The sequence below is a fragment of the Carettochelys insculpta genome, chromosome 2 (assembly GCF_033958435.1).
Source record: "Carettochelys insculpta isolate YL-2023 chromosome 2, ASM3395843v1, whole genome shotgun sequence".
Taxonomy (NCBI): domain Eukaryota; kingdom Metazoa; phylum Chordata; order Testudines; family Carettochelyidae; genus Carettochelys; species Carettochelys insculpta.
In genome coordinates, this window is record NC_134138.1 from 83113555 (window position 1) to 83180629 (window position 67075).

At 46.7% G+C, this 67075-nt stretch overlaps 1 protein-coding gene and 1 long non-coding RNA gene across 4 annotated transcripts; one reads left to right on the plus strand and one right to left on the minus strand.

The window, feature by feature from the left end:
* Positions 1–5643: 5643 nt before the first annotated feature.
* Positions 5644–18666, minus strand: RNF138 (ring finger protein 138). Of its 2 annotated transcripts, XM_074987232.1 has the most exons (9): positions 18295–18664; positions 17832–17958; positions 16616–16781; positions 14428–14543; positions 12631–12702; positions 11184–11289; positions 10244–10351; positions 9127–9198; positions 5644–7369 (listed from the first exon to the last, which is right to left on the minus strand). In XM_074987232.1, exons 2-8 carry the CDS (start codon positions 17936–17938, stop codon positions 9130–9132), a joined length of 744 nt encoding a protein of 247 aa, XP_074843333.1. In that variant the 5' UTR covers positions 17939–17958; positions 18295–18664; the 3' UTR covers positions 5644–7369; positions 9127–9129. The 2 variants fall into 2 exon arrangements, with proteins under 2 accessions (XP_074843333.1, XP_074843334.1); XM_074987233.1 differs by lacking the exon at positions 10244–10351 and having other exon boundaries at positions 18295–18666.
* Positions 18667–18784: 118 nt separating this feature from the next.
* LOC142008579 (uncharacterized) lies at positions 18785–49355 on the plus strand. Of its 2 annotated transcripts, none has more exons than XR_012644179.1 (3): positions 18785–18851; positions 35642–35765; positions 47673–49355. It is a non-coding gene; the product is annotated as an uncharacterized LOC142008579 (long non-coding RNA). The 2 variants fall into 2 exon arrangements; XR_012644180.1 differs by lacking the exon at positions 18785–18851 and adding an exon at positions 31210–31263.
* Positions 49356–67075: the final 17720 nt, after the last annotated feature.

Genomic DNA, 67075 nt, shown 5'->3' on the forward strand with positions numbered 1-67075 from the left:
GAAGTCTGTGTGTGTGAGGAATTGGGAGGTGTTGTGGGAAAGAAAACATTGAGGGGTAAAAAAAAGCAACACCTGCACAGACAAATATGAGAAACAAAGGGCATAAATAAGGATCCTAATGGGGAGTAAACTTGCCCCACATCCCCCCACTGGAAAACATCTTGCGGGGGCTTGCAGCCACCATGGTGACCATTTCAACTGGCTCTGCAGCCATAGTCCCTGCACCCCACCCCCTGCACGCAAAGATTCTCAGGGAACAATTTCTACTGGCCCATCGTACTCCAATCCACCCGACCCTGCATGGGATGAGAGGGTCCAGCCCCGTCAGTCAGTCAGTGCTGGCCCTGTCACCTGAGCACTACCACTTGCCGAAATTTGGCAAGCCCCATCCTGCATGTTGGACAACTCTGTTGTGTAGCGGGAAGCCAAAAATCTTTTTTCTAACCTTTACTACCCTCTTTCTTCATGCTTTGGGCCCTCAACACAGGGAAGAGTGAGCGGAGGGCCCATTGAGAAGATACAGACACAGACACCTTGCTGAAGTGTAAGCCCATTGCAGACACCTCCAGGTTTAAGAAGCAATTAAGTTGTAGGAGCAAGAGATTTCTGTTAATCTGGCGATCTTTGCTGATACCCTACTTTTCCTTCTTTCCTCCTGGAAGAATGGCCCTTTGCTTGTCACAGGAGGGGACTGATGGCAATGCAATGTGGGAAGATGACATCACATTCCCACAACCACTTGCGAGGCATTTTTTTCTCATCCTTTATCAGTGAAAATACCCAGAACGCTACAGGGCTAAGGGAACTGTGGGATAGGTTCCCACAATGCACTGCTGCAGCAGTTGATGTCTGGTGACTGAAATGTGACAGCAATAAGTTAACTTTGTGGAGAGTCTGTGGGGAGGTGAGGATACTCAAATTCAAATTTATAAAACCCAGTGTTACAAAAACAATTTTAATAAATTCAAATTTATCTCAGTGTAGATATACCCTTAGTAATGTTGAATTTGACTAACAAATAACCAAGCATTAATACATACATAAAGGCAATATTCCATTCTTGACCTTTCTGCAAATCTCCCATTGATATTCATGATAGAGGTACTGTGGATTGAGAGGCATAAGGTGCCCTAAATTTATATCCCTGACAGTAATGAAAAATGGAATTAGGCCCTCTTCTGAAAATGTGTTTGAAACCTCCAATCCACAAGGATAGAGAAAAAATATTTTTCCAGATTAAACATCCTTTAATGGTGAATGTGTCCACAAAAACAGAGAAGAGGCCACCCAAAAGAGAACAGGTGACAGTAAATGTTTGAAGTTCTTTTCAAAATTAAAGCTTAAGTAAAAGGTGATAGTTGACCGTTCCCACTATAAGGATGTATTTGTGGGACAGCTTGAGAAACTGGATAGCCCTGCTTTATCTGAAGAACTGTAGATGATAAATAAATATCAATGTTCATAATTTCAGTCACACACTTGTAGTAGGCAGGTGCACATTCTAGCAATATTTAAAGCCTGTCTTTGGAAGCAGATTGGGAGTTGTCTTATATATATGCTCTTCAAACAAACATACATCATCAGGGCACCCATGAATACTGACACAAATATTAAGAATATATTTGAATCAATTCTGAATGGTCAGAAAGCAAGTAAAGACCTTATACACTACTCTATATAAAGGTGCTTTGACCAGATATGTATGTAGCAGTGCATACCTGTTGTACAAACCTGGCAAATGTAGAACTTCAGAAAAATTTAGAAGGAAAACTACAGCTGGTACATAATACAGGTTGAGCCTTTCTAATTCAGCACCCTCAGGACCTGACTGTGCCTGATGAGAGAATTTGCCAGACTGTGGAAGGTCAACATTGTCTAGCAGCTTTACCAATGTAATAGAATAACAAATGTTTTTTAAACCATACCTAAGGCTTTCCTGTGCAACCAGAATAGCAGCACCCGCCATTATCTGTAGAGTCAGAAGTCACATACTCACATTCCATCTAAATTTCATTACAATAGTGTCCCACCAGGCTGTTAAGGAAACCACATCCTAATGCCACCCCATCACCCAACAAAGAAAGCAGATCTCAAGATGGCTAAAGAAAATTTAGTCAACAGTATTTTGTCTGGTAAGAAACTACTTATCAATAACTGAGGTTGTGGAATCCTCATTCTATGATGGTTGTCCTCACTTGCCTGCTGTTTTCTGTATGATCTCTGTCTGTTTTGTAATCGTTTCTGTCTGCTGCATACTTAAATTTGTTAAGTGGAAATCAATTAAGATGGTAGGGTTTGCTTGGTTAGGTAATTCTGTGACAATAGGTTACAAACGGTTAGTAATTATTTTAGTATAATTTTGGTCAAGGTATAGCTAAGTGGGACTCAAGTTAAACTACTTAAACTGGGGCCCAGAAGGACAACAGCAGGAAGGAGGGGAAATAACAGCAACAAGAAGGGAAAAGACCTGAAAAAGGACTCATCCCCCCAAGATCCTGAGGTGCAGCGTTGCTACCAGCATCCAGAAAGACTGACTTTGTCTGGCGAAGAGGGAATATCTGTCTCCCTGTCAGGATTAGTGAACATGACACCGATTGCTTAGCATGTATTCTGTTTTCTTGGCAACTGTAAATAAATCGAGAATCAGAATGTTACTGTGGAAGGCTTCTTCAGTGGCACAGATACTGCATACCTACAAGGAATTGCTCCCTGAGCCCTAGGAATTGGGTAAAGGTGGGAGTTTAAGTCAACAGGGTCATTGAGCCCTAGGGTGTGTGTCCCTGAGGCATGTTAAGGGTAAAGAAATTTGTGCAGGTAACAACCACACTTCCTTTGCTTACTTGTCTCCTAGAAGACATTTAGGAATAAATTACAGCTAAATAACAGCACAGAACACTGAGAGCCAAGATTGGTAGCTGTAAACAAACTTTGTGTGTGCTGGAAAACGTGGCCATGCTCAATAGAAGTGGTCATCAGGCTAACTAAAACCATGCCGGAGTTCTGGATTAGAGACTGAACCTGTCTTGCATTATGTTTGCAAGTCATATGCCTTCACAACCTTCTGACCATTGGTCAAGCATTCCAGGAGAGATTGTGTTAGCAATCTGATAGCAACAGTGGTAGAAAAATAGACAATTTAGCTATGTCACAGTAAAGGGATTATTTCCCATCAATGCTATTTAACTACAGAAAAGATAAAACACGTTTCTTCTGTAGGTTCTAGTATTAACAATATTAAAGAAACCAGCTGTAATGGTCTGTAAAGAAACCTTTGGCAAAACAAATTAATTACGTGGTGGTATCCTGGGGCTGTCCATAAGTTAATTAATTTTAGTTATTGGGATTTCTACTGGATAGAATAGTATAAAGTCCGGAATTAATTAGTTTCTGGCTGAACTCCACAAAATACTGATTCGTATGTTTCAGTCTCATGGTCTTCCATGAGACACAAGAATGTGTTTGCTTTCAGTGTTGTGTGGCAAAAGGGAGTGTACAGAATCTGCAGTATCACAGTTTTACAGCGAGGTTTGGACCATGCTTTCTCAATGAATTTGAAAAAGCAAAAAGAGAGCTGTAGCTTGGATGACTTGACTCTGAGAAAAAAAGAAAAGGAAAAGGTACAGAAACAAAACCCACACCAGTAAAATTAGCTATGTTAGTATTAAAATATGCAGTTATGCTTAATTCCTTAGTTTTCTGTTAAGCCGTATTTTTGCTTGAGTTAAAAATATAGCACAAAAGAAGGAAATCTAGAATAGAAAATACATAGGAACATGCATTATTTCTGCAATGAGTTTAATTGGACATGGGTACTCAGAAGTGATAAACAGGTATGAGGATGAACAACTCAAGTATTATCCAGATCAAAGATACTGGGGAGAGTGACCTTAGTGAAAAGCACATGGTCCAGCAATTCAATCAATCTTAACTTTTTTCTCATATCTACCCTTACAAAATACTGCCTTGTCTAAGCAGTTACTGGTGTTGTCCTGATCAACTCCATACGTGGACACACTTATGCTGGCATAAGTTTCTATATATAGGCCGTGTCTACACTTAGAGAAACCTTTGAAATGGCTATACTAATTGCCATTTCCAAGAATACTAATGCTTATTAGCATGCTGGCGGGCACGGCACTTCAAAATTGCTTTTTGCTCCCACACACCTCATCCAGATGGGGGTCTTTTTCAAAAGGACCCCGCCACCTTCAAAATCCCCTTAGGACTCCTAAGGGGATTTCGAAGTTGGCGGGGCCCTTTTGAAAAGGGCCCATCTGGACAGCCTGTTCAGCAGTGAAAAGCAGCAATTTCGAAGTGCCGCGGCCGTTGGCGTGCTAATGAGGAGCTGAATATATATTTCAGCAACTCATTAGTATTCTTCGAAATGGCCATTAGCATGACCGTTTCAAAGTTTTCTCTAAGTGTGGACACAGCCATAGAGTTAAATCAGGAAAAATTAATCTGTACACAAGCCCTTATGACAGCAGTGGGCAACCTAAGCTAAGTGAGTGGACTGCATGAATGGCCCTCCTTCATCTCAACGTGCTACAAGACTGTCATAACCCAAATGGTCTCCTGGGATAGGATAGTTTTGCTAACTGCACTTGCACACTTAGAATCTGTGGGGTGTGCCAACTGAAACGTAGCAACGCTTAGACTGGATGCAGAGGGAGTGCATGTCTTTTGTAGTTTATGCTGTATGCATGCACTTCATGTGCTCTTGCTTTCATGCATGTCACATTAGTTATACTGGTAAGAAAAAAAAATATGCATGTGGAATTCATCAGAATCTAACAACCCTGTGCATAAGCAATGGTAAACAAAATCTTACAGGCCATCCATAAAACCCTAGTGGGTCACACGTGACCCTCAGGCTGCAGGTTCCCCTTCACTGCCTTAAGATGGTGATGCCCTGTCGGTTCTGAAGCAGAAGCCAGTGTAATGGCTACTGCTATAGTGAACTAGCCACATTAGTCTAAAAATGTAGATAATCTGATGGGTCTAATAAATACAAAGTGGCTTTAGAATTCAGAAAAATCTTATGACCTTTTCTTTTAATTTCTCTGAAATTTTTGCTTTTTGATTTAAAAAATGTAACTGCAATGATTTTTTAGTTTTTATTTTTCAAGCCAACTAGCCACACACAACCAGCCACATGTGCTATCATGCTGGACACCATGGACTTAAGATCTCTCTTCTGCAACCAGATTTGCCATCCTCATTAATGGCTGCAAGGCCACTCCTGCCACTCCCTTTAACATCATCTGCTTTTCCTGGTGACAACCCATGAGATACCTGTAGCTGAATCTGCAATGGTCTTGGCAGCCTGCTCCTTTCTGCACTGCCCAAACCAGTCTTGTGCTTCTAGCTTCCAAGAAGAATGAATAACATATAGCCTCTGTCACTATATTGGAAGTTACCAGCTCAAAAAGGGTCAGGAGGCCAAACTAATATTAAGTAGCTCACAGGACAGAGTCTAAGAGTAATATACGTTTAAAGATTTATCATCTAAATGGTTAATGCCACCAGAAGTATGTACAGAGTTTCAGAATTAGAATCTCAACGGACGAAGTAGGGTCAAGGGAACTGGTTCTAATCAACAGCCTTATGACAAGATCCTCCATGTTAGAGAGAGAAGACACATAGAAAATAAAGTATTTTAATAGAAAACCAAAAAGGTACAATTCAAACATCAGACAGTGTGTTCAACATCAGTACATTAAAATGTGTTGTTAAAAGGGTTTTTCAACAGCATGCTTCCAATAAAATCTGCACACTTTAGTGCAATCACCACTCACCATGAAAACAGTCTCCTGAAAAGAACGACAATGGCAAGCATAATATCTGACCAAACTGCTTATTTCCTTGGCATCCATCAGTTATCTAAAACATGTAATTGGGTTTGTCTCACCATAGTAAAAGTATAAACCTTAAACTAGACAAAGATTTGCCAATATACAGTTTAACATATGAAAAAATGGTAAAACATCGCAGGCATTACGGATTTTTATATTGCATTTAAAATACACAAAATAGAATGCAATCAACAAACATTACTGTTCAAAGATTAAACTCCTGGTAACATACTGCAAAAAGATTAATTTTTTTAAAATATGTATTCAACTCTCAAAACATTAAACTACTAAAATTTTATTTCAATAATTCCATCAAATGTGAAGTATTAATTATTGCTGTAAGAGTAGTAGGATTTTAGTTTCTGAGTTAGTGTTTTAAAACATAAGTAATTTAAACTACAGTTCTCAAGACACCTTCAGGTAGTTGAAAAGACTTGTTAAGAGTCAAGTAGGCATTGAACTCAGAATCATTCAGAACGACCTGTACTTGTTACAGGCATTTATTGCCATCCCCACTGTATCAGTATTTTGGTGACCCTGACTAACAACTACATTTTGAAAAAATGAATTTTAAGAGTTCACAGTAGAAAAATTAGCATAGTATGAGGTTTTATTTTAAAAACAAAAATTACCACTTTTAGCAGTAGAATACCCTGAAACATATTCCCTCATCCTCACATTTTGTTTAGGATTACTGTAAAACAGGCTAGACCATTAGGGGGATCTATCAAATAGCCCATTCCTCCACATTTTTGCAATTTTTAAGCCTCCAGTAGAGAGAGAGTAATAGCTGTTCATAATTTCAAGAAGAACAAACATTTCTAATCATTAGTATACACTCAGCATCACAGCTCTCTATACCGTCCTCTTTCACCCAACCCACTTGTGAACAGGCCACAAAATTTGTTTTCAATTTTGAAAATCCTTACACTGTAGATTCTGGTCTTTACATACAATCTAGTCTGGATAGATTCAGAACATTACTCATTTAAGGAAAACGCATTCTCCAGATTACTTTGTTTGGAAATAGAATCAAATGCCTTTTGAAGATTTTCCAAAGGCACAAATGAGTTGGGTACCACAAATTTTTTTTTTAGCGCTTAGACAATACCATTACTCAGATCGCTAAATTCTTGGGTATACTCTTTTTTATGAATACAACCACCATGTACAGTAATGACAGAGATAATGGTTTAGGGGAAAACACACTATGTCTCAATTGACTACAGTAAGCGCTTTGATATCCGGCAGCCCCAGGACTGGGAGGCTGCAAGATATTCCAATATGCCGGATATGTGAGAAGTTCCAAATGCTCTGGGTGGAGCTCTGCACCACGTGGGGAGCCACTGTGGGAGCTGCTCTGGGCTGCTTGAGCATGGCTGTGCCACATGGGAAGCCACTGTGGGTAACTTGTCCATGGCTGCGCCATGCAGGGAGCTGCTGTGGGTGGGAGAACATAGGAGCCTCTGGTCGCAACAAACATCAGTTAATAGAGAAGTCCGGTTGTTTGAATGCTGGTTAAAAGACAGATTACTCTAGTTAGAAAACCTCCTATTTGTCTCAGTACTGGCAATTCTACAAATAGCCAGTAAAGCCACTTCTTAAGGGATGTACAAGGCAACAGAATAGGGTTTTGTTTTTATATACAGAGACCCATACATTAATAAAAGCTGCTTGTGTTTTTAAAATTGTGAGAATATGAAGTTTTGCCTTCCCTGTTCTGCTGGAAACTTAGTTTGAAGGAGAACTAGAAAACCAACAGTTGCAACCTTAATATAAGGTATGGAGGTAGTGAATCTTTTAAGCATGATTTTTTTCCCTTTCAATTGTTTATTCAGATTTACAACACATGCTAATATTTTAAATAATGACTGATATTGATGCCTTGATACCAATTATGTCCTAATCCTATATTTTTCAAGTTTAAGATCTTCCATGAAAAACAGGGTAGACATAACCTAGATTTCTAATGAAACTAACAAGAAAAATAAAAACATAACACTCTGGCCTTTACATATATGAAAAAGAGACTTTTTTTTTTTTGCCAGTTACCTTTGAACCATTCACAGGGCATACCATCAAGGCTGGGTCTACACTAGTAGCCCCCTTGCAAAAGGGGGATGCTAATGAGGCGCTGAAATGAATATGCACCACCTCATTAGCATAATGGCAGCTGCGACACTTCAAAAGAGCCACTTTCAATCGCGTGTGGCTCATCTACACAGTGTCCTTTTCGGAAGGACCCTGCACACTTCAAAATCCCCTTATTCCTATTTGGTTATAGGAATAAGGGGATTTTGAAGTGTGCAGGGTCCTTTCAAAAAGGACCCCGTGTAGATGAGCCGCACGAAATCGAAGTAGCACTTTTGAAGTGCTGCGACCGCCACTATGCTAATGACGCACTGCATATTCATTGCAGTGCCTCATTAGCATATCCTGAAGTGTTTCATTAGCATCCCCCTTTCAAAAGGGGGTGCTAGTGTAGACCCAGCCCAAGTGACACAAAGCACTTCCTCTCCCTACCAGTTTGCTGTGGGTGTGGGAGGCGCTCTTGGAACCTCAGCCCAGGAAGTGAGATGTCCTGTTTCAGTTGTAGAGCAGAGAAATAACAAAATAAAAGTAATTTCCCACAGTATTTTGTGGAATCCAGCATTCCTTCTTAAGAGAAGATGCTATAAGATGTGCTCTAAAATACTGTACTATTGAAAACAACTATCTCAACTTTCCAAATTGGCCAGTCTCACTTTTATTGTTAAAACAGTATTAGTAAAAACGTCACTTCAGCTTTAAACAAAAGTTACTTACAAATATTCTATCAAGGATATAATTTTACAAATGAAACCCTGACTATCAAAAGCAAAGTGCAACACAGCAACTTTGCATCTGATTCTGCCCCATTTCCAATTTGGCATTAACAAAAATATAACTGCAAGATCAACAAAACCATGAACATTTATGCAGAAATCAAAAGACAACAGTGAAAGCTCCAGCACAGTCCCTACTTACAGTAAAATAACTGTTTTCAGTAAAATGACTTTACATCTTTCCAACAGTTGTAGCATCAATTATGTAGCATTACAAAATCTAGTAATAAAAGGTACTGCATTTTTGTCTAATCGAAAACCATTTTAAAAACCTCTTGTTCTTGGAAAAGATACTTAACCTGAAAAAGTTATATACTGAATTCCCTTTTTATTAATATACATTCCAGATTACTGATTGAATTCATGTAGCTTTTCCCTCTGAATGCAGTGAGATGCAGAGGACCTACACTTTAAATATTCACGTGACAAGATTCTTCAACAGCATTTTGGTACTGGGTTTCTTCATCAAGATGAAGATTCTAAATACAATAAAGACATTTGATCAAAAACTGACAAATGCTGTAGGCTTATCAAACTCAGTTCCACTCTTGTTACCTGCATGTGGTATTTTAAATGGCATTTGAATGGAGAATTCCTTGTGTTACACATAAGCATCAAGAAGGTTGGCTAAGAATTCAGTACTACGTCTTACACAGATATCAAACAGATATGCAAGCAGATGAAAAGAACTCTTTAGCCTAATGAACCCAGTCCATCTCTCCCTGGCTAGATTCTATTGTGAACTCTTGCGTAGCTACGGAGAGGGATTTTCTCCCATGTAATTATGAGGGGGTTTTCAGTCAGCCCATATACCATTAGGACATCAAAAGTGCACCCTAAAACCATATGTCCAAGGCCTCTGATTGTTCTCTCTCTTGGCTGGCAAAGCAACAGACACCATAAAGGTGGCAGTCTGGAGTATGTCACACTTCCCTTGGGAATAGCATAGTCTTAAGCAGCTGTGCAAGGTTGAAATTAATTTTGTGCAAAAAGCTCACAAATGCAAGTTGGGTTTCAGCATGATTTAGCTGCATGTGTGACCAATGGCAGTTACTGCTTACGGTGCAGACTAGGGTTCTCAAAAGTTCATTGCACAGTGATACTCTTCTAACAAAAATTTACTAAATGAACCTGGGAAGGGGCTGCAGCTGGAGCCCCAGCACCTGGGGTTGGGGAGAGAGGAAGAGGGAGCCACAGCCCAAGCTCCATGGGGCTAGGGATGGAGCACAGACTTCAGCTTCACATGTGGGTCCCAGCAAGTCTAATATTGGCCCTGGAGACACCATTAAATGGGGCTGCAACCCACTTTGGGGTTCCGACCCAGAGTCTGAGAATCACTGGTATAGACAACAATTTAGAAGTGACAGAACTATTGCTAGGTAGCAGGTAGCACAGCAGCTAAACATGTGAAAGTTGCAAATCTTCTGTGAGCTCTGCAGCCACAGAAGCCAATTTGGCACTTTTCTTCAGAGAGAAAACATTCCCCATTTATTTGAAAAGCAAGAAAAAAGGAAAAATGCTTACCACAAATTCTCCATAGTCAAACTGGTGTCTTAGATTTAGATGACTAACAAGATTTCTAGTAACCTGACTAGGATCTGCCCAAGGGAGAGACATACAAATTGGACAAATCTAAATTTGAAAAAAATTATAAAAAAAAGTATCAGCCAATAAGTACACATCGTCTTGTGTATTCTATGTAAAACCTTAATTTGATACTTATCCGCCATTAAAAATGAATGTAATAGTAGTTTATATAAGCAACATGTTGAATATTACACAATTTACAATTTTCAGGAAAAATTACTAACTTTTAAGACTGTCAACTTGAAGTTTAGTTCATCTGTCTGTAAACCCTCCTGTGAATTTGTTTTTAAATAAAAATGTCCTCTATTTTAAAAACACTGTTCTCCCTTCAATCCCGCTGAGGTTGGTCTGTGTCTTGCATACAACTTGTACAACTAGGTAACCACACAGAGGAAATAGTGAAACTGACTACACAGAATACACGTGAAAAATCTTTCACTTCTTATCATTTGGTTTTTGGCAATTTAGGTTTCATATATAATATCTGTCTACAAGACAAATTAACTTCATAATTAACAATGCTTATATAAAACACAGCAATTCTAGTAACCAGAACAGAAGATAAAAGCATCAAGCTCTAAAACTGGAACCCTTTACATTTCAACTCAACATAACAATTGAAACTGACATGACAAAGAAAAAGCAAATACGTTATGACTGAAGTAAACTAAGAGAAGTTACGATTACTAGGGAAATAGTTTTGAATGAAACCTCCTGCAACTTAACCACAGAGTCGTAAATGTAAATCTCTTCTCAGAGCATAATGCTTGTTTGAAAATATAAGCCTCCACAGAATTAACCCCGCCCCCGTTAATCTAAATAATTAACATAAGGGAACTTTAAGATGCTTACACTGAAAATACATAAGTATACTTACTACAGGAACTATCTGATAAAGGTGTCTGCTGTTACAATGATCCAGTAGGCGCTGCCGGGTGAAGTTGGCTTCCTGACAGAGAGGGCATTTGAATGTGGGATGTGCGCTGGAAATGGAAATTATACAATATTAAATGGATCCATTAAAACAAAATTTAAGAGATATGAGACAGAGAGAGAAAGAGAATATCTGCTGACATTTTGTCATTTCCTTTATTTTGACTACTTATGAAAAAGACTGATGTAGGGATATAAAATCCCGCTTAACGAGTTAACCCATTAAGCTGCAGTCAGTAACCTTTCTGAGGCCAAGTGCTGAAATTTGACCTTTTGACCTCTATGGTTGGAGCGCCAGTGATACTTTTAAAAGTTACTAACTCTCCTACTTACAACACCTGCATTAGTAAATACACTGAGATACAGAGCTTTAGCATTTAGGTGGTAGTTGGTAACATTAGCTGGTCTTTTGTTAGTGCACAGGTTTTGAGCAAGCTCCCAGCTGCATGGGGGAGGCAGAAGAGCAGGGCTGAGCTCCCATCTCACATGCCAATGAAAATTGGCTTTTGTGCCACTCTTGGCACCCCTGCCGGAGATTGCTGACCCCTGCATTAAAAGTTAGTTTTAACCAGTTAACCATTAAACAGGCAGGCCCTGGGGCAGCTGCTCCTCGTCTGGAACACCCCAGCCCACAGCAAGCTGGAGACCAGATCTGCAGCATCTCTTACCTGCAGCACTGCTATGGGTGGGGCATGCACTGGCATAGCCAGAGCTGCTCCGTCCACAGTGCCCAGCCTGGGAACTCCACAGATAGGGGCGCTCCAGCCAGGCCAGAGCAGCTGCCATACCTGGCACTCTGGGGACGCTCAAGCCAGGTAACGCTTGAGCAGCCACCCCAGTGCCTGTCCCCACTGCGTCTAGGCCAGAGCAGATGAGGGCTGCTCCGGCCATGCTGGAGCACCCCCAAACTGCGGGAGCCTCTTGGGGCTGGGGCAATCCCCTGCACATGCCACTCCCAGGGCTGCTCCAGACCCTACAAGTTAATCATAACCAGTAGGCCTCATCCATTTAGGATGAGGCTTACTGGTTAATCGTTAACCTCCCTGTTCTGATGCCACTTTGCTAAACTGCAAACTTCAAGCAAAGTGACATGTGTGTGTCAAAATGTATTGTATTAAGCTAGAAAGTTGAGACAATTCTTCTGTCCTTTTTTTTTTTTTTTTTTTAAATTGAGGCCATACAACGCAATCTGGAGATTCTTCCAGTAAGAAACAACAAAAGCACCAGATCCTAACTGGTAAATTTCCATGTACATTAATCCAATCTTTTTTAAAGACTTTTTGTCAGACTCCTGTGAGAAATCTGAATTGTCTTCTTGCTACTGGAAATATATCCAGAACTAAACATGGACAACTTAATCATTTTTACAATACTGAATAGAAGACTCTTACCTTACTTCTCCCTGAAGTGTCAGAAGATTAGCCATCTCTCCATTATCAGATGTAGATGTATCACTCCTATTACTTTAGGTAAAATGTTTGACAAAGTATACAATATTAATTTGTATTTAAATACCAGGCACCAAAACACATAGATTTTCTTATTTTAAAAGAAATCACCTAAGCCCACTTAACTGCAAATACATTTTATATATATTTCATACACAGTAAAAGTTGTATTATCCATCAACCTCTGGGAATGGGGGTTGCTGGATAATCAATGTGTTGGTTATTGGAGTGAGGCTGCCGGCCCTACTCTGCCACCCTACCAATGGCCCCAGCCAGGCAACTAGCAGCCAGCCCCACTCAACTGGTCCTGTGGCCTCCGGCTCTTGTAGGGGAGCCAGTGCCAGTCTGCCATCACCTCCAGATGCCACTTAACAGAGCATGCTGGCTACCTGAGTGCTGGATAACACAGCTTTTACTGTATATAACATTACAAAATAATTTCTTTTGTGCCAAGACATTATTCTTCACTTGGTTACCATGATTAGCTTTATTAGAATGCAAACTAATTTAGTAAGAAAAAGGTGTTTAGTATATACTTATCCATTCAATAGCAAGAGTGAATTTGGGGCAAGGAGAAAGGGGCGTGAAGAGGACAAATGGCTCAAAATACAGTATGGACTGTGTAAATAAAGATGGGGTATTTTCTAAAAGGCATTAGGCAGCTGTTTGCTCAGGATGATATTTTAGAACAGTAGTTAAAGGCATAAATCCTCCATAATTTGAAACTATGGAAATGAGTTTTTGCAGTTTGTACACACAACTAGATACTTCATACTGTATGTTAAAAGTGAGAATACTTTCTTTAAATGCAAATTCTGACCACTTACCTTCAACTAAACCAGACCAAATTCTTCAGCTATGTGAATGACCCCTAAGAATATGTTTATAAATATATCCTCCTACAATTTGTATGTTTGGTGTGCAGTCACAACATCCAAAATATTTTTTCCAACTCAAACAATTCAGGGCACCATGACAGTTATGGAAAATGCCAGTGTTTGAGTCCACTTCCATATATTGCGCTTTCTTTACCATAGACTGATTTGAAACTCAAATAGATTTTTCTCTCGAACTGGTTGAACTACTAAAAATACATGGTGACAAACAAAGCTACCCAGTATGCATAACTAGCTATTAAACTGCATGTGAATTATGAATGCCTGCTATGGGTTTATACTCTGGTACTGGTAAAATGGGTTACTTAGGATAAATGGCATCTGGTTATAATTTATAAACCAAACTGTAAAGATGCCACAGGGCTATTATTCATTTTCAGTACTATCAAATAGAATTAAATCTGAAGATAAAATCCTAAACAGAAGAAAGCACCATTTTGAAACAAGAGAAGGCTAAGTGACCTCTTATTCATATTAACAAGAATCAGGAAAAAAAAACACACAAACAAACCTTCTTTAAACTGAATAGCAATCAGTCCTGTGACACAGCAATTACCTCAACTGCTGTTAAGGCCAAAAAAAAAAAAAATTCCAGCTGAAGGTACTATCACACTATACAAACTTTAGGGAAGGTTCTAGAAGTCATTTAAAAACATTCTGTAGAGTGCTTTTCTAAATGCCATACTGAAGAATAAAGAACAGGATCTAAGGGATATTTCTAGAGAAAATTAATGTTTGCAACAAAAAAAACTTAGACAACATTGTTCACCAAAAGAAAATGTGCCTTAGAAAAACTATTTTCACAAAATAATTATCTGAGTCATACACGAAATACTCTAATTACCTGTTTCCTGTTGAATCTTGGGAAATCTGAAAGTTTGGAATAATAGAAGAAACACCATATTCATCCTGATACTTCTTGCATGTTTTATAGTGGTGTCTCATGCGAGAAAACCTAACCTGTAAATTAAATTTCAAGCCATTTAGATTTTATAGCATAACTAGAACATCTGGAAAGAGAATTACTCCTGCCAACAAAGCATGCAAGAAAGGAAAATAGAATAATCCTGTATAACAATTCTAATTCCTCTTCTAATGCAGCTTTAATAGTACATTCTGTATCTACTCCATCTAACCATATAACACTTAATAAAGCATTAGCCATTATATCCAGCTCTTGATATAAAAGGTATTACGGGGTATTCATTTGTTGTAAATACACCCTTCCCCAACATAGTAATTTCTTATTTTGTGATGCAAGCTCTCTTGCCGCTTATGCCATCAGTTACGCCTTGAACTAACATTTTCAGGGGCTCTAATCCTCAAACAAGATACTGTCTCCATAAAGAGCGTCATAGAAGGAAGTGAGAGCAGGATAGCTACGGAAGGATTAGAAAAAACATCCAAAGGTTTTAACATCACATTAATTTTCACAGCTAGTATGTTCAGTTATATATGGAAGCCACTTTGTTATACAGCCTACCAGTTTGCAACTCAGTGTAAATAGCATTTGGTTTTATACAGTAGAGCCCCGATTTACACAGAGGTTGTGTTCTTGGAAAGCTCTATGTAAGCTGAATTGTCACGTGACTCAGGAGCCAGGAAACTGCTGTGCTGGTCAGTTTCCAGTGTGCTGTGAGTGTGGGGAGCTGGGATCCAACCTCCAGCTCCTCCCACTCACAGGAGACAGTTACTTAGGTGCTGGTCAGTTTCCTGGCTCCCACAGTGAGGTGTTTGTATGAATACTGCCGGTCAGCACATTGCCCGTCAGTTTACTGACTCCCACTAGCGGTGTGGAGCTACCCATCACTCTGGGAGCCAGATACAGCTTCTTCCTGGTTCCCCCCAGCTGGGGGAGCTGGGTGGGCAGACAGACACAGAGAGGCTATGAGTTGCGCTTAACTCGTGTTAACGCAAGTTAAACACAACTCTAAATAGCGTATTTTGGGGGTTTACTGTATTTATTAACTGCAGTGTTTACACAATTCCCTCATCTTATTTCATTTTAATGGAGATCATGAGTAACAAAGCAGCAAACTCAGCATTACCAATGAAGGATCTCACACAATCCCCAGAGACCCAAGAGTGAGTGAGGGTAACATCAATACTTTTTGGACTCATAGGCTTCATGAACAAAACTTACTGGATGAAATCTTGCCTTCATTTAAGCCAGGACTCCTGGGTCATGTCTAAATGGCGAGTTATTTTTTAAATAATTTACACAATTTGCGCCACGCAAATTGCTTAATTCAGAATTCCTTTATTCCAAACTTTGTGCCATCCAAACAGCACCAATGTTCGGAATAAGTGGCTATTACAAAAGCTCTTTTACCTCCCACTGGAACTAGAATACCATGCTGAAAATGGCAGTGTTATTTCAAGGGTGGGGAAAAGCTGCAGCATTGCTATTTTGGGATACATTTTCATCCTGAAGTAGCAATCACCATATAGATATAGCCCTATTGACCTCAACCGGGCCAGGATTCCACCCACAGTGTTCTGAACATTAATAATCTTTACCACAGTAAAAACAGAGAGATTAAATAATACGATATAGTGTTTACTGGATGCGTTTTTGGCTTTTTGCTTTTTTTTGTGCTCTTCTACTGCGTTTTTAAAAAATAGAGCACGTTACGAGCTCTTCAATATATTTTCTAGTTGCTTCCCCTTTCTGATTGTCATAGTTATCCACATTCTCTTACCCTGTTTTAGAATTCTTTTTATTTATTCCTCTCAATTATTTTAACTTATGGAGAGCACTATCAATTTGTCACTTAGTAAAAGAATTGAAACTTTCTTACAAGGCAACTTAATGTCAGCAGCCACTTTACTCTGATCTCTCAATTTGTTTGATAGCTGCAGACCATATTCTACTGAGATGCATGTGTATGCACAACTGCATCACTTGGGGCTCAATGTTGCAAGGTACTACAGTCTTTAAGCACTTGGCATGAATGACACATACAGCATGAAGGATGAGGCTCTAAGTAAGGAAGCTTGTCACAAATATATAACTTTTATGTTTACTCCACCTGTTTTTCACAGCATCTACAGCCCCCACAAAGCTTCTTCATGTTGTTCTCAACATCTAGGGCCCTTCTGGGACACGATCTTTCTTTTTTAGTCACAGTGCCCCGGCAAAGAGGACAATGTGTTCCACTTTCTCTGAGTGCTGTAAGGAAACATTTCCTGCAAAACCTAATTCAAAATTAATACAAACATAAATTAGTAAAATAAAAGTAGGATAGCTCAACATTTACTACTTCAGCATCATGGATAGTTGAGTAGCTTTGTTACTATTTATAATAAAAACATCAGAATCAGGTCTTGAACCAGCAAAAAGTTCTGCAGGTTAAGGGTCACTGGCCAAATCTGCAGCGATTATACAAAAATATTCATAAAAATACTATAGATCAAGAGGTAAATTTACTGTAGAAACATACTACTGAATTGAAGTTATGAAACGTTCCGCAATTCATTTTATATAGAGACTGTACTTCCAGTACACCTGAGTCGTATTATTTCAATGGTCATTTATGAGATACTCAACAGGTGACACTGTGGAAATTATCAGATGTTCCAATTCATTGCCTGACCAGTAGTAAAACAGCCCAATACTACGGACTTTCACTCATGTAACTGCTCTCATAAATTTCAAGTTGTTTTTTTGATCCCCCGTAACGCCCACATACCAACAGCATTCTTTTTAATTATTCTGTGTTGGTTTTCAGAGGAAAAGTTCTGAGGTGGTTTCCACAAATTTGTAACAAAACAGTTCTCAGTAGTAACATACCATTTTTGCAGCATTCTGAATATCAGCTAGAAAATGAAACTCTTCCATTTTCCAACCTGAGAGAACAGCCAAAATTAAAGTATTAAAGAAGATTTGTAAAATTCAGTCACTTCTAATTATGTACGATATCAGTAATGCAGGCAGGGGACTCTTTTTTTTTTTTTTTAAAAGACCATTTTTCACCTGTTGGTTCTCATTCACTACACATGAAGATATGGAAAGCCCTGAAACTCCTCCTACACAATATAAGTTCAGCATTGGACAGAGGCTTGTGATGAACACAGTGCACTAAAAGATCGCTTAAAAGTTTTGTAAAGTTTTCCTGTACGTGTTCCACTGCTCCCAGGCCAAGAGCTGGATAGCTGGGAGAAGAAACAAAAGGAGCAGGGGATGCTTCGCAGGAGGCTGGAGGTCAGGGCCTGCTAGAGAGGAAGGCCGGGGCCGCAGATACCTACACGTGCTGGCACGTTACTGTCCTCACGGGCGTTTTGAACACTTCCTGGCACACCGGGCAGTAAAAATCCTCTTCATTGAAACAAACAGCGGCAGGTTCCTCCGCCATGGCTGTGAGTCGGGACCGCTCTGTGGGAGTAACGGGGGTGGGGGAGGAGGTCACGCACTGGAGGAACCAGGCGGCTCGACCGGGTGCGGGAACCGGCCCGCGCCCTCTGCCCCTCGCCAGGTCCCTAGGGCACTAAGGGGAAGGGCCGGGGCGGCTGGGGCAGAGGCTCCCGTACTACGCAGGACAGGCGGCGGCAGTGGGGGCCTGACACCCGGGCAGGGAGGAGGCGGAGGCGGAGGCCGGGCCGGGCCTCGCCTCAGGAAGGGATCGGTCTCTCCCCCGCACAGGCCCTGCTGTCCGTCGCCCTCTCTCGCCCCGCCCTCCCGCTGCTGGGCCCAGAGTGCGGCCTGCGGTACCTGGCGGGAGCCCCAGGGCGGGGCCGCCGCTCCGGTGTCTCCGGGTCTCTCAGCCGCAAGCCCCGGCGGCCTCCATGCCGCAGCCGGAGCCGCCGCCGCAGCGGCCGGGCCGGGTTTCCATGGCGATTTCCTCCCGCAGGGCCCGGCGGGATTGTTAGGAAACAACAAGCGCCCCCCTCCGCCGCCTGGCCCCTGCGGCCGGCCCCGCCCCGCGCAGCGTCCGCCTGTCCAGCCCCCTGCCGCCGCTTCCAGGCCTCGAGCTTCCCTTGCGCCTCCAGTTCCGGGCCCGGGGCGGCCCCTGCCGTTTGCGCCTCTCGCCGGGGGCGGGCAGCCCTGTCCCGCGGGAGTGGGACTTGCGCTGGCGGGGGGTGGGGAGGAGCGTATCGCCCCCCCTCTGCTTCTTACGGGCGGGCGGGCGGGCGGGGGTGTGCATGCGCCGTTGTCGCCCGCCCCCCGGAGCGGAGCCCTTGCTCCCGCAGCCTGGGCAGCCGTCGTGCTGCTTCCGTGCGGAGCGAGCTGCGTTGGTCAAACCCCTAGGGCAATGTCGAGCTGGGGAGGTAATTGATTGTCGGTACTTAACTCTTCTCTGCAAGGGCTCGGCAGGGCCATCGCCGGGTATTTTGCTGCGGGGAGCAGATAATGAACCTATCAGAGGGGGAGCCGAGCTGGTTTGTATCTTCTAAAGCGACAAGAAGTCCAGGGGCACCTTATAGACGAACAGATATTTTGGAGCATAAGCTTTCGTGGGCAAAAGACCGCTTGGGTCTCTGCCCAGGAAAGCTTATGCTCCAGAATATCTGTTCGTCTATAAGGTGCCCCTGGACTTCTTGGTTTTGATAATAAATCTAAGCTGTGGGGGATGGGGCGAGGCCATGAGTGGAGAAAACGGCCCTAATCGGTACCCTTCCCAGCTGGCTCTGGGGTAGGCACACCGTGGCTGAAATTGAAGCTAATTCCTAGCATAGACAGACATTGATGCTGAGATCCCAGCTCTAATGAGAGGGAACAGGCAATGTTCCATGTGCAGCAGTAATATACATCATATTGTTGGGGCAGTTGTGAGAGTACATAATAAGGAAACTAAGACTCCTGGATTATGCAGGAAGAAGAAACAATGTGTTTGCAGGTGGGAAATGTTGGGATTTGTGGCCAGCATGGTTTGGGATAAAATGATAACAGCCATCGTGGGTCAGACAAGTGGTCCATCCAATCTAATAGCCTGCTTTCTAGCAGTGGTCGGTGTCAGGTGTTTCAGAGGGAATAAACAGAACAGAACTGAGTGACTGAGTTATGCAACAGCTGTGATTTTCAGTTACATTGGCAGCAGTGTATTCTGAGGAAATCTGGCTAGTTGACTTAGACTGTTAGTCAGCTGCAGCATTTAAACTTTCTGAGACCATGAAACAGCAAATAATAATATTTTTAATGTAGAACACCTATGACAATTTTCTTCAAAAAATTGTTGTCAGGCTGAAAAAAAAAGCAATATGTACAGCAAAACCAAAACCAAGTAATTTAAACAGGTTGAAGAGGTAACACTGTATCGGGTTTTAATAACAAAATATACACCATCTGTGAGTGATATAAAAAAAAGTGTCAGATGCTCGCAGCACCTGCAAGTTGTTCATTAAACACCAGTGTTCCGCAGAACATAGTTTCAGAAACACTGGTCAAGTGCATGCACAGCACTATGATACTCAGGAAGCAGACACGGGCAATAAATTTATTGGCAATGGCCATGATAATATAGTGACTAGCAATTGTGGGGTGTGGTTTTATCTGTCCCATGCAAATAGAGTGGCCAGAGAGCAATTGTGAGATTGGGATGGGCTGAGTGGTAATTAGCAGCTATATGTGACAAAGTCACAAATATTGGGATTGTTCCTTTAAAATTGAGACATCTGGTCTCCCTACAAGCAACAGATGAAAAGTGCCAGTTCAAATTTTCACCTACTCAAAATGGCCACCATGTTCGTTTATTGTCAATAAAGCGTGAAGCCAGGAAGATGGCTATGATTTCCTTACATGCTATCTGTATGTGGAAGTGGGAGTGCCCTTAGAATAAAAGTAGCTGCTACTTCCCATTCTTCTCAATGAGATTTAAACCAGGCAAAATGACTGCCATTCTGTGGTTCAGGTTTCTAGATGGACACTGAGCCTGGGAGGAGCAGCAGTGGAACTGTGAAGTGGGGATGGGAAGAGTGAGACATTGCAAGAGGATGTGGGGTAGTGGCATAGGTAGGAATTGATGGCAGCCCCCTCAGCATTGGGGTAGTGGTGAGCAAAAGGAGGCCCTTCCAAGCAGTCAGGGGAAGGAAGGGTTATAATATTGTTTGCTTTCACAAGCTGATTGTGAGCATCAGATGATGTTGCTGCCTGCAGGAGGAGTTGTCACAATGGCATGAGAAGCTTTGTGGGCCTATGATTTTCAGGGCAGGGCACATGGGCAGAGCTCCTTGCTGGTAGGGACACAGATCTGCCTTACCTTCAGGTGAGGGCCTAGACCAGAGAGAGGTGTTTTAGAGCAGCAGCAGCAGGAGTTGGGAGAGTGGTTCTGATGGTGAATGGTCATCAATGATGGCCCATGCTCCAAAATGTAGGAGTGGAAGAGGCTGGCTGCTGCTACTTCCCAGGTTTGTCCCTGTGCCTGTGTTTTGGACTTCCTTCCCCAGATGTAATAGTTTGTATCTGTCTACATTAAACTGAGTTTTATGCTGTCTTGTCCACCTTTCCAAACTTTTTATATGCTTTTAAATGATTTCCCAGTCCTCACTGATATTTACAGTTCCTCGCAGTGTTGCATCATTTGCATATTTCATTGACATGCCCGTTCCCCTTTCCTTTCAGCTTGGTAATGAAGATGTTAGTGGGACATTGATGAAAGTGTGAATATTAAAAATAAATATGAATAAATATTTCCTTTCAAGGTTTGGAAGCTAAGGATTGCACAGTCACATAGAAAAGTTGAATGTAAAATAATACTGAAACTGACTAAGTTGAACAAAGAGCACAATAGAAGTAAAATGTATTTTAAAACTGAAATTAATCTATAATAAATAATATGTGGTGTAAAACATATGTTGATGTAATTTATTACTTGCAAGTACACTTTTAAAGTTGATTATGTCTGTTTCAGGGAGTCCGGCTAATGTTCAGAAGGACCGTTTTCCCCTCTTCTGTATCCTGGTCTATGGAATAGAACACAGGATTGAAAGTCAGACCTGGATTCTATTCTAAGCTCTGTCTCGGGCTTGTTGTATGGCCATGGAGTAATTCTATTTCTGCATTTCTGTCCCCTCATTTCGCATCTTTGAAAAACATGATTTATAATACACACCCATTTCCCAGGTAGATTATATTGCTTCATGAGGTGATGTGTGTAAAGGCTTTTGAGTATGTCATGCCCTATAAAAGAGTGTTATTTAATTATTAGATTTCAATCACTGGTATTAATTCTTATGCCTGGTACCATTTAGTTAGTTACTGTGTGACAAGCTGAGATATGTATGTGTAACCCTTCTGTTAATGCCAGGTGCCTGCCAGAAGGGCTGTGTTCAGCTCCTAGGGGGTTTCCTGTCAAGGATACAACCAACTGGCTTGAGCCCCCACCCAGTGACCTGGGACAATCTCACCCCACTTGCTGGGTGCCTGTAAGGCAGTTCTCCCCCCACCCCCGCTTGCAAGCACGGAGTCTGAGATAGAAACAGCTTATTTAATGACAATAACCTACCCCAAGTTTACTGTGACAGATGCAGCATATCTAAGCAAAGGACAGACAAACCCCTTTAACAAGATACCATCCCCATACGCTATAGAACCAAGTCTCTTGCTGGGGCTCTTGGCCTTTACCCAACGCACAGTTACAGGGTGTACCCCTTGTGGTGCAGTCCCGGACCCAGAGCCCACAGATACATCACCAGGGCAGTACTAGCTGTCCACTTTTCTTGCAGTATCCCACTGACTGCCACCTGCTGGCTGCTGGCTACTCCTCCCACCAGCCAGTCACCATCATCCACTGCTCCTCCTACCGGCCATGCTACTTGGGGATCACCCTGAAGCAAAACCCTGTGATTTCAGCTCTGCGTGGCCTCAGCTGCCACTCTGTGATTTCAGTTCTTAATGTGGAGTTTCATGAAAACCCTAGTATCCAACTCTATCTTTCAACAGGTGGTGAGAGCTGGTCAAACCAGGCTTATAGCTGCAAGGCACTCAGCAAACAGACTCAACTAATACCTCTCCCTCTCTTGCCTTACAATGCTTTAAACCAGGGAGCCCTGTCTAATCAATGCCTTAGCAGCTATGGCGACTGCCCTGTCCCCCACAATAACCCAGAGCGTTGGTGAGATCCCACAACTCCCACACTGAGTGTCAGCTTAAATTGTGATTTTACAATGTGTTTACAATAGACAAAAATCTTATGGCTTACTTGCTATCCATTAGGCTTTGCCTGAAAGGTATCACACATGCACACCTTTGCATTCTCATGCAAATGATCTCTGGGAGACACATTCCTCCCAGCCTTCAGCAGCACTGCATTCCTGCTGCCACATTCCTTACATATGTGTAAGATTTCCTGGTTCTATGTTCACAGGAGTGTGACCACCTTAGTGGGATGAGAAGTGGAATGTTCCACAGCTTTTGGAATCTGATGGGCCCATTGGGAAGAGGCTACACTGAACCCAGACTTGTTGCTTTTCCTTACTCTGTCACTGGTTAGACGGGATGAAGTGAAATTTTTGGAAGACAGAGCAAGCAGCTTGGCCTGAACCACCCTTTGCTAACTGCAGTCTTCAGAGCCCCATCAGAGCAATGAACAATTCTCCCCGCTGCAGAGGAGGCTGCCAAAAGCATGTACCTTCCATAAGAAGAAGGATGGGTGGAGGACTAGGGTCAGGCTCTGATGGAAAAGAACTATGTCCCAGGCACAAAGCAAGATGGAAACTTTTTCCAAAGATCTGTGAAACCAGACATAGAAACCCTGGTTGTTGATCTCTAGACTGCGTGGATGTAGTGTGTGGGGAGGAGATGCATGAAGTCTTATTTACACAGTGAAATTGAGCAGGTAGCTGCTCTAGAGTAATTCCCTATGGCCGTTTCTACACAGGCCACTTTCTTCGAAAGTGGCATGGTAATACATGGCCCGAAATATGCTAATGAGGTGTGGATGCAAATTCCCCGCACCTCATTAGCATACGGTCACGTGATTTGGAGTCTGGAAGACCGTTCTCCTGGACTCCAAAATGCCGTTTAGAAGCGCAGCCCTGGGGGAACTTCTGGAAGGAAGTCCTTCTTCCGGATGCCCCTTCTTCCTGAAAATTTTTGGGAAGAAGGGGCCTCCGGAAGAAGGACTTCCTTCCGGAAGACACCCGGGGGCCGCGTTTCTAACCGGCGTTTTGGAGTCCGGAAGAATGGTCTTCCAGACTCCAAATCATGTGACCGTATGCTAATGAGGTGTGGGGAATTTGCATCTGCACCTCATTAGCATATTTCCGGCTGTGTATTACCACGCCACTTTTGGAGAAAGTGGCCTGTGTAGAAACAGCCTGTGTGAACAACTTATTTTGGAATAAAAGTACCTTTTTCTGGTTTAGTTTAGCCCAGTTTTCACTGTTAATTTTGAAATGAAAGTGTCTATATGAGGAGTTATTCTGGAATAGCAATGGTGCTTTAGATTCATCCCCTACTTTATTCCAGAATAATTTTCCTATGTAGACAAGCCAGAGTTATCAGCGTTATCTCAGGTGGTCGGTAGCTGTGGCTCAGCACTGGCTCCCAAAAGTGAGCTACGATATTACAGAGCCCTGTATGAGTTACTGCGTCCTCACTAGTCCATGTATGCTACTAGGACTTGTGGGAGTGTATCCCACAGTTCCTTATACTGCAGTAAGATGAGCAATGGTTCTCTAATGCTGAATTGTGGGTGAACTTCTCTGTCTTGGGTTGCTGAGGGAATGATGGGAAGGCATTAGAGTACTACCAGCAATCTAATTGGTCAGACTGTGCCCTCACTGCAAAACGGGAAGGCTACCAACCTGAAAGAGTGTGTCTCTCAGGCTCTAGCTGGAAGCCGAGAGGATCACCAGACTGAAAGCATCATCAGACTTGGTCAGAGATTTTGTGTGGATATAGATTGCAGTGTTCCCTCTAGATTTTTCCGTGTATATTTGAAATTAATTTTTATGTGTACCCATATGGAGGTGATGTGTGGTGAGGGTGGGGCCAGGGTTGGAGTGTAGAGGGGTGAGTGGGCTGTAGCTGGGGGGGTCTGAGTTATGGAGTAGGACTAGGCATGAGGAGTTTAGGATGCAGGCTGCTCTGGAGCTGCAGTGGGGAGAAATGTTCCCCTCCCACAGTCTTCTCCTTGCACGATTACCTGGGTGGAGGCTGTTGCAAAGGCACTTTTGCCCACCACTGCAGCAGCTCTATGGCTAGAGCACAGCAGGCCTGGGAGGCACCGCTCCCTGCCACAGCTCTGAGCACCTGCACAGCCTTTGATAGGCTACTGCATGGCTGTGCAGTTTGGAGGGAATTTAGGATAGGAGGAGGATTAGGATAATATCCATTTGGAACCTAGGCTAACTCTGCAGTGATGACATATCCCCAGAGAAAGTCTTCTTCTCTGTCCCATTGACCACAGGAAATAACATGCTCTAGTTTCCCTTACTTATAGAGAGAAAAAATGGCCTTTTGTTGTGTTCCAGAAGAGAGTTTAGCAAAGAAACGGGAAAATAAGGATCTGGAGAAAGTAGCATGGATTATTAAACAGAGGGCAATACCTTTTCTGCATCAGGGCAGGGTGTTGCTAGTGTGTTGGAGCAGCTGAGGACCTGGCCATTTGTGCAACAGTACTTGGGCTTTGTCTACACCAGAGGGTTTTGTCAATAAACCCATGGAGTGTCCAGATTCCCAAGGCGTGCTGTCAACAGTAAATCAACAGAATGCAGCACTTTTGTCAACAGTCTTATCCTGCTCCCCAAAGCCGTGTCTACACGTGCACGCTACTTCGAAGTAGCAGCACTAACTTCGAAATAGCGCCTGTCACGGCTACACGTGTTGGGCGCTATTTTGATGTTAACATCGACATTAAGCGGCGAGACGTCGAAGCCGCTAACCCCATGAGGGGATAGGAATAGCGCCCTACTTCGACGTTCAACGTCGAAGTAGGGACCGTGTAGTCGTTGCGCGTCCCGCAACATTGAAATTGCGGGGTCCTCCATGGCGGCCATCAGCTGAGGGGTTGAGAGACGCTCTCTCTCCAGCCCCTGCGGGGCTCTGTGGTCACCGTGTGTAGCAGCCCTTAGCCCAGGGCTTCTGGCTGCTGCTGCTGCAGCTGGGGATCCATGCTGCATGAACAGGGTCTGCAACCAGTTGTTGGCTCTGTGGATCTTGTGTTGTTTAGTGCAATTGTGTCTGGGAGGGGCCCTTTAAGGGAGTGGCTTGCTGTTGAGTCCGCCCTGTGACCTTGTCTGCAGCTGTGCCTGGCACCCTTATTTCGATGTGTGCTACTTTGGCGTGTAGACGTTCCCTCGCAGTGCCTATTTCGAAGTGGTGCTGCTCAACGTCGATGTTGAACGTCGACGTTGCCAGCCCTGGAGGACGTGTAGACGTTATTCATCGAAGTAGCCTATTTTGATGTCACTACATCGAAATAAGCTATTTCGATGTAGCGTTCACGTGTAGACGTAGCCCAAGAGGCATAACACCTCTGTCAACAGAGATCTGTCCACAGAAGGCTGGTCTGGATGTTCTGGGGGCCCTCTGTTGACAGGCAGGGCTTCCGGGACACCGGGCAGCCCTGTCTGCTGTGCTTCTGGTTGCTGTGCTTCTGCCTGTCAGAGTTTTTATTGGAAGATCCTCTTGGGAGTTTGGCCATAATCTGTTAACGGGAGTTTGGCTGTGATCTGTTAACAGAAGTTTCATTGGAAGATATCTTCTGACAAGAGCTTCTGTTGACAAATACCTATAATCTAGACATAGCCTTGGAGATGTTAGCCTGAAGATTGTGGCCAGATTCCAAATTGAATAGTTTCATTCTGCTTTTATGAAACTGTAAAGGGGAATTAATCAGACAGGAGATTCCCCTACCCTTTGTGTTCCCGACTTCTGTGAGTTTATGCTATTAATTGTTAAGCAGCTACCACAGTCTGCCCAAAGCGATTGCATTTCAGTGCTTGCTCAGCATTCCCTGAATGGCTTGTAAGTGCTTTGGGATTTGGTGCATCACAATAAAGGAAGTAGATTTGGTCAGTGAGAGATAAAAAGGCAGAACATTTATTGGGTTATTTAATTTACACTGTGACGCTTAAATATATTGCATCTTAGACTGCTTTCTTCACTGTAGTATCAGTGACCCCTCTTAATTTCAGCTTGGGACAGTCCATTTCCTGGTTGTGTCCGTCTGTGGGCAATGTCCCTCTGCAGATGAGAGCCTTCCTTCTGAATAGTATAGGAGGGGTAGCCGTGTTAGTCTGGATCTGTAACAGCAACAAAGGGTCCTCAAAACTTTTCTGTTAGCCTCTAAGGTGCCACAGGACCCTTCGTTGCTGTTCCTTCTGAATATGCTCTGAAGCTAGATCTTCCATCATCGATGGTGGATCCCTGGAGAGAGTGCAAAGTTCTGGCATCTGCTGAATCCCAGACACTACATCCTGGAGAGAGAAAGGGCTGCCATCTGTCCTTCCCAGTCCATATGGCTGTGTGGAGTCTCTGAAAATCCTTTGTATGAAATTGTAGTATGATGTATGAAGTGGGGGAATAGAAATACAGGGCATGGCTGTGAGTGGACCAGATAGCAATGGGTCAGAGAGGTTTTTGCTGTGCTGGAACAAAAATCACTCGCTTTTCCTTTTTTAATTGATCCATCCTCACTGTAGTTCTTCAGATTTAGTATTTTAAAATTTCTTTTCCAGTTTTTTGCCTCCCTTCTGACCCAAGAATGCACCTCTCCCTTCAATAGGAAATAGTTTTCTCAGTTACGCCACAGAGATGGTGCTGCTGCCTCTACTGAATAGATGCAGTCCAGTGGCTGGATGCTGTTCTTCACAGAACTGTATGTAACTTTCTTTGTCAGCATGTGACCCAGTGCTAATGTGCATATGAAATCTGTTATTCATAAATTACTTCTCAATGGTGTCAGCTGAAAATCTTAAAGCAATTCATTGTGGTTGCTAGACATCAGATTGTCTTTGGTTGTTCTCTTGAGCTCTGCACTCACCCATATCATATAGTCAAGTTACCAGATAAATTGCATATCCTCCTCTGGAGAGCTGAGCCTAGGATCTTCTTTATCTCCAAATCTACAGCTTTGCTCTTTGAGCTAAAGGAAATGTTTCCAAGCAAGAACCAGCAGTAGTTCCTTTATGTTCGCTACTAGGGTATGCGAGGGCCACTCATGTATTTAGTATTGTTACATTTTCCACACTACATTGGGTCTACTGAGCTGTACGTCAGGGTGCCTCCTGGACATAGACTCACTACATCTTGGCACCCTCTTGTCCCATACAGTAGCACCACACCAGATGTTAAGTAACATTCACATTTCTTGAATGACAGCACCCAGCACAATAGGATCCAAACATACAGGCTGCGTCTACATGAGCAAATTCTTTCAAAAGATCCCATGGAGCAATCTACGCAGGAAAAGCGTTCTTTTTAAAGTAAATCAAAACAATGCGGCGCTCCTTTCAAAATCACTCTTCCTTTCCTGTTTCAGGAAGAATGCCTTCTTTTGAAAGAAAACGTGTGTAGACACTCTGCAGGGCCCTTCTTTCAAAGGAGCACTCCTCATGGGGCCTGATTTTTTTAATCCCTGGCCCGTTCTTTCAAAAGAGTGGGGGCTGTGTGGATGCTCTCTTTTGAAAGAACAGATCACTCTTTTGATCCACTTTTTTGTGCGTGGATGCTGTTTTCTGAAAGAAGTTTTGTCGGAAGAGATCTTCTGGAATGGCTTCTTTTGAAAGATTTCTGTAGTGTACCTGTAGCCGTGGTAAATGACAGTGGCTCTGCCACAGAAGGTTCCACTATATCTTGAGCCCTTTGTCCCATGGGAAAGGCATTGGAGCAGGAGATTTCCTTTTCTCTCAGCTGGGGCAATGAAAATATCCTGTTTCACTGCCTTGTTTACATAAGCTAGCAGCACACGTCCATGATGTTGGGGTTGATAATGCAATCATGTGCCAGTGACAGGTTGATTTCTCCTAACACCAAACAAGGAACTTTCCTGGAATAAGGAAAACATTAGCACCCCCTAAAGCTACTTTGACTGCTTCACTCTGAATTTTCCTCAAGAACATTCCTGCCTACATTTCTGCTTCAGGTTATAGAGAAACAGTTCACGTCCTCAAAACAGTCATTTACTGTAAACAGTTTTGAGAGCAACAAGTCAACTTTGAAAACTATTCATCTTCTCTATGTTCTGAATGACTGCATAAAGGACACCTATGATTAGGGTGACTATATCTCCCTGTCACAAATACCGGACAGGGGGATATGATGGGGGAGGGGCAGCTCCTCCCAGCTCCACCAAGCCCCAGGGAGCCGGGAAGGAGGTGGCAGCCACCGGTGTTTCCTTCGTCCAGCCCTGGAGAAGCGGCAACCACTAGCACTCCCACTGCCGGAGCCCCAGGGAAGCAGCAGCCACCCACCCTCCCACCTGGAGCCCAGGGGAAGTGGCATGGATGCAGCAGTCGAGTGCTCTCCAGCCAGCAGCTGTGGGCGGAAAAAGTCAGCAGGTGAAGGAGGGGCCCAAATATGGGACAATTAGGCCCTTTTAAAAAAATAAGTAGGGACACCTTTTAGGGATGGATGGTCATCTTACCAATGATGCTTTTATAGCCAGTGTGAACTGAACCCTTGTATTCTGGCATGGAATAAAACTTCCAAGGAAACAAACTGTCATAAAACAGTATCAGTTTTAGGAGGGAATAGATTGTCAAGTATGGACCAGAAGCCAACAGTACAATGCCCGAAATAGAAGGAGAAGAAATTAATTTTAGAATATCAGAAACTAAGAGTATATCCTTTTCACTGAAGTTTTCCCAAAACTAAATATCTTTTCTGTGTTCTATAGCTCATGGAAATTTCACCATCTTGGGTCATTAGAATATATATCTGGAATAAAGACTGTCTGAAAGTCTATAAAGGAAAAAGTGTCTGATCGCAGATCAACAGTTAGCTGATGTTTAATTGAATAAGTTGATGTCTGTCAGTTTCCAATGAAACAGTTGTTTTATGAAAAAGGAAATAAAAGTGATCAGTCACTAGTTAGCAAGCTTAAAATGATTAAAGAGCCACATATTACTCCGTCTATTTCACTTATTCAGTAAAAGATAATTATATAAGCCAATGAAATGTGTCTCTTTTACTGCCTATGATAAAAATATCTATTCTCAAAGCTCTGAAGTATTGAAAAATATCTGGAAGTATCAGCTTGTGAAAGACATGAAATTAATAATGGTAAAAAGAAAGAAGAAATCTGAGAGACAGTAGCAAGAATAGGAAGGTGTTAACTCCAGAACTTGGGGGCTTTCCAGCTGAATTTTACGAAGAATTTAAGCAGATACCACTAGGTCCTCAATCAGTGAAGGAATTTCCACTGTATGGGCGCGTCTACACTAGCCGGCTACTTCGAAGTAGCCAGCATAACGTCGAAATAGCACCTGTTGTGTCTACACGCACCGTGTGCTATTTCGACATTGAAATCGACGTTAGGCGGCGAAATGTCAAAATTGCTGTTCCCATCCGAATATGGGAATAGCGCCCTACTTCGACGTTGAACGTTGAAGTAGGGTGTGTGTAGACGATCTGTGTCCCACTACTTCGAAATAGCGGGGTCCTCCATGGCGGCCATCAGCTGAGGGGTTGAGACGCTCTGTCCAGCCTCTGCGGGGCTCTATGGTCCCTGTGTGCAGCAGCCTTAAAGGCACCATGAACCCGGATTTCTTGTGGCGGGAAGCTGAGAGCGTGCAGGCAGCAGCACACGCACATGCTAGCCCTGCACGCTTTCCAGAGGCCCCGATCTGCACTGCCACCACCCATGGCTTTGAGCCAGCCCCCCGAGTGCCCCCAGGGCTCCCCTCCTGAGGGGACCCAGGCACCCCCAGCAGCCAAGCGGGGGCCAAAAAGAGGCGGAGCCCCTCCTGGTCGGAGGCCAAGCTCTGAGACCTGCTGGGGCCCTGGGGCGAGGAGGAGGTGCTCCACGTGATGGGGAGCAAGCAGCAGAACACAGAAGCATTCACCTGACTGGCTGGGGGCCTGGCCACCCGGGGTCAGCCTGCCTGCACTCTGGATCACGTCCAGAGTAAGGTGAAGGAGTTGCAGCAGGGGTATGCCCCGGCCCGGGACTCAGCCAGCCGGTCTGGGGCTGCCCCCGCCGCTTGCCCCTATTACAGGGAGCTCAGGGCCATCCTGGGCCCCTGGGACACCTCCTCCCCCCGGCCACCCTTGACACCACGGCCGACGAGTCCCAGCAGGCCTTGGAGCTGGAGTCCGGCCCGGAGGCCAGCCCCGCATCCTGGGGCCCACCCGAGGAGCCCCACCGGGCTTCCCCCAACTGCGGCAATGGACAGTCAGGTACGAACCCCACAGAGCACACACCCGTGGGCCATGGGCCGGGGGCACCAGACACGACTGGGAGCCTCACACACCCCTGTGGACCCCAACCCGCAACTGCCCAGCCACAGCACAGTCCCAGGATGGAGACATGGCCATCAGCGCCCATCAGCACCTGCACTCATGGACAGCACTGTGCCTTAACCCCGAGGGCAGGAGGACAATGCTATGGGGACAGCCAACAGGGACATCACAGATGAGGACGGAGACCCAGCACCCAAGGCGGGGGCGAGGGGAATGGGCCATTGGCCAGGGCATTGTACTAACAGCCTTCCCCTCCCTCTCTCCTTCTCTGCAGCTGCAGCATCCGACGCCCCCAGCAGCCAGGCACCCTCCGTTGTCCCCGACAGCCCACTGGAGGTCAGCCACCACCAGCGCCTGGAGACACCCCCAAGGGCAACGGGACAGTCCCGCCACCGCCAGACCCTGGGGATGGCCCCTGTGGACCCCCAGCTCCTGGCAGCTCTCCAGCGGCAGGCGGAGGTGGTAGAGGAGAGACTCTGCTTTGACAGGGAGGAGTCCACTCGGTGCTGGGCAGCATGGGAGGACTTCATGGGGGTCTTCCGGGACATAGCCAGGTCGATCCGGGAGGCCATCGCTTGGCTCCCGCCCTCTGCTGGCCCCCAGCCTGCCCTCCCCGCTGCTCCATCCACCTTGCCTCCTGCTGCCCCGCCTGCCACCCCGCCCACCTCGCCGCCTGTCGCCCCGCCTGCCGCTGCACCCGCCTCGCCACCTGCAAGCTCCACAGAGCCCACTGGGGCTGAAGACCGGCCAGTGGAGGCATCCCAGCCGTACTTGCTGGTCCTCCCAGCCCCCAGCCAGCCACACTGGGGACTGCAGACATGGGGCGGGGGGGTCACGAGCCGTACCTATGGGGGGGTTGCGCCCCTCTACGCCCTCCCCAGACTGATGGGCCAACGGCCGAGCCATCCGCCGGGGCCCCATGCATATAGTTGTTCCCCATGTATATAGTTGTCCCCCTTTTTGTATATTGGTTGCAGTTTCTGTTGTACACAAAACAAGTTAGCAGTTTTCGGAAAAAAAAAGGTTTTATTTTCCAAAAAGCTGGAGGTGTGTGGGTGTTGGGGGCGGTGTGCGGGCTGTGTGTGGGAGGGTCTTCCAGGGAAGGCCAGGGAGGTGCTCAGGGGTCTCCCTGATCGAAGTGGGCCCACAGGGCCTCACGGACCTGTACCCCCTCATGGTGGGCCTGGCGGCTGGGTGCGGCGGCCGGCTGGGGGAAGCCCGTGCCGGCGTCGACCACCCACCCCTGGATGAAAGCCTTCCCCTTGCTCTCAACAATGTTGTGGAGCGTGCAGCATGCATCCACAACCTGGGGGATGTTTTGGAGGCTGACATCCAGTCGGGCAAGGAGGCACTGCCAGCGGCCCTTCAGATGGCCGAATGTCCTCTCCACCACCTGGTGGGTATGCTTCAGGCGGGCGTTGAACCGATGTACAGGCGCATGAGCCAGGACTGGAGGGGGTTGGCCGCATCTGCCACAAGGCAGAGGGATCTCCCTTGGGGGATGTAGGTCCCCGCCTCCAGCTGGTGGCACAGGCCCGAGTTCCTAAAAACACAGGCATCGTGTGTGCAGCCGGGCCAGCCCATGTACACGTCCTGCAAGTGGCCCCAACTGTCCACCATGGCCTGCTGGACCACGGAGTGGTAGCCCCTGCAGTTTATGTATCTTCCTCCGCTGTGGTCCGGGGTGCGGATGGGGATGTGGGTCCCATCCAGGGCCCCTAAGCAGTTCGGGAACCCCATGGCGGCGAATCCGGCGATGACTGCATCCAGGTCCCCAAGTCGGACGACCCTCTGGAGCAGCATGGCGTTAAGCGCATGGACCACCTGTGGGGAGGGAACACAGTACCCATGAGGCTGTGCAGGGTGCCCCAGGGCCCTTCCCCCAGGCCCCCCTCCTGGGCACCTCCCTGGGTACCCCCCCGACCCAGTCCCTCCCTCTCTGGTGCCCCTCCCTCCCCAGACCCATATCCGGCTCCCCTGCCCCCCAGTGGGTGCATGCCCAGACCTCCTTACCTCCATGACAACAGCCCTGACCATGGCCTTTCCTGCTCCAAATTGGTGTCCCACGGGGCGATAGCTGTCTGGAGTGGCCAGCTTCCAGACGGCTATTGCGACCCTCCTCTCGACGGGGAGGGCGCACCACATCCAGGTGTCGTGGTGCCTCAGTGTGGGGGTGAGCCACTGGCAGAGCTCCAGGAAGATCTGTCAGCACATGCAGAAGTTCTGCAGCCACATATCATCGTCCCACTCCCGCATGAACCGCTGCTCCCACCACTCGGAGCTGGTGGGGTAGCTCCAGAGGCGGAGGAGCAGCCAGCAGGGGAGGAGGAGACCCCGGAGGTCAGAGGCGTCCCCCTCTGCCTCCAGGGAGGGTTCCTCTGGCAGGAACCACTGGGCGGCCTCCCAGGCAGCACCCAGCAGGGCACTTGCCCCCTGGATGACTACCTGGAGGGCCTCCTCTTCCTGCTGCTGCTGCTGCTGCTGCTGGGTGTCCATATCTGCTGTGACTTGGTCTGCGAGAGAGTGGCTACTGCTCTGCAGACCTCGTGCTGTGCAGGCCGGGTGTGTCTGGGAGGGGCTCTTTAAAGGAGCGGCTTGCTGTTGCCCTGGAAGGGCTAGTCCAGCCTGTGATCCGGTCCGTGGGGTTTGCTGGCCCCTTTTTTCAATGGGGAGCGCTTGTGTGTATGGACGTTCTGCATTTCCTTCTGGGGCAGCTCCTTTCGCTGCTCCCTGTCACTACTTCGACGTTGAACATTAACGGCACCAGCCCTGGAGGAAGTGTAGACGATACGCGTCGAAGTAGCCTATTTCGGTGTTCTTACTTCGAAATAGGCTACTTCGATGTAGTGTGCTAGTGTAGACGTAGCCTATGTGAAAGAAGCTACCTACTATTCTCCTTACAGCTGGAAAAGACCTTACCTTATTCCACCCCTATATATGTTACAAAGATTTTATCACAAATACTACCTAATTGTAATCCATGGTCTGATTTATATAAACCCAGAACAATGTGACTCATTAATGATAAACAACTGTCAGATAATATTAATAAAGTACTAGGAATCATTCATCTTAACAGATCAAAAAGTGATCCATTACCTTTATTGCTGGACACAAGAGAGCTCTTTATTGAATGGAGTGGAACTTACTGTTTTATATACACAATGATTCTCCAGTTCCTCAAATAGATAACAGCTCTTTATGCCAGCCCAGAGGGTGCTGTGCAGCCCCATGATGTTAATTCTTTCCTGTTTGAATTACACATGGGAACTAAGCAGGGATGTTTATTGCCTCTTTTACTCTTTACATTAGCTATGGAGCTTTTTGCACAAAGGAAAGACTAATCAATATATCATGAAAATAGAACTTGAAGGAATACATCAGAAACAACACTAATGACATGTTATTTTTATCTAACCTGAACATTTCTCTAAAATTTGTATCTAAAAAGTATCCATGATTTTAGGATAGTGTCTGGTTTAAAGTAAATTATGTCAGATAGGAAGTACTAGCTATAAATGTGCTGCATTCAGAGTCACTATCCATAAAACATTTGGGTGCAAATGGGCAACAAATTCTACAAAATACTGGCAAATTCAACTCTAAATCAATCTACAAGAGCTATATGATGTACACTTCAAGTTGCTGTTTCAGCAAATGAAAAAATATTTGGGGTATATGGGAAATATACAATGTATTGGTTAGAAAAAAATAGTTAAAGTGACTACTCGGACAAGGCTATCTTTGGCTGAATTAGAACAGGGCAGTTGTTAAAATTTGTGTGGGAAAAAGACTGAGTAGCAGATACTTTGTACACGTACACTAAGCAGTGGGGATGAGCTGTTCCAAATATCGAGCCAGCTAGCTCAAAACATTGGTGGATTGGAGTGTTCTAATTCAGCCAAACCCTGGGTTCTTATTGAATAAGAAAAAGGTGGCAATGTAAATATTGCTGGCTTACCACAGATTAATAAAAAAATCACATCCTTCAGCAAGGACTACTTTGGTTTTGAACAGAACTCAAAGTGCAGTATTTTTCTTGGCCAATGAAACTCATTGCAAATAATCCAGACTTTAAATCAAATCACAAACTAGAGTTTTAGTGGTTGGGTGAGCCAAGGATAAACATGACTAGCCAACTATTCACAAAGGCTACGTCTACATGACAGGCTTTTCCTGGCAAAACTGGGCTTTTGTTGGGAAAAACTGTAGAGCATCTGCACCCAAAATGAGCTTTGTCAACAGTTTGTTGACAAAACTCAGCACATCCTCTGGCAGTGTTATACCTCTCCCTGTTCAGGTGTAACACCTCTCTCAACAGTGTTCTGTTGAGAAAACAGTCATGTAGATGCTCCTTCTGTTGACAGAGAGGGCTTCTGGTTCACCGGGCAGCCCTGTTTGCAGAGCTTCTGGTCTGCCATTCTGTCAAGAGAGGGCTAGGCAGTCAGGCTGCTCTCTGTTGACAGCAGCTTGCTCTATCAGTCTGCTTTTATGTGTGGGCGCAATCTATCGACAGAAGTTCTGACAGTCACTTCTGTCAATTGATGCTTCTTGTGTAAACATAGCCAAAGAAACTTGATACCAGTATTTTCAAAGTTGACATTATGTTTATGAACATTATAGTGGAGCTTTTTCATAAAGAAACTTGAGAAGCGCTGGCTTTTGGTAGATTTCAGGGCAGGGTAATGATACCAATTTATTTCTATCTTTGCAGCCAACATTCTGAAGAAAGAAGTGTCCATGTATGACATGGTGTAAAACATTTGGATTGACAGATTGCACAAGAAGAAAGAGCTTTGATGTGGAAAAGATGATGAGCAACTTCACTTTGTATTATGGTAAATGTCTTTATGATATTCTTTCCACAGTACCTCACATCAGTCATGTTAGAAATATAAAGAGAAGTTGAATAAGTATAAATGTTGGAGAAATTGTGGTGAAAGAGACTTTCATGCATATATGGTGGACACATCCAAGTAGAAAGTATAGGGATGTGGTTGCTAATCAAATTTTACAAATGATTAGAACTTGAACATCAGAATTGGGAAGGCACCCACTACTTTTGACAGACTTCCAGAACGAGAATGGAACAGGCCTAAGCTTACAGTGAAAACAAATATGCTAATCCACCAGGCATGTGTATTGAGTATCCCTCTATATGGTTCTGCGGCATGGATCATCTGCTCGAAACAGGAGAAAAAATTGAACAACTTTCATCTTGGCTGCTTCTGCAGAATTATGAATATTAACCGGCAAGATAAAGTTTCAAATGCAGATGTCCTGTTAAGATCTGGCATACCCAGCCTCATAGTGGTCCTCAACAGCAGAGGATTATGGTAGCTTGGTCATGTGAGAAGAATGGGTGGCGAACAGCTTCCCAAAGAAATCCTCTTCAGTGAACTGTCACATGGGTTGAGAACAAGAGGAAGACCGAAACTAAGGTTCAAGGATACATGCAAAAACGCTGTGAAAAAATTCAACATTGATCCAAAATCCTGGGAATCTACATCATCAGATCTAAATACCTGGCAAGGATTGCTACAACAGGGCACCTCATCCTTCAATAGTATATGTGCAGGCTACACAAAAGAACTTCGTCTTAGAAGGAAAAATTCTCAGACTCAAGAATTTGGAAATAGACTGGCATGTGGTTATTGCAGTTGACCATGCAAATCCAATATTGGACAGATAAGCCATGAGAGAAGATGCCCACTGCCCATAGTTCCTCACCGCTGCTACTAACCATTGTCTCTTGAGACAAAAAGGGGCCATATATTAGATATTTATTACCATATGATCCTTTACTTGTCCTCCTGGGCTTCCTAATAGAAGTGGCCAGACTCAAAGGAATGAAGACTTAATCTGTCATCTGCTAGGCTGCTTATAGCTTCCCACTGGAAAGAGAAAAATAGCTCAAAATTAGAGGAATCATTCCAAAACCTATGGAAGGTTGTTACAGAAATGTTGCCATCCAGCAAAATAGGAAAAACAGCTGCTTAGGTATATGGTTACCGCTTAGTTAATACTTTCACAAAGTGCTACCAAAAATCTGGCATACCTATCCTATATTTGAATATCAATGGTCGTTCAATACAGCTGGTATGATAAATTCACCAGAAACATAGGGTTCTCATATGTCCCATTTTGGCCAGGAAAGTCACTTTTTAAAGTCCTGTGCCTGCTGTTCTGATTTTATTTATTTATTCATTTATTTATTTTAAAGGATGGATTTATCCTATTATCTTTTGCTTACTCAATCAGTCAGTCAGTGCAAACAGGAAAAGTGCACAATTTTGTCAAAAAAGCAGGGTGCAGTGTGGAGCAGAGGAGGAAAAAGTACCCAGAGCTTTACTTGAGTAAAAGTACCTCAGCTTTCACTTCTGGATACTTCAGTACAATTAAGATGTGACGTGCGCGTGCATGTATGTGTACTCTTACTCAAGTAAAGCAAAGCAGCAAAAAAGTAGCACTTTAAAGACTAACAAAATGATTTATTCAGTGATGAGCTTTCGTGGGACAGACCCATTTCTTCAGATCAATTACTCAAGTAGTTTTCCAGAGGGACACTGGTGACTTGTACTTAAGTACATCCCCCCCCTCCCTGAAAGCAGCTGTACTTTTACTCAAGTGACTTTTGGGGTACTTTTCCATCTCTGGTGTAGGGGACTGTGTGTGATGTGGGGCCAAAGGGGAGATATCAGCCCTTCACAGGTGAGAGGCAGAGCTGGACTGGGAGAGGGCAGGGTTCCAGCAATGGGCAACAGCCCTCTGAGAGGGTACCTGCAGGGTTCCAGTAGTATGGAACAGCCTCACAGGGAAAGGAGCGGCTGCAGGGTTCGAGCAACAGGCAACAGCTTAATGGGGAGAGGGGTCTTGGGCGAGCATTGAGAATATGCTGTTTTCTCTTTGGGAAATATGCTCACCCCTACAGAAACGTGACTTGGGTGTTGAAAAGAGGCTGACTCTGTAATATTGTAACAGCTGCTCAACAGAGGCTTCATTATTATAATTACTGCTTGTTTCTCCAAACAATGAGCTACGCTCAGTGCTGGGGGCTGCGTCTCCACTAGCAAGTTATTTTGGAAAATCAGGCCATTTTTTTGCAGGAACAGGCACAGCGTCCACATACAAAATGCACTCTTTCAATCCAAAATCAAAAGAATGCAGCTATTTTTCTGGAAGCCATCTTCCGCTCCCATATGAGGAAGAGCATCTCCTTTCATAAGCTTCTTTAAAAAAAAAAGTGTGTGTAGACACTCCGGGGGCCCTTTTTCAAAAGATAAATCCTCATGGCACTAGATTTTTCAATGCCTGACCCATTGTTTCAAAAGAGTAGGGGCTGTGTGGATGCTGTCTATCGAAAGAGCAGCTTAATCTTTCAATCCGCTTTTGTGTGTGCAGATGCACTTTTTCGAAGGAAGTTTTTCCAGAAGAGACCTTCCGGAAGAACTTATTTTGAAAGATGTCTGTCATGTAGACATAGCTGTCGTGATTAATGCTTTATTTTTGATGATTGTGTGGCAGGGATTTGATGCCTGAGTTCTGTTCCCAGTTCTGTTAGGTGCATGCAACTGGGAAAATGGTGCCACTTCCCTTGATGCTGCTAGTGATGGAAGTTGTGATGTGGACAGGACAGTTTTTCCATACTTTAGTTTTGAGGATTGGAAAAATGGGGAATCGTACAAATCCTTCTCAAATCCAGCTCATCGTGAAAATCATCACGGCCTTGTGGCTGGAGCACGAGGACTGGGTGTCAGGGAGACCTGCAATATTTAGGCTCTGCTAGAACCTTCTTGGGATACTTCAAGAAAGACACTGAACTTCTCTTGAGCCTCAGTTTGCATATCTTCCAATGGAATAATTTTTACCTCCTTCACAGGGATGTTATGAAGCTAAATTAATTACTGTTGTCAAGAAGAGTTAGATACTATAGAAAGAGCAAAATAATACCATAAAAAGAAAGTGTTTCTCCGTTTGAACTTTATTCATAGACAGCAGTAATTATTGATTAGCAGCTTCTGTAAGGGGAAGAAATTGGGCTGTTGACCTCAAGAAGTAAACTACAGAGAGGTTTATGTTCATGTTGTTAATGATATTGTAAATCTTCATTCTTTAACAAAGCTGTGACCTTGATGTTGACAAGTTGTATGGCAAAGAGCAATGTATAGCATGTCACCAACCTAGTAAATCTCATGTCACTTTTGCCATTGACATAGACAACATGTATAAAGAAACCAGACAGCACAGGTTTATGAAGAACATTTATTTGAAGAAAAGCCATTTGAATCACACTTTCTAAAGATGAAATCAGTGATCCTGAGAACTTTTTATTCGTAGTGATAAACTATATTTGTTAAATGAAATCTCAGCAGTGAAAAGGTGTAGAACTACACACAGAAGTTCATGCGCTTACTTCTCTGTTGAAGATATGTTTTCAAACAATGCTATATGCCTTATAGTCTGATCACTTTAAAGCAGGGGTGGTGAAACTGACTGACCCACCAAGCTCCATATGACTATCCTCAGAAGTTCAAGAGCTGGGGCATGCCTGCCAGGGTTGCAAAGATGGCATCTGCTGAAGTCCCAAGCCCTGGCAGGTGCATCCCATAGGATTAAAGCCCTTAGACATTCTCCCAGCTGGGCTGACACCTAATTGTACAACCGTGGTGCAGGGCAAAACCCTGAGCTTCCCCAGCCCCAGTCTGGTAGGCACAGAATAGAGGGGGCATAGAGGGGCTCCACGAGCCGCACTTTAACTGAAAAAGAGCCACATGCAGCTCATGAGCCATAATTTGGCCACTCATGCTCTAGGAATGATGAGCCTCCAACCAGATCTCTTCAATGATGCTTCTTAACTGAGAGGAAGAATATCATTTGTGAGCCACTTCATATCTCTGCTCAAAGGGCTGGCCACACTGCCTCCTGAAGATTCTTGTTCTGTTTCAGAATATGTGAAGCAGTGGCCAGGACCTATGCGGGGCAGTACTGATCACTGCCACTAAGCCCTCCTTTATAAATGGAATGTGTATGGCTGAACTTTGTCAACATAAGAACATAAGAATGGCCATACTGGGTCAGACCAAAGGTCCATCCAGCCCAGTATCCCATCTGCCGACAGTGGCCAATGCCAGGTGCCCCAGAGAAGGAGAACAGAAGACAATGATCAAGTGATTTATCTCCTGCCATCCATCTCCTGCCCTTGTACTGAAGGCGAGGGCACCATACTTTACCCCTGGCTAATAGCCATTTATGGACCTAACCTGCAAAAATTTATCAAGCTCTTTTTTAAACCCTAATAAGCTGTGTCTACACGTGCACGCTACTTCGAAGTAGCGGCACTAACTTCGAAATAGCGCCCGTTGCGGCTACATGCGTCGGGCGCTATTTCGAAGTTAACTTCGACGTTAGGCGGTGAGACGTCGAAGTCGCTAACCTCATGAGGGGATCGGAATAGCGCCCTACTTCGACGTTCAACGTCGAAGTAGGGACTGTGTAGATGATCCGCGTCCCGCAACGTCGAAATTCCCGGGTCCTCCATGGCGGCCATCAGCTGGGGGGTTGAGAGATGCTCTCTCTCCAGCCCCTGCGGGGCTCTATGGTCACCGTGGGCAGCAGCCCTTAGCCCAGGGCTTCTGGCTGCTGCTGCCGCAGCTGGGGATCCATGCTGCATGCACAGGGTCTGCAACCAGTTGTTGGCTCTGTGTATCTTGTGTTGTTTAGTGCAACTGTGTCTGGGAGGGGCCCTTTAAGGGAGCGGCTTGCTGTTGAGTCCGCCCTGTGACCCTGTCTGCAGCTGTGCCTGGCACCCTTATTTCGATGTGTGCTACTTTGGCGTGTAGACGTTCCCTCACAGCGCCTATTTCGATGTGGTGCCGCGCAACGTCGAAGTTGAACATCGACGTTGCCAGCCCTGGAGGACGTGTAGACGTTATTCATCGAAATAGCCTATTTCGATGTTGCTACATCGAAATAAGCTATTTCGATGTTGGCTTCACGTGTAGACGTAGCCATAGAGTCCTGGCCTTCACAGCCTCCTCTGGCAAGGAGTTCCACAGGTTGACTGTGCGCTGTGTGAAGAAAAATTTCCTTTTATTAGTTTTGAACCTACTACCCATCAATTTCATTTGGTGTCCCCTAGTTCTTGTATTATGGGAAAAGGTAAATAATTTTTCTATATTCACTTTCTCCACACCATTCATGATTTTATATACCCCTATCATATCACCCCTCAATCCCCTCTTTTCCAGACTGAAAAGTCCCAGTCTCTCTAGCCTCTCCCCATATGGGACCCGTTCCAAACCCCTAATCATCTTAGTCACCCTTTTCTGAACCTTTTCTAATGCCAATATATCTTTTTTGAGGTGAAGAGACCACATCTGCACACAGTACTCAAGATGTGGGTGTACCATAGTTTTATATAGGGGAAGTATGATATCTTTTGTCTTATTATCTATCCCTTTTTTAATAATTCCTGACATCCTATTTGCTTTACTAACTGCCGCTGCACACTGCGTGGATGTCTTCAGAGAACTATCCACTATAACTCCAAGATCCCTTTCCTGATCTGTCGTAGCTAAATTTGACCCCATCATGTTGTACGTGTAATTTGGGTTATTTTTCCCAATGTGCATTACCTTACACTTACCCACATTAAATTTCATTTGCCATTTTGCTGCCCAATCACGCAATTTGCTGAGATCTTTTTGTAGTTCTTCACAATCCCTTTTGGTTTTGACTGTCCTGAACAACTTGGTGTCATCTGCAAACTTTGCAACCTCACTGCTTACCTCATTTTCTAGATCATTGATGAACAAGTTGAACAGGATCGGTCCCAGGACCGACCCCTGGGGAACACCACTAGTTACCCGCCTCCATTGTGAAAATTTACCATTTATTCCAACCCTTTGTTTTCTGTCTTTTAACCAATTCCCGATCCATGAAAGGATCTTTCCTCCTATCCCATGACCGCCTAATTTACATAAAAGCCTTTGGTGTGGGACCGCGTCAAAGGCTTTCTGGAAATCTAGGTATATTATGTCCACTGGGTGCCCCTTGTCCGCATGTTTATTAATCCCTTCAAAGAATTCTAATAGATTAGTTAGACACGACTTCCCTCTGCAGAAACCATGCTGACTTTTGCCCAACAATTCGTGCTCTTCTACGTGCCTTGCAATTTTATTCTTTACTATTGTTTCTACTAATTTGCCTGGTACTGATGTTAGACTTATCGGTCTATAATTGCCAGGGTCTCCTCTGGAGCCTTTTTTAAATATTGGCGTTATATTGGCCGTCTTCCAGTCATTGGGTACTGAAGCGGATTTAAAGGATAGGTTACAAACCACTGTTAATAACTCCGCAATTTCACATTTGAGTTCTTTCAGAACCCTCGGGTGAATACCGTCTGGTCCTGGAGACTTGTTACTATTCAGCTTATCAATTAACTCCAAAACCTCCTCTAATGTCACTTCAATCTGGGAGAGTTCCTCAGATTTGTCACCTAAAAAGTCTGGCTCAGATTTAGGAACCTCTGTAACATCCTCAGCCGTGAAGACTGAAGCAAAGAAATCATTTAATCGCTCCGCAATGGCACTGTCTTCCTTGATCGCTCCTTTTATATCTTTATCGTCCAAGGGCCCCACTGCTTTTTTAGCGGGCTTCCTGCTTCTAATGTATTTAAAAAACATTTTACTATCATTTTTTGAATTTTTGGCTAGCTGTTCCTCAAAATCTTTTTTGGCTTTTCTTACTACATTATGACACTTAATTTGGGAGTGTTTGTGTTCCTTTCTATTTTCCTCACTAGGATTTGACTTCCGATTTTTAAAAGCTGCCCTTTTCTCTCTCACTGCCTTTTTAACATGGCTGTTAAGCCATGGTGGTTCTTTGTTAGGTCTCTTACTGTGTTTTTTTATTTGGGGTATACATTTAAGTTGGGCCTCTAGTATGGTGTCTTTAAACAGTTTCCATGGAGCTTCCAGGGATCTCAGTTTAGTTACTCTACCTTTTAGTTTCTGTTTAACTAGCTTCCTCATTTTAGTGTAATTCCCCTTTTTGAAATTAAATGCCGGAGTGTTTGACCGCTGCGGTGTTCTTCCCACCACAGGAATATTAAAAGTTATTATATTGTGGTCACTATTTCCAAGCCGTCCAGTAACAGTTACCTCTTGGACCAGATCCTGCGTTCCAGTCAGCACTAGATCGAGAATTGACTCTCCCCTTGTGCGTTCCTGTACTAGCTGCTCCAAGAAGCAGTCATTTAAGGCATCAAGAAATTTAATCTGTGAATCCCGTCCTGAGGTGACATGTACCCAATCAATATGGGGATAATTGAAATCTCCTATTATTACTGTGTTTTTTATTGTGATAGCCTCTTTAATCTCCCTTAACATTTCAGCATCACTATCACTGTCCTGGTTAGGTGGTAGGTAATACATTCCTAATGCCATATTCATATTAGAGGAATGAATTGTTATCCATAATGATTCTATGGAACATTTTGATTCCTTTAGGATTTTTGTTTCATTTGATTCTATGTTATCCTTCACATATAGTACCACTCCGCCACCCGCACGACCTGTTCTGTCTTTCCGATATAATTTATATCCCGGTATGATAGTGTCCCACTGATTGTCCTCATTCCACCATGTTTCTGTGATGCCTATTATGTCAACTTCCTCCTTTGATATGAGGTACTCCAGTTCACCCATCTTATTAGACAGACTCCTAGCATTTGTGTAAAAGCACTTTAAAAAACTACCACTATTTATATGTGCGCCTTTCACAGACGCCTTGGATTTTTTTATATGCGATTGTTTCACATCTGATCTTGCCCATATATTATTTCCCACGTTCCCTATCTGACTAACTTCTAGGGAATCCTATCTATGGAGCCTTGTGTAAGAGAAGTCTCCGTCCGATCCACGTGCTCCCCCGCACCAATCGGCTTTCCCCCACCTCTTAGTTTAAAAACTGCTCTACGACCTTTTTAATGTTTAATGCCAGCAGTCTGGATCCACCTTGATTTAGGTGGAGCCCATCATTCCTGTATAGGCTCCCCCTACCCCAAAAGTGTCCCCAGTTCCTAATAAATCTAAACCCCTCTTCCCTACACCATCGTCTCATCCACGAATTGAGACTCTGAAGTTCCGCCTGTCTATCTGGCCCTGCGCGTGGAACTGGAAGCATTTCAGAGAATGCCACCATAGATGTTCTGGATTTCAGTCTCTTTCCTAGTAACCTAAATTTGGCCTCCAGAACATCTCTTTTACCCTTCCCTATGTCATTGGTACCGACATGTACCACGACCACCGGCTCCTCCGCAGCACTGCCCATAAGTCTGTCTAGATGCCCCGAGAGATCCACAACCTTCGCACCAGGCAGGCAAGTCACCATACGGTTCTCCCAGTCATCACAAACCCAACTATCTATATTTCTAATGATCGAATCCCCCACTAGTAAAACCTGCTTCTTCCTAACAGCTGGTGCTCCCTCCCCTGGAGAAGTATCCTCGGCGCGAGAGGATACCATAGCACCCTCTGGAAGGAGGGTCCCAACTACGGGATGGTTTCCCTCTGCTCCCATTGACTGCTCTCCTTCCCTGAGCCTTTCATCCTCCGTAACAGCATCAGGACTGTCAGATTGGAGGTGGGACAGCCCTACTATGTCCCGGAAAGTCTCATCAACAAACACCTCTGCCTTCCTTAGCTCCTCCAGTTCAACCACCCTGGCCTCCAAAGCATGCACTCGGTCTCTGAGGGCCAGGAGCTCCTTGCATCGAGCGCACACATACGCCACCCGCCCACAGGGTAGGTAGTCATACATATTGCACTCGACACAATAAACAGGATAGCCCCCACTCTGCTGCTGGGCTTCTGCCTGCATTTCCTACTCTAATTATATATGAGGGTTTAATTAAATGTTTCAGATAGAGGTTGTTATAAAGGATTTAAGTTTACGGGCAATAGAAGTCACTGGCTCCCTCCAAGCTCCCCCTCTCAACTCGCCTCTCAAAACTCCCTCCTGTTAGCACTCACCCTGTTCGCAAGCACCCAGTCGCAAAGCTCCCTGGTCGCTTACTAGCGGGGTTTAAGTGCTCGGCCTCCCTGATAGCTCCTCCCTCTGCCTACAGCTCAGCCAATCAGCACACAGTGTTTCAATTCAAACCTAATCAAGACTCACAGCTTCCAACTGCCTGCCTGAGCACACGGCCTTTCAAACAAACACTCAGCTCAGCACTCCAAACAAACAAACAAACACAAGCCCAGAACCCCCAAACACAAGCAGCCACTTACCCCAAGGTGCTTAGTTTGCTCCTTCCTTCTCCTCCTCCAGGAGAGCCTCTCAAAACTCCCTCCTGTTCGCAAGCACCCGGTCTTATAAAACATTTTAATCATTGCAAACATTTCTAAGTTCAAATATGCACTTTTTATTTCACACAATGGCCATGAGCCCAAAACTTTGAAATGGCCATGCAAATGGCCATTTCGAAGTTTACTAATGAAGCGCTGAAATACATATTCAGTGCCTCATTAGCATGCGGTCGGCTGCGGCACTTCGAAATTGACGTGGCTCGCCGCCGCGCATCTCGTCCTGACGGGGCTCCTTTTCAAAAGGACCCCGCCTACTGTGAAGTCCCCTTATTCCTATCTGCTCATTCCTATCTGCCGCGTCAATGCATGCACACACAAAACAGAACCAGAGCTTCTCTGAATGGACTGGTTAATCAGCACTTACAGGCTCACACCTTATATCTCCCTGTATTCAGCGGCCTGGGTTGCACAGCAGTGCCCAGCTGTGGCCCTTATGTGCCCTGGGACTCAGTGGGTTAAACAGCACTCTCAGCTGCCACCATCATATGCCACCGCGGTTAAGCACCCTCTCCCCAGTCCCCAGCTTTACAGCACGATCATTCTACTAAAACATAAAAACACCCCTGATTTACAAACCTGTCAGCCAGCACTTTAGTGGAGTGGGCCATTCTGTTAATGACCTGCAAGTCTGTGTTATACTGAAAAGGAACTTTCACAGCTGTTTGGAAAGAGAGGCTGTTGAACTCTCTTTTATATTCAAATTCAACACATTAACACGTGGTTTGAACCGGGGTGGCAATTTTCTAGCTCATTATAAGGACTCTTTTACATACTTTGCTTTATCTAATTCTTGACTCCCCCCTGCCTGCTACTTCTGCCCCTCTGCCTCTGCTCTCTGATTTGCTCACCTTAATAATAATTTTTCTGATTTGTCAACCTTGATTACTATTTTTGGGTCTCTGTGCTTTAAATATTGAGTCTGTTCTGGTATGGCTATGATCTGAAGAAGTGGGTCTGTCCCATGAAAGCTCATCACCTATAAATTATTTTGTTAGTCTTTAAAGTGCTACTGGACTGGTTTTTTGTTTTGATAGTATATAGACTAGCACGGCTTTCTCTTTGTTCCTATCCTACTAGTAACCCACTCGATGGGCAAACCCCAGAGGAGTTCTGGGCACGATGGGGATCTTTTAGCTTTGGTGCAAGAAGCATTGTTGCAGAGTGAATGGGGAAACCAAAACAACACCCCTGAGGAAGAGTGAGCCATAGAGGAAGAAAAAGAGAGAGAAGCAACCGGTTTAACAATGAAAGTTATTTATTTTTGGGTAGTGAATGTATATTTAACAGTTACAATAGTAAATAAACTGATTACAAATGTTAGGGCTAGCAAGCCATATAGCTAATTACATAAGGCAAGGTTAGGAGGCTAGAGAGAGAGAAGCTACGTCTACACGGGGATGCTACATCGAATAGCTTATCTCGATGTAGCGACATCGAAATAAGCTATTTCGATGAATAGCATCTACACATCCTCCAGGGCTGGTGCCATTGATGTTCAACGCCGACGTTGGGCAGCACCACATCGACGTAGGCGCTGCAGGGGAGCGTCTACACACCATAGCGGCCCACATCGACATAAGGGTGCCAGGAACAGCTGCAGACAGGGTCACAGGGTGGACTAGCAGTTCCGGGGCAACAGCTAGCCGCTCCCTAAAAGGGCCCCTCCCAGACACACTCAGCCTGCACAGCACGTGGTCTGCAGAGCCACAAGCACGCACACCCTATGGAAGCAGCATGGACCCCCAGCAGCAGCAGCAGCAGCAGCAGCCAGAGGTCCACACAGCCGCCCCTGCAGAAGCAGTGCTCGCCTTGCTCAATGCCATGCAGGAGGCAGCTGATCATCTTTTATTCGTGGAAGAGGAGCTGCCCCCAGGGGATAAGGAAGCAGCCCCAGACCCTGCTGCCCCCTCCCCACCCCCCCGGCACACGCCGCTGGCTGTGGAGCTACCCCATGAGCACGGACTGGTGGGAGCAGCTGGTGCTTGGCGAGTGGGAAAATGACCGCTGGCTCCAGAATTTCCGGATGAGCTGGCAGACATTCCTGGAGCTCTGCCAGTGGCTCACCCCTGCCTTACGGCACCAGGACACTGCCATGCGACGTGTCCTCACCTTCGAGAAACGGGTCGGCATCGCTGTCTGGAAGCTGGCCACTCCAGACAGCTACCGATCCGTAGGGCAGCAGTTCGGCGTGGGCAAGGCCACCGTCGGGGCAGTCCTCATAGACGTGAGAGGACCCGGGGGCGGGGGGGAGCCCTTGGGGGGGGAGCCCTGGCGGCGGGAGCCCGGGGGGGAGCCCCGAAGGGGAGCCCGGGGGTGGAGGGCCAGACACACCCTGCACACCCCTCACTGGTGCTCTCTCATGTCCTTCCCCTGCAGGTCGTCCGCGCAATCAATGCCCTGCTCCTTCACAGGCTCGTGCGGCTTGGGGACCCGGATGCTGCCATCGCGGGGTTTGCCAGCCTGGGCTTCCCAAATTGCTTTGGGACTCTGGATGGGACCCATATCCCCATCCGTGCCCCGGAGCACAGCGGAGGACGCTTCCTCAATAGGAAGGGATACCATTCCGTGGTCCTCCAGGCCTTGGTGGACAGCCGGGGCCGCTTCCTGGACATTTAGGTTGGCTGGCCTGGCAGCACCCATGATGCCCGGGTATTCAGAAATTCGGGCCTGTGCCGCTGGCTGGAGGCGGGGACCTACATCCCCCAGAGGGAGATCTCTGTGGGGGACACCACCATGCCCCTCTGCGTTGTCGCAGACGCGGCGTACCCCCTCTGGCCCTGGCTCATGCACCCTTACACGGGCCATGTCACAGCCAGCCAGGAGCGGTTCAACACGCACTTGAACCATGAGCGTCAGGTGGTTGAGCGCACTTTCGGCCTCCTCAAAGGTGTCTCCTCACCCTCCTGGATGCAGGCCTCACCAACATCCCCCAGGTTGTGGGTGCATGCAGCGCGCTCCACAACCTGGTGGAGAGCAAGGGAGAGGACTTCTTCCAGGGCTGGGCTGTGGAGGCTGGCAGGGCCAACGTCCAGCCACCCGCTGCCCCCAGTCACCAGGTCGACCCTGAGGGGTTCCGGGTCCGGGAGGCCCTGCAGGCCCATTTTGACCAGGCTGCGGGGTGAACGCTGGCAGGGCCAGCTGCAGGTGAGCCACCCACTTCACGCCCCCATCCTCCACAACACTCCCTGCCCCCACGCCCACACCACAGAGCACCTGAGAGCACACACACACCCACACTTTTCTTTGAAATAAATGTAAATGTTTCAAACCAAACAGTGCAACCTCTTATTAATAACATAGAAAAAAAGGGGGGAACTATTTACATGGGGGGGCAGCTAGCAAAACAGGGGTCCAACAAAAACTATATACAAATGGGGGATATGTACAAAGGAGGGGGAGGTCACGTCCTTGGCCACACACCCTAATGTCCAGCACCCAGTGTTGGAGGGCGCGACCCTCGCCTCGGCCAGAGCCCTGGGCGAGGCTGGGTGGGGGCCGGGAGAACCAGCAAATACGGCCGGACGGTGTCCGCAGGCCCATGGTCCCCCTTGGCGGCAGGCCCCAGGGTGGCTGACGGTGGAGGGATGGCAGGTGGAGCGGCAGGTGGAGCGGTGGGCAGAGTGGCGGGCGGTGCAGCAGGGGGGGCCAGGTGTTGCGCTATATGCTCAAAGGTGCGCATGAAGGCCCCCCTAGCCTCCTGGAGCCAGGCCAGTGCTCACTCTTGGAGCTCCAGCCGTGGCTCCTCCACCCGCAGGCGCCGCTCTGACACCTCCAGCTGACGCCGGAGGGTCGTGAGCAGCTGGGGGTCCGTGGCCGTCCACGGGTGGCTCCGCTGTCGGCCTCGTCCTGGGGCTGGTCGGTGCTCCACTGAGGGGCTGGCCTGCTGGGATGGCCCCGGTGGGCTCTCTGGGACAACGGACACCTCGCCAGCGCTCTCCGGGCCCTCCGATGGTGCAGCTGCGGAACATGGGGGAAGAAGAGTGGAGACAGCCATTAGTCTGGGCCCTGACCCGTGGCCCTTGTCCCCCCACCTCTCTGCTGCTGGTTCCCCATCCCCGTCCCCGGAAGATGCTGCTGCTGCTGCTGCTGGGTGTCCCACCCCCTCCCCACGGGGGACCCTAGGTTCCGCTCCCCCCATCCCCAGGGATGGGGCATGGCGCTGTCCTACTGGGGGGCAGGGGCTGATGCACTCTTCTGAGGGACATGCCACTGCTGTCCTTGGGGCCATGGTCATCTGGGCATGTGGAGGGCCCTGGTCATGTCTCTTGTCCCCGCCCCTTAACCCCAGGGGTGTGCACCAGGGGCGTACATACCTGACAGTCTGCTCCCACGGTCGGGGGACACCCACTGGGCAGATGCCGTGCTGGAGCTCCGGGATGGGAGGGCAATGCGGAGCCCCTCGTCGCTGGAGGAGTCCCCCTCTTCCTCCTCCAGCATCCCAGGGGTGGGCTCCTGGGGGTGCCCCTGGGGTGCAGGGCTTGCCTCTGGGGCGGACTCCGTCTCCGGGGCCTGCTGGGGCTCATCGTCCGAGGTGTCAAGAGTGGCCGGGGGGGAGGAGGTGTACCAGGGGCCCAGGATGGCCCTGAGCTCCCTGTAAAAGGGGCAAGTGACGGGGGCAGCCCCAGATCGGCTGGCTGCATCCTGGGCCCGGGCATAACCCTGCCACAGCTCCTTAACCTTACTCCTGACATGGTCAGGAGTGCAGGCAGGGTGACCCTGGGCAGCCAGGCCCTCAGCCAGCCGAGCGAACACATCCACATTCCGCCTCTTGCTCCCCATTACCTGGAGCACCTCCTCCTCGCCCCAGAGCCCCAGCAGGTCCCGGATCTCAGCCTCCGTCCAGGAGGGGCCCCGCTGCCTCTTCCCCTGCTGGCTGCCAGCCTGCCAGCCTTGGGGGGCGTGCCCTGGGGGCGCTTGGGGGGCTGGCTGGCTGCCATCGATGCGGGGTGTTGGGCTGCGGCTGCTGCGGGCGTGCAGGCTGAGCACGTGGCCGTGCTGCTCCCTGCACGTGCTCTCAGCTTCCTGCACAGGAACGCAGGGGGCGGGGAGCTTTAAGGGGCTGCTGCACGCGGCGACCATAGAGCTCAGGGGCTGGAGAGAGCGTCTCTCAACCCCTCAGCTGATGGCCGCCATGGCAGACCCCACTATTTCGCTGTTGTGGGACGCAGATCGTCTACATGTGCCCTACTTCGACATTGAGCGTCAAAGTAGGGCGCTATTCCCATCTCCTTTTGGGGATAGCGACTTCGACGTCTCGCCGCCTTACGTCGATTTCAACTTCGAAATAGCGCTCGCCACGTGTAGACGTGGTGGGCGCTATTTCGAAGTTGGCACGGCTACTTCGAAGTAGCCGGCTCTTGTAGATGCAGCTAGAGAGAGATCTCACCACTCCATGGTGTTTACTCTGGTCGGGGGTCCCAGATGGTGATGGTAGCCGTGGATGCAGAGGCAGGAGACAAGCAGAGCCTCCGGCACGATCAGGCAGGAGATGATGAATTCCCAATGGAACTGATGTAGAGTTTACATCCAGGCATCAGAACAGTTTCTTCAGGAAAGGTAGGTGTTTTTGTAGAGACAGGACAATGGTTCAAGAAGAACACTGGATTCAATTATGGGTAAACAGAGGCAAGACAATAGAGACTGATCATGCCTGATCATATACTACTTCTATACTTGAAAGTTTGTCCAGATCATCACCCAACGAAACACTGATTTCAATGGGACTATGTGCATGCTTACAGCTAGGAACATATGTAAGTAATTTGCAGAATTCGGGACTCATTTTACATTACTCAGTTTTAGGCATTGACAATTTATAGTCGGTGAAATCTTTATTATGAAACAAATTTAATTATAAACGGAAGAATGGCAGAGGAATCAGACAAGTAAAATACAATTATGCAAACACAAGTAACTCATGTTACTTATTATAGGTCCCTGACACAGAGCTGCATGTTATGTCATTACATGTGCACCATCAATAAACCCTACCCAGATATATTGTTGTTATATGCATACAGCGTAGATTAAAATTTTATTGATGACACGTGGTTCTCTCAGGTCTGGCCCCCGTTCCTCAGGGGTACGCCCTTACTTTAGAGAGTAATAGATTCATCTGTTTCTTCAGGATGGCATCTCAGTGGACATCAGGGAAATAAAGAAAATCACCGAAAAAAAGTTTTTGGGATTTTTAATAGTTTTAACTCTTGTGATGTATAAATTTTATAGCATTAGGAGAGTGTAAGTAAGTGTTTAATAGCTCAATCCATTACAGCTAATTGAAGATGAAGGTGCTCAGCTGCTTGAAGGACTAATTCCTAATTGAGCTTACTATGTTATGAGATCACTCTTAGCTTTACTAGTCCTCATGGAATCAAAATGAGCTGTTTTAGTGGCCCATATACATTACTATTAATTTATAATATAGTACTTTTGAGAATCTCAAAGCACTTTACAAACACAATAATATTACTCCCATTGAATACATGGGGAAAGATGAGTAACAGAAAGAAATTAAGCATTTCTTGAAGATCACACTGTGACTTGGTGGCAGAACTGGGAATAGAATACATATATCCCAACTTCCAGTCTTGTATTTTTACCACTAGATTCTTTTGTCCTTCCGCAATATCTGTTACATCTTCATAACCTCACAACACACTCTCAGCATGACATTCTAGCAATCTAACGCATACCCTCACGTGACGCAATGTTGACACAGGTATATAGGGAATGATGTGTAAAGAAGACAGGACAGTAGCTTATTAAAATGATTAGGCTCTTTACTCACCATGTAGTCCTTATGGTAGAATGTGTATCTAAACTGAAGGTGCCTTATAAAATTCCTGCCAAAACAGTTTGTCTCACCACCATATATTAAATGACAAATTGGACAATACTGTAAGCAGGGAAAAACTATCTGTATTGATTTTTCATTACCAAGATATTGCAGAAGGAAACACAAGAAGTGTTAAGAGGAGAGAAATGTGAAATATCTGGAGCAGTTATAGTTAAATGGCATTTCTGGACTGCAATAAATATATTTTTATTGCCAGCCACAATGTGCCCATAGTCCAGCAGTAAAATTAGCTTAAGCCCATGTGTGTATTTTTTTGTTCAGTAGATACCCATGAGACTGGCTGGCTGCCCTCAGCTCACTCAGGCTTAAGTCCTTCACAGCTACTGGCTGACCTAGGACTGCAAAATGAAAAGGTATTTGTTGTGCTTCCATCTTATGTTCTGTGGGATTTGTTTTTCTGTTGAAAATAAAGGGACCCACACTGACATAGGTGGGGTGTATTGTACCACTTAAAACAAAAATGCCTTCACTGTTTTGGAAGATTTTAGTTCCTTTGAAATTTCTGGGCCTCTATCAATATAGTTAACCACTGGAGTTGTTGCAACATTTACTGCAAATAATATCAGAAAATTAGTACACACTTAAAACAGCATTGAATAACATTCTTATAGCCTTTTACGCTTTGCTAACTTATTGACTGATACTCTCAGGGCTAAACCCCACTCTGCGCTTTCCTGGTGTGCAAGAGGAGGTAGGAACAGCACACCAGAGTCTCTCCATGAATCATAACTGAGCACTCTCAGGGCAGATCTACGCTCGGTGGCTAAGCCTATGTCTACACTGCCATGGAAGATCGACCTGCTCAGGGTTGATCTTCTGAGGTTTTGTTTCATGCATGCGCACAATGGCGCTTTCTGAGATCAACATTGACCCAGGAACTCCTCGCGAGCATTGAGGATTAAGGAAGGTCGACAGGGGAAACACTCCCATCAACTTTGTTCCGTGAGCACAGCCCTAGGAGTCAATCACTGATAAGCTGATTTTGGCTATGCAACTGACAACTGAAATTGCATATCAGTAGTTGATTGCTATGTCTAGTGTAGACATAGCCTAGGTTATGGAACTCCAGCTATGTTTTAAGGGCCCTATTATGCCGCTTCCCCACCTGGCTGCTGGGCTGGGGGGGTCCCCTGGGGGCGCTTGGGGGGCTGGCGGGCGGCCATTGCGTCGGGTGTGGGTGTCTGTGGCTGCGGAGGAGCGTGCAGGCTAGCTGGGCAGCCAGGCCCTCAGCCAGCTGAGCGAACACATCCACATTCCGCCTCTTGCTCCCCATTACCTGGAGCACCTCCTCCTCGCCCCAGAGCCCCAGCAGGTCCCGGATCTCAGCCTCCGTCCAGGAGAGGCCCCGCTGCCTCTTCCCCTGCTGGCTGCCAGCCTGCCAGCCTTGGGGGGCGTGCCCTGGGGGCGCTTGGGGGGCTGGCTGGCTGCCATCGATGCGGGGTGTTGGGCTGCGGCTGCTGCGGGCGTGCAGGCTGAGCGCGTGGCTGTGCTGCTCCCTGCACGTGCTCTCAGCTTCCTGCACAGGAACACAGGGGGCGGGGAGCTTTAAGGGGCCGCTCCACGTGGCCACCATAGAGCTCAGGGGCTGGAGAGAGCGTCTCTCAACTCCTCAGCTGATGGCCGCCATGGAGGACCCCGCTATTTCAATGTTGCGGGACGCACAACGACTACACGTTCCCTACTTCGACATTGAACGTCGAAATAGGGCGCTATTCCCATCCCCTCATGGGGTTAGCGACTTCGACGTCTCGCTGCCTAACGTCGATGTTAACTTCGAAATAGCGCCCAACACGTGTAGCGCCGTGACGGGCGCTATTTCGAAGTTGGCGCTGCTACTTCGAAGTAGGCAGCACGTGTAGACGTGGCTCAAATGTGTCATATGCTTGGTGGTCTTGTTCATTTAGCATATTATTATCTTTGCCATTCTGAGGCCAGGTCTACACTCTCTACACTTCAGTAGCATAGCTATGGTGCTATAGCATTGTATGTAAATGTGTACTACAGCAATGGAAGGGGATTTTTCACACCTCTGTGTGCTATAGCTATATCAACCTATCATAAACCAAGCCTGACAGTTGTTTAATTTAGAGGCCAGTTTGCTTAAGAGCTATTTTCATTAGAGTGATAGCACTTTAATTAAAGATAGATCATAATTCCTATTCTTAGCCCAACTTCTCAGGAGTTACAAAATCTTACTGGCTGAATATATTATTTTAATACATTACCTAACAAAACTGCATGTTTTGAATGCAAAATTTAATTAGAACTAGAAATTAATTTGGGTGCTTCTGTCCTGGTTTTCAGACTAACACTAACAGATTGTGAAATGAGCTGTTGAAGACAGTGGGCCCTGTCCCCTGGGTCTTGCACTGGTAAAAAGACCTAGTGGATCACGTTCTGCTGTGCAGCACCGATGCAAATCTGAACTGACTCCACTAAGATCAACTGTGCTTTTACTAGACTCAAAGGTTCAAATCCAAGTCCTAACAAAGTCAGTAGCAAACCTCTCATTGTGGCTGGGACCAAACAATAAAAGATCAAGCAACTGAGCTTAGGCTATGCCTACACCATTGAGGGAATTCTGGCAGACCTACAGAGATAACAGCACAGACAGCCTATACCAACTGAAGAGTTTTTTCTGTCACACAGGAACACCACCTCCCTGAGTGATGGTAGGAAGCATTCTTCCATAGACCTGGTTGTGACTATATTGTGGCAAACCAATATGGCCATTCTTATGTTACAGATAACACCACAGGTCCATTTAATATCCTATGTTCCAACAGTGGCTAATGCCAGGTGCCCCAGAGGGAATGAACATTGTGAGATTTTTTTGACTGCTGCTGGTCTTGCACTGAGTGGATGTTTTCAGAGAACTATCCACAATGATTCCAAGGTCTCTTTCCTGATTGATAACAACCAATTTAGACCCCATCATTTTATGTGTACGTTTGGGATTATGAATTTCAATGTGCTTTACTTTGCATTTATCAACATTGAATTTCATTTGCCATTCTGTTGCCTTGCCACATAGTTTTGTAAGATCCTTTTGTAGCTCTTTGCAGTCTGATTGGGACATAACTGTCTTGAGTAGTTTTGTGTCATCTGTAAATTTTGCCATCTCACTGTTTACCCCTTTTGGGACATTGGCACACCTGTGTCTACATTGTTATTGCAGAGCTATGTTGCTCAGGGGTGTATATTTTTCATGTCCTGAGGCAACATATAACTGTCTGGACCCAAATTTTAAGTGTTAGATTAGGCCTTAGAAATACAACATACTGTACATGAATGTGTACTGAGGTTGTAGTGTATTAAATTTATACAACTATTACATTTGAATTCATATTACATTGCTTAATGGTCCCATTAACAGTTTTACACACACACTGTAGCCAAGTGATTCTGCAGCCATAATAAAGAACATTTATTGTTGCAAATATGCATTCATAGCACATTATGTTGCACTGTATATTCTGAATGCATGACTGTTCTAAAACTCAGCTAAATATTAAGGTGCCCATTTGGGTCACAAAGAACCTTGTACTCCTTGACATGTCAATGACATTTTTACTTGCCTCAAATAAAAAAACTACAAAAATGTGCATATAATAATATTAAGCCTCTGTCTTAAAGTATCCATTGGTAGTGAAATACCATTTTCTGAAATACAAAACACAAGGCAATAATATAAATCGAAAGGTCACAGTTACCACCATAGACTGTTCCTCATACATTCCTCATGCTGCTTGCAAACTGCCTAACTATGCAACAGATAACAGCCCCTCCCTAAATCCATCCCTTCATTTTGGCGCTGTGCCCAATATGTTCGTCTGACATACAAGAATTAGTAGGTTTTGCTTTGTAGCTGGCTCTCCAAATACAGTTTCTGGATGATTGATGGATAGATTGAAATCTTGTGTGAGAACTTGTGGCTCAGGGGCACCTGGAACGGAATGCCAAGTGTAATGAGTTGTGCTACCTTAGCTTTAGCCTGCTGTACCCACTGCCAGGCCAGATAACTTGAGTTAAAAGCAGCAACAGGTTGAAATTAAGGGAGTTTCTTTGCGGTCAGGACTTGATTTAGGCGTAGGACTTGAGTCCTAACTTGAGTTAACTTTGCAATGAAGACAAACCCTAAAACACTCATCTGAAGTCTAAAGACATTGGGCCAAACTGATCTGTGGTGTAACTTTACTGAAGTTAATAGAGGTGCTCATTGTCACTCAGGCTAAGTCTGCACTGCCACTTCACTGCACTGCAACTTTCAGGATCAGGGGTGTGAAAAAAGGGCTGCGCTTACACGTGACCACACTGGCTCCTCAGCGGCTGGTGCAGCACCTCCAGGCATATGGAGCAGTCAAAGGATGGGAGCTACCACACATGCTCTGCACCTTCCCCCAAATCCAGAGAGCCCCGAGGGGGAGCCATGCCGGTGCTTAGCATGGAGCCAATGGCACCAGACATGCGGGTGGGGGTCTCTGCAAGGCAACCATTGGGGCTGGTGCTTTTGCTGTGTCCTGGTGCTGGAAGCAGCAAGCAAAGAATTGGGCAGGGGCAAAGGCTGGGTGGGGACTGATATATGGCTTCAGTTCTGGAGGCTGGACACGGCACTGCAGGCCTGGCAGATGTTAGGTAAAGTAAGTCTAGCAGAGATCAGCATCCATGGCCCCTTTTCCTGCCCCCTTGCACTCAGAAGGCCTGGCTGGCCTTCCCTGTGTGACTCTGGCTATTTTAAAATGTCCTTCTTCCCTGCTCCCACACCCAAGAAAATGCTTGTTCTTGTCATTGGCCATGGGGACATTACCATACATTGTAGTGTAGAACCACGTCAAAGTATCTAGGAGGCCATTAGCTTAATGAGAAAAAGTCTCAGGGGGGCAGCCAGATTAGACTGTAGCTTCACAAATAACAGACAGTTCTGTGGCAACAGTTAGCAGGCTTTTTGTGCTGGGCTCTTGAAGCTATTAACGTATCTGCAAACAAATTTTTAAGACATATTCCTTAGTGTTATGTTATTGTTTCAGATGCAAATGACCATGAACCAGATTTACCTCCATGGGCACAGGAGGAATGCAAATTACACCCATCCATCTCCACCAGAGCCTACTGTACCCGTAGCACAACTGCACTGGCATGCCAGTATACCCCCTGGAAGTGTATTTGGGTATTTTTTAAAAAATGTTTCCACTAACTCTGCTAGGTTGCAGATTTTCCAGTCTGTGAAAAGGTCTGAAATTTTGGAATTTAAAATCCAACAGTATAGACTCCAAAGTACCAATCTGAGGTGTCGAGGTACTGGAGAAAGAAAACCTCTCTGTTCTTCAGCAAATCACAACATAACCCCAGTTGCACTATTCCATTTGGCTGACTCAGAATGCCTTTCTGTGAAGATTTCTAAAGGTGAACCGTGAAAGATATGGAAAAATTGGAATGGGGCACCTTTTATTCTTTATGATGCATAAAGGACACCTGAAAAATTGTGTTTATTTTTAGTTTGAGGGATTTTTTTTCTGCTAGTTTGCTTACCTGCAAAATCTCAGATATCTGAAGTCTGGCCTTTTCCTGGTGTTTCAAGTGGACTGCATGTGTGAGTGATGTTACTGTGAGCTTCCCCACCTCAAGTGAGTTCTGGTCTGTGCTTAATATTTAGGCTGATGTACCTAACTCTCTCTGGAGTGTGACAAATCCACACCCCTGAGCAGCACAGCAATGCTGATCTAAGTCCCAGTGTAGACAGTGCCAGGATGGTGGAAGAATGTGTCCATTGACTTAACAAAAATCTTTTCCTGCAAAATGGAAATACACTTTCCTTTGCTATAGGTTGTGTCTACACTGTGAGGTTATGCCGGAATAACTATGGCACCACAGCTATGCCACAGTAGTTTGGACATGGCATGATACAGTATTCCTACGGTGTTGAATCTTTAACAAAGATATCCTTTGTCCAAAGAGTTCATTATACCCTGTAAGTATAAAAGTGATTCCAAAAGCTGGCAAACAAATTTCAAATGAATAAAGATCTTTTCACCTCTGACCTACACAGTTTCCTCTTTGGTGTCACTTGTGGTCTTATTCCTTCACTAGTTTTTCATAAAGCCTTGCTGGGTAGACAAAAAACAAGCAGACAATAAATATTGTTGGAGGATGGGGAGGCCTTTCTCCATGGGCTATGTCTAGACTGTAGAGTTTTGTCAGCAGAAGTTTGTGTCGGAAGACATCCTGTGACAAAGCTCCTGTCGACAGATAGTGTCCAGGCACGAAGGCACATCAAAAGAGCAATCTGCTCTGTTGACAGAGAAGGGCCAGGCAGCCCATCTGCTTTATCAGCAAAACAGCCACCCAGAACCACGTCAGCCAGGGCTGCAGGTCACCAATTTCCTTCTGAGAGCCAGTGCTGGAGCCCTGTGAACAAGTGTGCTTAAAGGGACCCCTCAAGACAGCTATTCCCTGCCCCTGCTGTGGGCTCGCCTACCCCTGCAAGGGACAGCAGGGCTGTCACAGTTCCCACTGTGCTTGTCTTGCATTTGCAGGTGACACAACCAGTCCCTGGGTGCCATGCTCCCAGAGCTGCCCCTGGGCTTGTGATAACCCCATACGGAATTGTGTTGAACTTTGTAGATAAGAAAGAAAAAATGATCACATTTATTAATAAAATACATTTAAAATTGGCTTTAACCATGTAGTCTAGCACATTGTCATTTAACTCTAAAAATATTACTAAAGCATTAACTTAGTAGCAAATATGTATGTGTTCATTATTTCAGGGAATTTAGCAACGTAGCTAGCATAGATAATAGAAGTATTGTCAGGATCTTTTGTTTTTTCCATTGACTATGGGAACAAAAACCTAAGTGCATAGTAAAATATAGTTTTATATAATAAATTTAATTCTTATGGTTCTGATTAAGTTCTAGCAACTTGAGCAATTGATTACTTCTAAACTTTCCTCTATTGTCTGTCTGTACCAAATAAGGTCACAGTGCACAAAACTTGTTTTTTAGAGTTCACGCTCTCTCCTCCCCTAGGTTTTTGTGTCCCTGCTAAATTATTGTTCTTCATCCCTTCATCCCTGTCACAGGGGTTACAGAAAACTGACACTTTCTGGCAGCTGCCTTCCTGTTCCTCAGTGAGGTTGACCCTGAGATCACCTTCAGGACCTCTGTCCTGGCTGTGGGAGCTACACACCTGCACCCATGCCCCCTCGCCCCCTGTGCACAGGCAGCTCTTGAGGCACCACACCACTTTGTACTGGTGGGACTGGCTGGTCAGGGAGCGGCGGGATCACCAGCAGTGGCTCCAAAACTACCATATGCAGAAGACCACCTTCTTGGAGCTCTGTGCCTGGTTCGACCTGCCCTACAGAGATGCGACCCCCAGCTGTGGCCCGCCATCCCCTTGGAGAAGTGAGCTGCAATTGCCCTCTGGAAGCTCACCACCCCCAACAGCTACTGGTTAGTGGGCAACCAGTTTGGCATGGGGAAGTCCACTGTCAGGACCCTCTTCATGGAGGTAACACCCCCTCAGGCAGCGGACCGTGCATGGGGAGGGGGGCATCCCGCTAAAGGGAGACCCTCAGACAGTGAGGATGAGGGGTGGGAGGAGTGGAGGGGGTGGGAGTGAAGCCCCATCCCTGGGGGATCATGCCCTCACACAGCCCTGCTGCTGGGGTGTGGTCTCACAGAGAGGGGTCCTCGAGAGCTTGTGAGGGAGCAGACATGGGGGGCTCAGGTATTCCCTCCCTCAGTCCCTGTCATGTGTGTTCGGTTACCTCTCTCTGCAGATTGTGAGGGCCATCAACTCAATCCTGCTGCAGAGGGTCATCCATCTGGGAAACCTTGACCAGGTTGTGGCCGGATTTGCTGCCCTAGAGTTCCCAAACTGCACTGGAGTTGTTGATGGGACCCACATCCTGATCCAGGTCCTGGAACATCATGAGGCCAAGTTCATCAACAGGAAGGGCTAATTCTCCATGGTGCTGTAGGCCCTGGACAACCACCATGGACAGTTCACGACATTTATGTCAGGTGGTTGGGCAGGGCACATGACACCCATGTGTTCCGCAATTCCAGCCTCTGCCGGAAGCTGGAGGCAGGCACATTTGTCCCCCATTGTGAGCTGATGAGTGGGGACGTTGAACCCTCCTCTGTCCCCACCATGACTCCTCCCTTTGCCCCTTCGCCCCTGCTCAACCCTTGCACAATAAAGACAGATGCATATGTGGTGAACAATTAACTGGGTTTTAAGGGTGTGAAAACTATTTACAAAAAAGTGATGCGTAAGATGAACGGCTCATGTGAAAACTATTTACAGTGTGGGGAGGAGGGTGGCTGGAACTGTGGGGTGTTGGGGTCCTTGCAACTTGGGCATAGGGAGTGTGGCTTGGTGTAGGGGGTGGGGGCCTCGGAACCTGTGGCGAAGTTGGCAGGCTGTGAACCTGAGGGGAAGCAGGACCCTGAACAGCATCAGTGTCAGCCTCAAGCTCCCCTCCTGCCATGAGTTCAGGGTCCACATCCGGTCTGGCCTGGGGCTGGGACCAGGGGGAGATATGGACAAGGAGGGACTGCATCAGGGTCTGGGTGGGAAGAGGGAGCGGGGGGCCTGATGGACAGGGGGAGTTGGGGGAGCCTGAGGGACAGGGAAAGGGGGCATGGCCATTGCCCAGGGGAGCAGGTGGGGGTCTAGGGCACCTTGTAGGAGAGCACGTGGGTGTAGAGTGGCTGAGCGGCTGCTGGGTCAGCGTGTCCCACCAAATGCTTTTGCCAGAGTAACAAAGGGACAGTAACTGGTCCCACGCCTGCAACCACCATGCCACATCCTTTCGGATGCAGGGTCTTTGGTATGTCCCTAAGGACGGCGACATGATGTCACATGATGCCCTCATGGACCCCCCCAGAGTCTCCTGCATTTCCGGGGGGCGGTCTGGCATTGTCCTAGGGGTGGCCCAGCCTTCGGTCGGGGCACACCCAGCTGTACAGAACACAAGGAGAAAGAGATGGGGAGTCATTCATGCAATGCAGTTCCTGAGGCTGTGCCACTGCCATGAGCAGTGACCAAAACCCCCAGGCCAAAAGACAGGGAAGTCCAGGGAGCAAGGCTGTGTGTGACTTCTGAGACCATGGTGACTGCTGCAGGCTGGCTTGTCTGGCCACAGAGGGTCCCCTCCTGGGTGATGGGTGAGCCAGGAGCAGCCTAGCCTTCCCTAGCATCCCCTGGAGTGGATGCTGCCTCATGCCCTTGTGCTGCACTCCTCAGTGTGTCTGGGGTCAGTCTGGGCCCTTGTGGCTAGCCTGCTTCCAGTCTCGGCAGGTACTGGGGGAGGCACTGCTCATCTGGCCTCCCGTGAGCCTGGCAGCAAGATGCTGCGCCTGCCGGGGGGGCTGTCTGCTGTTTGCAGTTGGTGCACCCTACCACTGCACATGGTTCCGTGTGCCGGGACCACAGCACAACGTCCTGTCTGAGCTGGCAGATCAACCCTCTGATTGCTCTGGACACGGTGTCCACCATGACATCTGTGTGGCATCCCGGAGGCCTTTTCTTTCAACAGAAGTCTGCCTGGGACATCCAGATCGGTGTTTTGGTGACAGATGTCTCTCAGCAGAGGCATTCTTCCTCATGGCGAGCAGGGCTGGGCAGTGGACAAACCGCTCCATTCTGTCGACTTATTTTGGATAGAATGCACAAGGCAATCTGCATACTCCCCGGGTTTTGTCAACAAAACAGCCATTTTGTCAACAAAACCATGCAGTCTAGACATAGTCCATACACTTTAATGAAACAAAAGTGGAACGAGCTCAATTCCTTTTTTTACAGGATGCCTCTAAAAAGGCAGACCAAAAGAATCCTGAAATGAATCCTCAGAAGCAAGAAGCATAAATAAGAAGAACAAATGGTGCTGTAACCAGTAGGTTTTCTTACAATTTAGGCTGTTTTTTTCTTGCCATGTTTTGCAATCGACAGGTACTCTACAGTCTAGAGAATTCTAGATTGTGGGTTATCAGTGAGAATCACATTGTTACTTCACTTATGAATGGTCTTGAAATTAAAATAACCTCTCAGTTTTTTGGAAGGTCAGTGCATTCATTCTGTATTATGTCAAGATGCAGTTTACTGTTACTTTGTACGGTTGAGTTTATGGAGAGAAGACTTTTTAAACTTGCTTTCCTGCTCACACAGATCATTATGAAAACAGCCCTTTCATCTCTAATGACTGAGATGTCACATGCAAAGAAGATGGAGCAGATTTTAAAACCAATCATTCAAAGAAAATCTGGAAAGAGTCAGGTGGATCAAGATTATGAACAAGGGGAACTGAAATCTATAGACGATTGTGGGGAAATCTGCAGGAATTTCTTACTCTCTTGCTCCCTACACTGGTGGAATTTCTGAAGGGTTTTAGTTTTATAATTGGACCTGTCCTGACTTCTGATTTTGTACCCAATACCCTGATAATAAGCACTTTAGAGATACAGTAAACCCTTGATTTTACGGATCCCGATTTAGTGGACTTTGGGAACAAGAGACCCTGTTGTTCCCGAAATTCGCTTAACTGGGGCTTCTAAAATCCTAAATATCCCCCCCCCCCCACACACACACACCCGCATTGACTTACTGCTGCAGAGCTGCCAGGGCCTGGAGGATCCGCCACCTCTTCCCCCGAAGCTGCCACGGGCTCCTCCCACCGGGGTGGGGCACGTGAGCAGGCAGCCAGCACTCGTATACGCACCCCACCCTGGCGGGAGGAGTATCTGGCAGCTCCAATGGCAGTGGCAGCTCTTCCAGACCGTGGTGGCAGCTCTTGTTGCCATGGGTGACAGAGTCCCCAGCTGCAGTGAAGCCCTTTTGCCACGTGTGGTGCAGCTTTTGCTGCTGTGCACAGCGGGGCCCCCAGCTGTGGCAGGGCTTTTGTTGCCAGGTGCAGCGGGATCCTTGCTGATGCTGCAGACTCCTTGCCCCCACAGTGGGGCCCCCAACCACAGCACAGACCTCAGCAGCAGCGGAGTCGTCAGCATGGTGGGGCCCCAGGAGTGGCAGCCAGCTCCAGCCGCTCCTCCTGTGGCGATGAGTACTGGGCATTTTTTGGGGGAGTGCTGTGAGAGTCTGGTGGGGGTGGAGGTGGGTCGCAGTAAACCCTCTGATTTAATGGACATCCACGTTTAACAGACACGCCTTCCCCTCATTAGTCTGTTGAATCGAGGGCTTACTGTACATTTGACAAATAAAAATAGTAAAATTGTTTACCAGAAAGACATAGGGAATGCGTTGTCTTAATTGTTTAGGGACAAAAGGCATGATCCTGCGTTCATGGCCCACCCAAAATGGGCACTGAGCGTACTGAGAATTTTAGGGGCACAGGGCATGTAGGACTGGGGAGCAAGGCTTTGAATTCCTGCCAGACCCTCCCAGACAGAAGTCCCTCCGTACCTCGATGTCCCATATGCACATGGAAATTACCACTGTTGGAGTTGTAAGAAAACAATGATAATTACGAAAAAGGTGAATAACCCTGAACTTTTCTTATTGGTCTTAAAACTGTTGTGGTGACGTCAGCACAGCATGGGCTAGCCCCACCTGCCCAGAGCTGTGGGCACATACTGTATGATGCTCTACGTTGCTGCTGCTCCATTGCCTGCTGGTGTTATTCAAGTTAGCTTTGCAGCAAATGTACATAGATCAGTTATACCTCCTGACTGTAGTGTCATCATACCAGTGACATAAACCCAGAGCAACAGCTGCAGCTGGCTTGCTCGGGATTTCCATCAGCTAAAGTGAAAGTAGAATCTTACCCATTGTGTTAATGTGCGAGTATATGTTAAACAAAGGTGGTAGTCTAAAAAGTATGAATATATCTATAGGGAGGGTATACGTTTTTGATTGCTATATTCTAAATGTAGGAAATCCACAAACATTTAATCCAGATTTTTATCCTGATTTTTAGCATGTGGTCAAGACTGGAATCTTATATATAAGGTATCTTTGCCAATTATTTTGTGCTACCTATTTTTCATAAAAAAACAGGATGTTTTTGATATTATTAACAAAATATAAATAAATTATCACAAAATTTGGATAAATATTCAAGTTACAGTCTACATTTTCTATAGTTTAAAACCTTTCTATGAGAAAAACATATGTGACTAAAGTTTTAGAAGGAAATAAAAATGAGAACACAAAGGGTATGTCTACACTACAAAGAAATTTCGAAAGGGGGAATATCGAAAAACAAAATCAAAATAAGGGATTTTGAAATAGCGTGGCTACACACACAAAACGAATCACTGTACCAATCTGCTATTTCGAAAGAACACCCTCCATTTTTCGAAAGAGAGCATCCACACAGAAAAACGGGCTATTTCGAAATAAGCAGCCGGGAAACATCACGCACGGGGTCACATGGCTGACAAGCTCTTCTGGGTCACACAGCCAGCAGTGCCCTTAAAAGGCCCCTCCCAAACACATCCACCCTGCACACACAGAGCCCAGCAGAGCAGTACACAGCACTGTATGGACTGTGCACCCAGAACCAAGAGGAGAATGGAGCAGCAGCAGCTGCCAGAGTCTGATGCTGGCACCGTCACTGGGACCCAGGTGGTCATCGCTATACTGGGTGTGGTGGATGCCCTGGAGCCCACCTTCCCCCCCACACGTGTCCTGCAGGCCTTGCAAAGGGGGCAACCGCTGCTCCCCATCCCCCGTCCCGCACAGCGCCTCTGGAGCCACCCCAGTAGTGGGGACTGGTGGGACAGGTTGGTCCTGGGCCAGTGGGACGACGAAAGGTGGCTCGCAAACTTTAGAATGACGACGCAGACATTTATGGAGCTGTGTCAGTGGCTCTCACCCGCCCTGCAGCACATGGACACCCGCATGCGGCCCGCACTCCCAGTCAAGAAGCATGTGGCGATCGCTTTGTGGAAGCTGGCCACACTGGACAGCTATCGGTCAGTGGGGCACCAATTCGGGCTGGGCAAGGCCACCGTGGGAGCCGTCCTCCGGGAGGTAAGTCAGACAAGGGCCCCACACCCTCCCCAGAAAGGGGCAGGGGGCCCCCGGGTGAGAGGACTGTAGGGGCAGGGGGCAAGGGGCCCCCGTGTGGGGGGCCTGTAGAGACAGGGGGCAGGGGGCCCCTGGGTGGGGGGCCTGTAGAGACAGGGGGACCCCCCCAGTGTGCAGGCCCACATGTTGGTGCCTCCCTACAGGTGGTCCAGGCCATCAACCACCACCTCCTGCGGAGGGTCGTCCACCTCGGCAACCTGGACGACGCCATGGCAGGATTCGCAGCCCTTGGATTCCCGAACTGCTTCAGTGCGCTCAATGGCACGCACATTGCTTTCCGCGCCCCAGACCATAGTGCAGGACGCTATATCAATCGCAAGGGGTACCACTCGGTGGTGCGCCAAGTGCTCTTTGATGCCCGGGGCCGGTTTACTGATCTATGCATTGGCTGGTCCGGTCGAGCCCATGATGCGTGGGTATTCCACTACTCCTGGCTGGGGCGGCACATGGAGGACGGCACCTACATCCCTGCCCGGGAGCTCCCCATGGGGGACACAACAATGCCACCCTGTATAATGGTGGGTGGGGCGGATCCATTAAAGCCGTGGCTGATGTGCTCCTACACTGGGCACACCACTGACAGCCAGGACGTTTTTAATGCCCACTTGAACCAGGCACGCAACACTGTTGAGCGGGCCTTCGGACGCCTCAAGGGGCATTTCCGATGCCTCAATGCACACCTGTACGTCAGCCTGCGCAATGTCCCCAATGTGGTCGCAGCCTGTTGCATGCTGCACAATGTGGTGGAGGGCAAGCAGGAGCGCTACATGCCTGGGTGGGCTGTGGACAGCGGCCCTGGCTATGAGTAGTCACCCATGGCCTCGTGCCGCCTGGCACAGCGTGAAAGGCTTAGGGTCCAGGAAGCCCTCCAGGAGGCCTTCGAGCGGGAGCTATGCTGACCTTCACCTGGCACATGGCTCACACCCACCCTGCAGCACAGCCCCCCACCCCACACACAGGGGACACTGGGCTGCACAAAAAGGTTTATTAACTGGGGACTAACTATGTAAATAAACGGCTGTTGAACAATGGCATGGGGTCTTCCTATTGGAGCTAAATATGGGGGGAGCAGGGGGAGAACTATATATAATGGGGCAGGGGCATGCCCCCATGGCCGGGGCCACAGGCGTGGGCAGGCCTAGTCCCCCACGGGGGTGGAGGGGCGAGATCCCCGGTGGTACGGGTGCCCCTGCCGCCCCTGGTGCGGGGGCCCTGTCGGGGCCAGGAGGGGGCTGGAAGGATGGGGAGGTAGGATCGTTCAGGGGCTGAAGAACAGGGTGGGCTGGGTGAGGCAGGGAGGGGGTGGGGGTTGGGGGGGCCAGGGAGGGGATCCCCCTCCTGGCTGGCACTGGCGACCAGCCAGTTGGCCAGGGCAAGATGGCCGGATGGGCTGAGGGTGGGTGGGATGAGGTCGATGTGTTCAGGGGCAGCAGTGGGAGTGGGTCCAGGGGCAGCAGCGGGGGTGGGTGGTGGGGCCAGCTGGGGGGACAGCCGTTGGAGGGCTGCGACCGCCTCAGACCAGACCTCCCTCCGCCAGGCCCTGTCCTCCTGCTCCATGAGCAGCCACTCCCAGATCATGGTGGTCTGCTCCTGGATAGCTGTGGTGTAGGCCTCCACTGCCTCCTGGGGGTTGTAGCACCGCCAGCGTCGGGCCGTTCGGGTCTTGGCAGGCAGCACCCAGGGCAATGGGGAGGAGGGCTCTCTGCCTCCATCCGAGGGTGGCACGGGTGTGGTCCGGCCCTCAGCAGATGATGCTATGGAGACACAAGGGGAGAGTGGCCACCCATCAGTGCTGTCACCCGGGACCAGGGTCTCCACCCGCACCATCCCTGGGCCATCCCCTTATGTGGTGCCTCCCCTGCCGATC

Excerpts from the sequence above, each read along its gene's own strand:
- RNF138 (XM_074987232.1), bottom strand. The coding sequence starts at position 17,938 with ATGGCGGAGGAACCTGCCGCTGTTTGTTTCAATGAAGAGGATTTTTAC. Across the intron at positions 10,352-11,183 it reads TTTATCAGATAGTTCCTGTA|ATTTGTCCAATTTGTATGTC; the intron begins GTAAGTATACTT and ends TTTCAAATTTAG. Across the intron at positions 9,199-10,243 it reads TTGACTATGGAGAATTTGTG|AATCTTCATCTTGATGAAGA; the intron begins GTAAGCATTTTT and ends TATTGTATTTAG.